The sequence below is a fragment of the Mytilus edulis genome, chromosome 6, assembly GCF_963676685.1.
Source record: "Mytilus edulis chromosome 6, xbMytEdul2.2, whole genome shotgun sequence".
Lineage (NCBI taxonomy): Eukaryota > Metazoa > Mollusca > Bivalvia > Mytilida > Mytilidae > Mytilus > Mytilus edulis.
In genome coordinates, this window is record NC_092349.1 from 50,434,881 (window position 1) to 50,485,640 (window position 50,760).

Consider the following 50,760-nt stretch of genomic DNA (forward strand, 5'->3'; position numbering starts at 1 on the left):
AGAACTTTTGCGATAGCTCTTTGAGGGGTCCGTTGGTAGCATGTTGCAAGGCAGTATTTATGTACCTATCCAATGTATCCCAATTCTACAGTGTCGGTCGAAATTTCTTCGACCTTCATTCTAGACGGCCTCCATAACAGGACCTTCCTATTGTATTTGTTCTAAAATTGTTCTAGTTCTGAATATGCTTATGGTATTTGCCACTGGACGTTAAGCAGCCAACATTCAATCATCTAAAATTGTCCGTTTGCAAATATTTTTTTTTAAAGAATTTAAGATTTCAACTCCTTCAGCCAAAGCTGTTCTGAGATGGATTTAAGTCCCTTTTGCTCTTTTACTGTTCCAAATCTTATATTTATTATCATTGGCTTTTAAATATACATCTCAGAGCGTTTCGAATGTCGGTAAATCCAGAAAAGTGCACGGAATTTATGAAGTGCTATTTTTCATTTTCTTCTGGATATTCCTTCAATTCAAACGTTATTGTCAATGGGAAATAGTACCAGTCCGATATGCTGTTTAAATAGAACAAAAGAATTCGACCTCTTGTGTTTAGAAGGTAGAAAAGTAAAATAAACTTTGTATACGGTTGTCAATATGTCACAAAAGTTACTTTCCGTAAAGTCATTATAAATATTTGCATCCACGTTGTTTAATTTTCATGTTGTACTATTGTTAACAATGCAACTTGCAAACAATCGTTTTTAAAACGACCACAAGTCAAGCTGTTACATCATTTGCGGGGTCTCCTTATAAACTGCTACTTCTTTTTGCCCGACATAGAAAAAATCTGGGGGAAATTACAAAAATTGAGAATTGAATTGTGAATCGTTTAAGACCATTCCCAAAGTGGCACACCTAAAATTGACATTTAGAAGCAATTTCAAAGTTGGATGTTATATGACTGGGTTTTGTTAATTAATTTACGCATCAAACACACCCGTCCTATATATGTAACATCACATGACTTTTAAGGGATTAAAACTAATTTTTTTTAAATAATATTTGCATGTTTGACATGTTTTTTTCTTAAACAATTACTTTTACGCCAAATTAAAGTATTGACCCCAATTTCACGGTTCACTGAACATGTAAAATGATAGTGCGAGTGGGGCATCCGTGTACTATGGACACATTCTTGTTAGTCTATCTTATAGCATCTTACAATTGGCTCACTCTATTTTTCTCATACATGCTCACTATTACAAGTCAAGTACTATAGTAGTACACCGGTGTCTTCATATTTCATGTTCTACACATGCGTATATATATTACTCGAATGTGAAACATGCAACAATACTCTACCAAAGCAAGACAGGAAACAATCCATCAACAAGGAAGTAAGTTAATCATTTAACTTTAAAGGGGATATGGTTTTCTTGTCTGAGCGCGACCATTTATTGTCCGCCTCCACCAATCAAATATTTTTTTCTTTCAAAACTTAACACTATAAAGTTTTAGAAGATCAGAATTCATAATAATTTTTCTGGTTTTAAATTTTGCCTGACAACAATATTTTTTCGAACGAATTTTGGATCAGACGATATTTTTTTTTAATGAATCTTACCCCTCACTCTTTTTTACAATTTGATGTTAAATTTTCGTTCCCGTATGTAAATAACCAGCACAAAGACTTTCATTTTTTTTTATACATTTGAATACTTCCATCGCACTGTTCAAACCAATATTCAGGGCGGATCCAGAATTTTACATTAGGGGGTGGGGGGGGTGGGGGGGGGGGGGGTGACTGAGCTTAGGGGAGCTCGCTCCAGTCATGCTTCAGTGTTTCCCTATGTTTATGCAGGAACTTCTTAGGAAGAAAGATAAGAAGTTAGCACTATCCTTTAACTCTACTTTTCGCTATATAGATGATGTTCTTTCACTAAATAATTCAAAATTTGGTGACTATGTGGAACGCATCTATCCAATCGAGCTAGAGATAAAGGATACTACAGATACAGTTAAGTCGGCCTCATATCTTGACTTACATCTAAAAATTGACAATGAGGGTCGGTTGAAAACAAAACTTTACGACAAAAGAGATGATTTCAGCTTTCCAATTGTGAACTTTCCATTTCTAAGTAGCAACATTCCAGCAGCACCTGCATACGGGGTATATATCTCCCAATTGATACGATATTCCCGTGCTTGCATTTCCTATCATGATTTTCTTGATAGAGGGTTGCTGCTCACAAGGAAGCTATTAAAAAACCAAGAGTTCCAAATGGTGAAGTTAAAATCATCCCTTCGTAAATTTTACGGACGCCATCACGAGTTGGTTGACCGTTATGGAATAACCGTATCACAAATGATATCGGATATGTTCCTTACGTCGTAACTACAATCCACTTCCCTTTCCTGAATGTGACCTACCGAATTAGACTATTTACCGGATTTGTTATACATAAGCAACACGACGGGTGCCGCATGTGGAGCAGGATCTGCTTACCCTTCCGCAATCTAATTAAAATATTGATCTCTGATTACGTTATACTACTCATATGTAGTATAACGTAATCAGAGATCAATATTTTAATTAGATTGTAGTATAACGTAATCAGAGATCAATATTTTAATTAGATTGACCCTTCCGGAGCACCTGAGATCACCCCTAGTTTTTGGTGGGGTTCGTGTTGTTTATTCTTTAGTTTTCTATGTTGTGTCATGTGTACTACTGTTTTTCTGTTTGTCTTTTTCATTTTTAGCCATGGCGTTGTCAGTTTGTTTTAGATTTATGAGTTTGACTGTTCCTTTGGTATCTTTCGTCCCTCTTTTAAGCAAACATATTTTTCCGACGAAAGACAACCCCCCCCCCCTCCCCCAAAAATCCGCCTATATTCTTGAAACGTTGTTCTTATATATACTTACCTCCATGTTATTGTCTCAAGTCTTCAGTCTTTGCACCAAACACTTACAATCAACCAAGCCGTTGCTGAGACAGTTTTTGATAATCTGTTACAGTTTTGTACAAGAGTTAGACTTTTGTTATTTTAATAATAAAAACGGAACTATTATGATGTTATGGGAAATATCGAGTTTGCTTGATATTGACAAATCAAAAATTCAAGTCCCATGGTAATGTTTGGGATGCTTAAACCTTTGACATATTTTGTAAGTTGAAAAATGAATATACTAATTTAAAGACCTTTTTTGGGTGTTTCAAAACATTTACGGTTGACTAGCATATTTTATGTAGAATGTACAACCTGTTTTATTTTTAAAAAAAAATGATGATTCTAAAAGATAATTAAGCATATGCCCTTTTAACTGTTCTTGAACAGGGCTCCAATTTATAAAAAAAAAGAAGGGTTCAGATGATCAAGTTCTTTGAAGAAGGAGAAAGGGGAAACCAATGGCACTGCTATATCATCTCAGAAATTATATAAATTATTACCATCAGTATTACAAGGCTATGAAGGTTGCATTCACATCTCTTCTGTTATGGATACGTTTGACAAATTCTGTATATAAAAAAAAAACAAGTTCCTTTTGTGGCATAACTTTATTCATATAGATTATTTCTCCTACATATCTTAATATATTGCTTTCTTTAGTTCAAATTGGAATCTCAGATAAGCATCTGGTACTTTAAAACCTCTCCTCTCTGGTCTATGCCTCTGGTCGACATGTGTACTTCAGAGTAATTCCTGACTGTCAGATGTATAGCAGACTTTTCACATAACTTCTTGATAAAACTGCTGTCTATCTCCCTTTTCGACACTGCAAATATAAAAATCGAACAGGCAATTAAAGAGGGGGTTGCAACCACATGTTCCCCGTACAAACGGATCGGAACTAAGAGCTCTTTCCCGGATCTGCTACTGGATTTATACACCAGATGCATCACAAAATATAAACATGTTATTATATATACTAGATTACATCTTCTGACATCAGACTCGGACTTCTCTTGAACTGAATTTTAATGTGCGTATTGTTATGCGTTTACTTTTCTACATTGGCTAGAGGTATAGGGGAGGGCTGAGATCTCACAAACATGTTTAACCCCGCCGCATTTTTGCGCCTGTCGCAAGTCAGGAGCCTCTGGCCTTTGTTAGTCTTGTATTATTTTAATTTTAGTTTCTTGTGTACAATTTGGAAATTAGTATGGCGTTCATTATCACTGGACTAGTATATATGTGTTAAGGGGCCAGCTGAAGGACGCCTCCGGGTGCGGGAATTTCTCGCTACATTTAAGACCTGTTGGTGACCCTCTGCTGTTGTTTTTTTTTTTGGTCGGGTTGTTGTCTCTTTGACACATTCCCCATTTCCATTCTCAATTTTACAATATGAAATAAAGAAAAATATAAATCGAAAATGTTGAATTATAATTTATGTCTACGAAACCGAAAGTTCCTACTTAATTGGCCATGTTTTCAAATCATATCAAATGTTTTCATTGGTCTTCACATGTTAGAAAAATGTAGGTTATTGTATATTCGTCAGAGCTGTATCTTGAACTAATGAATTGAAAAAGAGGGGATGGATATACGTACATGTACTAAACATTTGTCTGTATTTTCAACATATCTAACAAACATGTGAGAAAAATTCGTTTTAGAATACGAAATATCTCTCTCATTCTGTAAACAGATATTGTAGGATTGTTAAGGTATTTTGGTGTTTTTAACGCGGGCATTCAGAGCGTAGTTTATAGTATGTAAAGTGTTGTTGGAAGAATTATGTAAAATATTGAATGACTGGAGAATTTCAGCAAAAGTATCATAAGTCAAAGGTTATTGGGGACAGGAAAATGTGTTTTTTTTTCTTATCCCTCCTCCTTTATTTCCAAAATTCCCAATTTTGGTTTTCTATCAATTTCAATATGAACATAATACATTAAGTGGGGAATTTCAGCAAAAGTATCATAAGTCATAGGTTATTGGGGACAGGAAAATGTTTTTTTGTATCCCTCCTCCTTTATTTCCAAAATTCCCAATTTTTGGTTTTCTATCAATTTCAATATGAACATAATACATTGAGTATGTTATGAACATTTAAGTAAGGAGCCTGTAATTCAGTGGTTGTCGTTTGTTTATGTGTTACATATTAGTATTTCGTTCATTTTTTGTACATCAATAAGGCCGCTAGTTTTCTGGTTTGGATTGTGTTACCTTGTCAGTTCAGGGCCTTTTAAAGCTGATTATGCGGTATGGGCTTTGCTCATTGTTGAAGGTCGTACGGTGAACTATAGTTGTTAATTTCTGTATCATTTTGGTCTCTTGTGGAGAGTTGTCTCAACATGGCTATCATACCACATTTTCTTTTTTTGTAATCAATGAATTTTGTAAAAGATTTAATAACTGGAGAATTTCAGAAAAGGTATCAAAAGTTCACATGAATAATTTTAGCGCTTATATAAATCTGTATATTATGAACATTCATTACTATATAAATATAGTGTATTTACTTACAATTTTAAGTTTACTAATCGATCCATGGTGGTCATTGATATAGTATACAGACCCTCTCTATTTAATAAACTATGTGACCGCCGTGGATAGTAAACTTGAAAATGATAGCTGATAGAATTCTTAAAATACAGTATACAGAAAAACGCAAACCGGAAGTCTAATCAGACTTAAAATTTCGTCCAATGACGGGACAATATCCGGATGCCTTTTTTCTCATTTTTCTCCCAAAATAACTCAATCTGAATAATCATATGAATGGATGACAAATGCGACTATGCACTGTACCTATAGGACACAGAGGCGTGTTAATTAATTTATTGTGGAAAGAAGAGAAGCGACACCAAAAATGAGGTCTTCGCGTTTAATAGTATAGATGCATGAAATAATGCAACCATTATACTTTTGCTTTAGTTTCAGAGATATAAGCCAAAATCTGCAACTTATGATGATATATTTTCAGCCATTTCGGCCATGTTGGTTGACAGGCGGGGTCATGGGACACGATTGTTTAACTTGATACCCGAATGATGATTAGGGCCTTCATCTCAGTAGTTTCAGCGGAGAAGATTTTTGTAAAAGATTAAAAAATCTTCTGGAAAACTGTTAGAAATTGACTTTAAAGGACCATAACTCCTTAAGGGGTAATTTGACCATTTTGATCATGTTGATTTATTTGTAGATCTTACTTGGCTGAACATTATTGCTGTTTGCAATTTATCTCTATCTATAATAACATTCAAGATAATAGCCAAAAACTGCAAAACATTTTTAGAATAACCAATTTACGGTCTGCAACGTGTGTTCTGATTCGTCTGAAAATATTAGGTCAGAAAGATCTTAAACTGCTCAATCATTTGATCCATTTACAGATTTGCTCTAAATTCAACAGTTTCAGAGATAGAAGCCAATAACTGCATTTTATCCAGATGTTCTATTTTAAGCCACGGAGGCCATGTTGAATGGCAGGACACATCGGACACATTTTGTAAAATAATACCCGAATGCTGATTGTGGACAAGTTTGGTTGAATTTGTCTAAGATGTTTCAGAGGAGAAGATTTTGTAAAAGTTAATAACGTTTGACGACGACAAATGACGACGACGACGGGCGACAAGAGATGAGAAAAGCTCACTTGGCTCTCTGAGCCAGTTCAGCTAAAAAGGAAAGTCCGTGATCAAATGGTAAAATCAAAACCTCAAACACATCAAACGAATGGATAACAACTGTCATATTTCTGACTTTGTACAGGTATACTCTTCTGTATTAAATGGTTTATTTAACCTGGTTTTAAAGCTAGATAAACTTGTCACTTGTATCAAATTTCATTATATTGGCAACGACGTGTGAACAAAACGAACGGACATAATAGGTAAAAGTATCCAAAAAGGGGGTACAGCAGATTGTGTTATCATCTTAATCACTATAGGAACAAACAAATATGTAACAAATAAACACAATACAGCAGAAAAAAACAAATGACCAAAATTAAAGACAAGAATAACCAAATTTACCATAGCACAATAACATAATGACGGGACGTACAAGTATTGAGTCACGTCATGTATGTATCAAAGAAACATAAAAAGGCATAAAGACAAAGCATATTCGCAACAAGATGAATGAAAAGAATACAAAACTGATTTATTATAGCATAAAAATGGGATGTGTAAGTACAGAGCCACGTCATATGTACCAAAGAAACACAAAAAAGACATATAGACAAAGCCCATTAGCAAAATTGAAAGACAAGAATACGAGAATTATCATATAACAATAACACAATGACGGGATGTTCAAGTGCCGAGCCACGTCAAATGGATTCTGTTTCTGTTGTTTATCTAATTTCAATTTATCGGGGACATATCAATTGAATCCAATCATATAAGTTTGGATTGTTGATAGAAAGAACGTCATCAATTTATTTGAATGTGAAATTAAATAACCTGGCTTCTTTGATCTTCTTGTTTCGACAAAAAAAAGGCTACATCCAAATTCAACAAAAATGTTGTCAATAAGAAACTCCAGCATACTGATCACTTGTTCCTCTAGATATGTGTAGCATGTTTTACATTTGTGTTCACTATTAACAAAATTCAGTCACCTTTAAGGTCAATTTTATCATGATAGTAGTGATGTACCCACATTGAAATTTCACTATGGCGGTTTTTTTCCAAGATGGTCGCCACGAAATATTAAAATCAACATGTATCCCTTATGTTAGTTCAAATATGTCATGTTAATAGTGCTAGGTGCTTCGAGCAATATTAGCTAGGAACCCAAATTAAGATTTATAAAATAGAAAATGTGGTATGATTGACAATGAGACAACCCTCTCCAAGATACTAAATGACACAGAGATATAGCAACTTTTTCCAAGATGATCGCCAAATGTTATCAAACTCAACAAATAATCTTCATAAGAGATAATAAAGTGTTGTATTTTGACTTACCTTCGGTGTTAAGAAGTCCCCTATGGTACCAAATGTGTGCTACATTTATCATAATGCCAAACATCAAAAGATGTTTAGGGAGAGTAAAGAAAATTGTAACTACGGTACCATTCTTGCAGAAAGATACCAACCACGAGGATTTACATATAGAAACAAGCGTTATTCCAATATTTGAGCTAGACTTATTTGAAGTTTATACTTCTAGACTCAAACAGTTTCTTTATGATCAACTGAAAGAGGATAAAGTAATGATCTAGAAAATTGTAGTAATCTCTAGCTTGTTATGCCATCAACAAGACAGGTGCTTAGATATAGGAAGATGTGGTGTGAGTGCCAATGAGACAACTCTCCATCCAAATAACAATTTATAAAAGTAAACCATTATAGGTCAATGTACAGCCTTCAACACGGTGCCTTGGCTCACACCGAACAACAAGCTATAAAGGTCCCAAAAATTACTAGTGTAAAACCATTCAAACGGGAAAACCAACGGTCTAATCTATATAAAACACGTATAAATTACATAAACAAACGACAACTACTGTACATCAGATTCCTGACTTAGGACAGGTGCAAACATTTGCATTGGGATTAAACGTTTTACTGGTACCAAACCTTCTCCTTTTTTCTGTACAATAGCATAACATCACAACATAGAAAAACACACGATAAAATATCAAATTGCAAGCTTAACTAAAAATAAACGTAAACTAACACAATGATTAATTTGGCGTTGTAATCAATCGAGCAACCGCATCAACCTGTTTGAATGACAAAGATATTTGAAATATCTGCACATGCAGATATTCCAAAAATGTATGATTCTTCTGGGTGCTTTGACCAGAGAAGGAGGTACTAAATGACCAGTTCACGTTTGTAGTTTATGAATGATCCAATCATTCAACATTGAAAGTCATTGCATTTGTTGTTCCTCCCTCAAACCCTGATGGTATTAAAACAGCAGCCGTGCTCAATACTAACATCTCTGGATGTGCTAAGAGTTCAACTAGGGATAAAGAATCGTAACTTTACGATTGACAAATTTGTTCTGGAATATGACAGTTGTTGTCCATTCTTTTGATGTGTTTGAGCTTTTGATTTTGTCATTTGATTAGGGATTTTTCGTTTTGAATTTTCCTCTTAGTTCAGTTTTTTTGTGATTTTACTTTTTGTCTCAACCTTGTGTTTGAAATACAAAAGTATATGCTTTTCTCTTATAATTTCGTGTACTTTAACCAATATATTATTTACCAACACACCTGTACATACTCTCTCTATATTACTATAGAATAAGATATACCGTTACTACTTACCAAATATAACCATGCTTTTCATACTTACATCAAGTACTTACCGTTCTATGAATAAGCACTCAATTGTCTTACCGGAAATAAATGTATGGTACAATTATTCTTCTTTGCTTATTTTGACCCAAAAAAAATGATAATGGCTGTAAAAGCAAATTATAAGTTCACTATTTCACTTTCATTAAAGAATAATTTAATTTTGGATGTAATGCTTCTTCTGATTGGCTGACATTATTTTGTTATCAGCCCATAGACATAATTTAGTCATGTGACCGTGACGTCATCAACGTTTTTTCATTGTTTTCTACGGTTTAAAATTGAATTTAGAATTAAATTATAAAAGAATGGCTGTAATACTTGTTCTGTCTATTAGAAATAACTTTAAAAATGTGGTGCACACTGTTAAATAACCCGCTTCTCGCGTTATTCCGTGTGCACCAAATATTTTAAGTTATGTCTTCATAGACAGAAAAAATATTACAGTCATTCCTTAATTGAAAAAAAAAAAATCATATTTGAAATTGATCATATTTTTCGTAGCTAAAGAAGTGTCGAAAGTAGAGAAATATCTTATTGCAAGAGATTCGATGGTGGAATCGGTTTCTCAAATGATTTGTAAACTATATGTAGACAAACTCTTCACTTATCTACAAAAAGGTGTGCTTTTTTTAACAGAAGGACGAAAGATACCAGGGGGACAGTCAAACTCATAGATCGAAAATAAACTGACAACGCCATCGCTAAAAAATAAAAAGATAAATTGACAAATAATAGTACACAAGAGACAACATAGACGTTGACGTCATCAGTCTTCAAGTATATTCCCCTTTTTCGTGACTTTACAATAGACCTTTCAAGGGACATCAAGAACATTTGATGTATTGAATCTTGACTAATGAAAAACTGAGATAAAAGGAAACCCACGCGTACGTTGATTTTATAAAAAAAAAAGAGCCGTTCTGGAGAAGTAGGACTAGAATCAAAATCAAATAAAATACTATACATTTGATTAACTGTATATACATAAATATGAAAATTGAGAATTTATGAGTATAAAGAATCCATTAACTTAAATTAAACTTCAATATTAAAATATTATATACGCAAAAACACTTCAAAATAAAGCATAATCCGAAAAATTATTGAACTTGATTTTTACATGAAATTACTTACGATTGCATTTTTAAACACATGAATAATACACAAATGAATGATACATACAGATTTATCATAATTCATTAGAGTTCTTTAAATATTTTAAGAAATAAATTATTTAATAACCAACCTCATTTATAGTTAATTGATTCTTTTTCCTTTTATTTTGTTAAACCTACTTTCCCCATTTCCAGATATTTTGCCAATTATTTAAAAAGTTCTTCATAATGTTTTTGTTGTAAAAAGGTATTTTCCTTCTTTAGTTACAAACGGAGTTATATATCCTTTTTACAACAGTTCAATAAATGTTGAGATCAATTTTACTAACGGTATTACCCATTCCAATAATAGACTTAAAATAATCAATTCAACTATATAGCTATTGAAATTGAAAATTTCCATGTTCTTATTGTATATCCCGTGAGGAATTCCACCACAGTTTGTTTACTGCATACACACTGATAAATACAAGTGGTTATTTAAACAGGTATGTTTTAAATTGATTTTTACTCATATCTCTTTTTTTAACTTTGTTTTTTTACAATATTGCTATGATTATGTCAGTTTAAACATTTAAATATATTTGTTGTATTTTTTTAATGTATTTATATATATTTTTTTTTAAATTGAAAAGGGGAGAGACATTATTATTTATTTTTTTAAATAATGTATAATAATTTCCATTCAGATGAAATTTTCCTTAATATAGTTCAATACTTTATACCACGGTCTACAAGTCTGATCAAATAATGTATAAATGACTTGCAAAATTTTTCGTGGCTCTTTTAAAATTGCGTTTTATGTCAATAAAATACAATTGTTCTAGGAAGGTTGTAACTTATAGTTGTCCGTCATGCATTGTAACTCATTCGCTTGATTGCTTATTGACCAAGGTAAAAAAAATATGACCTATAAGAATGCAAACAAACAATTATAATGGTGGGAACATTTGAAAAGTAAGATAAATAATGTGTTCTGGTATAAGATAGTTAAAACTCATGATGTTAAATGAAGAAGTGAAGGATGACGATAAAGTGCATAAGTAAACAGACGCTTTAAAAACATCAATGAATTTAAATTGCATTTTAATTTCAGACACCTATATAATGAGGTATATTTAATAAAATGAAGAATATTTAATGGTTTTACGTGTAAACACACAATATTTCAGACAGTATATATGAATGCATTATACATTATATAAAATATTAGATGTTTTATTGAAATGAAAAAACTATTTTTGTAATTACATATTGAAATAGTAGTGATTTACTAATTGAATAAATAAGTATGTAATATTTTTGCATACTTGGTAATGAAAAACGAAAGAAATAAGCATGGCGATTTTTAACATCGTCAAACCCGAAATGATACTTAATTGATACTTAACAGCAATTACGTAGTTATGTTAAAAAAAAACATCAAAAGGAACATGTGGTCGACCTAGTCATATATTGTATTATTTCTAAGGATACTTACGAGATTTTGATATGCATTGATATCCCAATAAAGCCAGTATATTTTAAATAAAATGTTTCAGATATATGCTTATAGTAATTTAATTAAAATAGAGCAGCTTGTAAGATATTGAAGCAAATTAATACACAAAATGAGGAAAATAGAAATATGTTTCCTCTTCTCTCGATAATAGAAAAAAGAAATATCAAAATTTATAACTGATATGTTACAAACCAGTCTGTTGCCGGCACAACCATATATTAACTATGTGTCCTTACATCACATGCGCAATGTAAAGAAGCTTTTCCTAATTAGTTAAACACAAAAATTGTATTATCATGACGACAACCATTTAATAGAAGTTATTCAAAATATATACTTCTCGGTCTTTATTTCAAATGCAATTCACTTTTATTATGATCAATAGATCAATTATTAATATCTAAAACATTTAAATATTACATTGCAGCTAAAAATAATACGATTGGAAAATTTCACTTTATTTTGGAAATCTCCCAAAACGTTATTTTTTATCATACAGTCGCTAGGAAGTAAAGACATTTGGTAAAACTTATGGAACGAGTATAAAGTGTTTTAACAGGTACGTTTCAATAGCGGTTTTTATAAATTTACAATTTGATTTTTTTTTTATATTTAGTAACAGCTACTTCTATAAATTGTTAGAAGAAAAAAACCAAAGACATTGTTATATTTTCTTCTTTAAAAATGTAAGTAAAAGGCAATCGAAATTAAAGTCACTCCCTTATAGAAATAGACAAAACATGAACGAAATGTACATTTTACCTTCCTGTTATCGTTCATTGATGATATATTTTGTTCATGTTTTGTCTATTTCTAAAAGGGAGTGACTTTAATTTCGATTGCCTTTTACTTACATTTTTAAAAATTAACGAAAGCAGGAAGGTTAAATGTTTGCAATTATGACGTCTGCTTTCTTTGAGTGTCAATCTTGATTATTCGTGATCACTACCCTTATAAAGCACATATCAACAATTTCCAAATAACATTTTTTTTACCTATAAATAATCTAAAAATAGGAACAATCTGCATTCAATCTTGACATGGTTCAGTGTGGAAATAAACTGCTTTATAACGGTATAGATTATAAATAATCAAGATTACAAAACAGAGAAAGTAATATATACATAGTATAGGTCTTATTATATAAACTTAATTTACCTTTCCTAATTTTTGCTAATTCACCATGATACCGTTCTTTTTAAATTTCAGATGAATGAAGGATAGATGAAGATAAGAATATCGCTCCTTACCATTGTGTTAATTTTTATAACTACTTACGATGTGACAGGTAAATACAGTTTGTGTAAATAAAAGCAGTATTTATCGATCATAAAAAGACAAAGACTGACACATAAAATAATATAATTAACGGTACCAATTTTCTTGCACCAGATGCGCATTTCGACAATACATGTCTCTTCAGTGATGCTCGTGACCAAAATATTTAAAATCCAAAGCATTTCTAAAACATGGCTTCAAACAACATTAAAATAACAGCAGAAATAAATAAAAGCAAAGAAGATAAATGTAAGATTTTGAAATAATTTTGGTATTACAAAGACCCCGAGACAATATTTAAGTTGTAATATATATTAAACGGTTCAGACGTATCAGGTATTGAATAATAGTTTTATATTAAATTTATTAGACATAGCTCTTACATTAAGACTGGTATATTTGTGTAAAACATTTAATGAATAAATCATAAACTACAAAGACAGACAAATCGTAATAACTCGGTTACTCACCAATAGTTTAATTAGTGTTGAATATATACATTACCATTAATGATTTGCAATTTATCTACATCGGGGATTAGTCCTTTCAGATATTTTTTTCACATTTGATGCCCCTAAAATCCCTTACTTCTATATCATATATGAATGTGACTTATCTCCAGGGATTCCTATCTCTTAAACAATTGCTCCGCATAATTTTATTAATATTTAACCATATCGTTGTCAGAATGAATTCTATTTATCAAGTCAAATATCCCTTTGGTTTCTTTCGAATTTGCATGACTCATTATTTAATTCTACTGAAACTATGAACTTCAAGTACAGTGAAACCTGACTAAACCGAACCCTTTCGGGACTTGAGATTTTGTTCGGTTTTGGCAGGTATTCGGTTTCATCAGGTTCACAATGCATAAAATGTGATATGATTGGTCTTCAGAACAAGTTTGGATTAGACAGGTTTCCGGTTTATTCAGGGTTCGGTTTAATCAGGTTTCACTGTACTACCTTTTTCTTGATACAAATGTATTGCATTACTATTTACGTTTTAATCCGTCATTATCAAGTGCAATTATTAAGTACGATTACTTGAACCTCTCACTGGTATTTCTATTAACAGAGGCGACATGTGCTGCAAATGAGTTTGAGTGCACTGAAGGAACTTGTATTCAATCTGTATATCAATGTGATGATAGCTTTGAATGTTCCGATCGTTCTGACGAAGAAAACTGTAAGTATTTTTATATAACAATTTACTAACTTTTAATGATTGATATACCTGAACACTTAAAACACTTTTGAAATCACATGGTTTGATTTATTCGCAATCTCAATCGAAGAAATTTGATTGTTTTGGTATAGCGTCGTTCAACTAATCTTTAATGAGATTGGTAAATTTTATCTACCGGACTAAGTATCTTTCTTAAATTTTTTAAAGGCAATATTTTGCTACCATCAAATCAAAAAAGTGCTTAGTTTGTTTCATTGAATTCTGAAGTACTTTCTACGATAAAACCCCACGCTCACTTGTCAAAGTTTGGAAATCCGCAAACCATTTACTTGAATATATATCTATATCTATGTATGTGCATACATGTTTATTAAAAATTTTTTACTTGTTCTTAACTATGGGAAATGTCAATTGATATATAAATACTTTTAAATAATGACTTCACGATTGCAAAAAGCTAATATTTGCTACTTTTTTTTCACTTGAAATGTGTAGCTTTTTGGTGTGGTATTTTTGTACTTAATTCAATTGTTGTGATTAGGACACGAATGATCGATCTCCTATTTATTTTTTAGGCACAGCTGTACAACCTTGTGTCGAAGGACTGCAACAATGTAGTTCAGGAGAATGTGTAGCTAACATTAATGATTGCCCATTAACATCAGAGATACAGACAACCATAGCATCATCGCAGAGACAACCATCAGGTTACGTATTGTCTATTGAGGCACTATCATTTTGTAGTATTTATTTATTTTTATCTTTGGTCCGTTTTGGTTATTGGGCTCTTCAACTGTTTTAGTTTATATAAATCTTTAGCTTTCCTATATTGTTATGAGAAATTGTAAAGATAAACCCCACGTAGATACACTAATACTTTTCACATGTATCTAAATGAATTAGATGCACGACCATGTTTGATCCACAATTTTCTACATAAAGAAATGTTTGAACCAAATCATGACATTAACAGTTGCTATCTATTGGATTGATGTGTTGAGCTTTTACTTTTGCAATTTGACAACAACGTTCCGTTTCGAATTTTATCTTTTTTTAATAAATGAAAACAATTAGTATATAAAAGAAGATGTGGTATGATTGCCAATGAGACAACTATCCACAAAAAACCAACATGACACAAACATTAACAACTATAGGTCACCGTACGGCCTTCAACAATATGCAAAGCCCATACCGCATAGTCAGCTATAAAAGGCCCCAATAAGACAATGTAAAACAATTCAAACGAGAAAACTAACGGCCTTATTTATGTAAAGAAATGAATGAAAAACAAATATGTAACACATAAACAAACGACAACCACCGAATTACAGGCACCTGACTTGGGACAGGCACATACATAAATAATGTGGCGGGGTTAAACATGTTAGCGGGATGCCAACCCTCCCCTTACCTGGTTACCTGGGACAGTGGTATAACAGTTCAACATAAGAACGAACTATACAAATCAGTTGAAAAGGCTTAACTCATCAGATAGACAAAAAATACAAGTGGACGTGGCCGGGTACTTATACATCCCGACACAAAAAGACACAATGAACAGATCTGAGAGTACTCGCAGTTATCTGACAGCTAGTTCAAAGCCACTAACAACTATTAAAAAAATCATGCCTCTAAGACTAAACACTCAATCCGTACACATCCAAAATACAATGAATTTAGCCACGGATCGTCTGATGAGGTGGTAAATGCGTCAAAGTAAATCCAATTAATATACTAATGATACATAGTCTTTAAATACTCTTAGTGAAACAATTACAAAATAGAATCATCCCATGAAATGTAATGAGACTGAAAACAAAGGTAAAATTTCCTTTTATTTCAGTAGGTATCCGTGTTGTATGTGTATCTTGTTTTGCTTAAGGTGTGTCGTAATTTTCCCTTTTCTTTAAATTTCTAATTAAACCTGTATATTTTATCATCTTATGTGCTTACTGATATGCAGTAATGTGTCGGAATATTGGATAGCATGCTGTCTTAAATATTTAGTCATACCTTCACTGTCAGGAATCGAGTGCCTAAAATAACATGTATTGCATAGTTGTAATGTGAAAAGACTATAATAAATTTCTAAAAAAATGTTCGATATCATTCTTGATATAATCCGCTCGGTAGCCTATAGAAGACCCGCATTGTCAATTTGTAGATGTAATTCATAGATGTATAGTTGCTGAAGTTATGTCATTTGTCTTTGGTGAATTGTTGTCTCATTGATAATCATATCATATATTGTTTTGCCGGCAAAATATGTTTGCTACCGCACAATGATACAGTTAAAGGTGTTTCTATCATATATGTCTCTTTTTTTGTTCATTTATTGGTATAACACTCGTGAATGTTAATATATTTAATTATTTATCTCGTTTTAGATAACTCCTTCTCGGGTTTGAAAGTTGGCATAATAATCGGTTGTGTTTTGATTGTGGTCTTATTAATATCCATAGTAGTATTGATATACGTGTATAAAAGATATTGCAACAGGTATGATTATGGTCAAGTACCTTATCATATATATTTTGGGAAATGCTTTTCATTTTGATTAATTTAAGTTAACATATATTGCAGTCAAATCCATATTTTAGGATTTGCTTTTAAAAAACCGATCGAAGTAATTTAATATGTATATTCCCCTTTTTTACATGTTTGGTACAGAAAAAAAACCACACTATTGTATTCAGAATCAGCGGTCAACATTTGTATTTGGTTAACACTCTCGCGTAAAATGTACTATTATCTAGAAAATCCTGTACATCAAATTGAGCCAAGTACTTAAACGTATATCAGATACAGATATATCACATAAGTCCAATATCAACCAATATATTATTAGCTTTTTAAAACTGGACACAGATTTATTAACCATCGTTATTTTTAGTTAGAGATAACTGATAAACACGATAAAATCATTTATAAACAGCTTCAAGATAATAAAATGTTATCGATGTTTTAATTTTGAATACTTTTCCTTTGACTTTCATTTATATTAAGTTATCTTTTTTATTTTAGAACTCGAACAGCGCAAGTGGCACCTATCAATCATGCGTTAAAAACAAATCATCCTGTTTGATGATAAGATATTTATGAAATGAAACTTTTAAAACTTAATATGCTGTGTTTGCTAGTCAAAGATTTGCTCCGTAAATATGAAATGTGACTGTCTCTGTTTTATAATTGTTCGTCTTCAATGACCGTCCGTTGTATCCCCGCTTTGAAAAAAGTGGGGTCTAATATTTTCTCTGTATTTCCGTCCGTCAGTCCGTCAGTTAGTCCTATGAATATTCTTGTCGATCTTTCTCAGGAACAACATTACATGAATTTCTGAAATTTGGGTTCAGGGTTTATATGAGCCACCTATACTGTACGTGGTGTGTTTTCAGATTCACCATTCAACAACTTCCTGTTAACCATATACTTGAAGCGGGCGGGGGTATTATATTATTAGTGAGCAGTATCTCTGATTTTCACCTATTCTTTTTGTCTTGATTTTTTTTTTGCATATATGTTGTTGCTCTTATCTATCGCATGTACGTTCAAATGGAATTAAAGTCCAATGTTATCGATGCATATAAATTCGGCGATAGTATCTCACAGGACATATAATCGTTGAAGACTTCCAAAATAAACATGATGAAATAATTATGACAAAAAATAATTTAATAAAGCACTTGTCCTATAAAATGTTGATAATTTTCTGGTATTCATAAGAAGTTTGTCGACTATACACCAGTCTCCTATAAGCTCATAATTATGAATTAACTTTTCATAAAAAATAGAATTTCCATCTCATGGAAATACATGTATTACTTCTATGTATTTGTTAGAACCTTTCGGATATCGGATCGTCAATGTTTTTATATTTTGTCTTTCATTTTACCGTTTAAACAAATTTTGAATTGAGTGTCACTGGTGAGTCTTTTGTAGACTATGCATGTGTCTGGCGCACTCAATTTTAAAGCCTGGTGTCTATGCTGAGTTAACATAATGCTGTCGTTTCCATTTTTTTCTGACTGAAAGGTCAAAACTTATTTTCACGGTGCTACTATAAAAGATTGCCTGTATATAGCAAAAAAAAGATAAAAACTAAGAATGTTACAATCATGTATAAATTGACACTTTTTATAAAAAAAATTATAAAATGTTTTTATAATGTTGTTTCTTGTCTATATTCATGTAATTTGTGAATATACAAAAATGTCTTCTATATATTTGAGAGAGTGAATGATATTTTATGTGGAATGATGTACAATTATTCATGCACTGTTATTTATGGCATTATTATTAAACGAGTGTTATTCTTATCGTTGTTATCATTATGTTCATTGATATAAGAAGATGTGGTATGAGTACAAAGGAAACTATTCTCTATCCAAGCCACAACTTGTCTAAAAGTAAACCATAATAGGTCAAAATACACATATCACGGATCATTGGCTAACATTGAACAACTAAAAATGGCTACACAAATGACTAGTGTAAAACGATTCAAATAGTATATTAAAACGGTCTAAACTTTATAAAAACGAGAATCGAGACATACTCATGAACAACATCAACACGCGAAAACCAATTACTTATTTACTTATATTAAAACAGCTTATTGTATAAATTGAAAGAAGGAAAAACAAAGATAGATTATAAAATATATTGTTACATTTTCCCCTTTAAAAATGTAAGTAAAGGCATTCAAATTACAGTCACTCCCTTGCAGAAATAGATAAAAACATAAATGAAATATATATTTTTAATGAACGAAAACAGGAAGTTTATATGTTATCGATTATGGCGTTTGCTTTCTTTGTGTGCCAATCTTGATTATTCGTGATCACTACCGTTATACAGCTCATGTTAACAATTGTCAAGTAATACCTATATATGATCTAAAAATAGCAACAATTTATATTCAATCTATCTTCACATGGTTCAGTGTGAAAATAATTTCCTTTATGATGGAATTGATTACAAAGATAACAGAACAGAGAAAGAAATATATAAATATATAGTATAGATTTTATTATATAAACTTAATGAACCTTCATGCAGGAACTTCTTAGGAAGAAAGATAAGAAGTTAGCAATATCCTTTAACTCTACTTTCCGCTATATAGATGACGTTCTTTCAGTAATCAATTCAAAATTTGGTGACTATGTGGAACGCATCTATCCCATCGAATTGGAGATAAAGGATACTACAGATACAGTTAAGTCGGCTTCATATCTTGACTTACATCTAGAAATTGACAACGAGGGTCGGTTGAAGACAAAACTTTACGACAAAAGAGATGATTTCAGCTTTCCAATTGTGAATGTTCCATTTCTAAGTAGCAACATTTCAGCAGCACCTGCATACGGGGTATATATCTCCCAATTGATATGATATTCCCGTGCTTGCATTTCCTATCATGATTTTCTTGATAGAGGGTTACTGCTCACAAGGAAGCTATTAAACTAAGAGTTCCAAACGGTGAAGTTGAAATGATCCCTTCGTAAATTTTACGGACGCCATCACGAGTTGGTTGACCGTTATGGAATAACCGTTTCACAAATGATATCGGATATGTTCCTTACGTCGTAACTACAATCCCCTTCCCTTTCATTAATTTGACCTTCCGAATTAGACTATTTACCGGATTTGTAATCACATAAGCAACACGACGGGTGCCGCATGTGGAGCAGGATCTGCTTACCCTTCCGGAGCACATGAGATCACCCCTAGTTTTTGGTGGGGTTCTTGTTGTTTATTCTTTAGTTTTCTATGTTGTGTCATGTGTACTATTGTTTCTCTGTTTGTCTTTTTCATTTTTAGTCATGGCGCTGTCAGTTTGTTTTAGATTTATGAGTTTGACTGTCCCTTTGGTATCTTTCGTCCCTCTTTTCCAACATATTTGCAAATTGACTATGATGTTCTTTTTTTAGTCCGTCCTGCATTGCAACTCATCGCTGGATTGGTCATTGACAAAGGTAAAACGATAACATATAAGTATGGTAACAAACAATTATACTGGCGGGAAAATTAGTGTGATACATTATGTGTACCGGTATAAGGTAGTTTAAACTCATGATGCTAAATAAATAACGAAGTGAAGAATGACTATAAAGTGCATAAGTAAACAGACGCTTTAAAATACAAATGAATTTAAATTGCAGTTTAATTTCAGACGCTTATATAAAGAGGTATATTTAATAAAATGAAGAATATTTAATGGTTTTACATGTTAATCACACAACATTTAAGACTGCGCATATATGAGTGCAATATACATTATATAAAATGTAAAATAGAAAAGGGGCGAAATATACTAGAGAAACAGTCAAGCTCATTATTCCAAAATAAACTGACAACACCACGGCTTAAATTTAAAAAAAAAGACAAACACATAGCTTTTATTAGAAAAAATATAAAAATTAGTCAAACCACTTATTGAAATAGAAGTGATGTAATAATTTAATCAATAAGTTTGCTATATAATGTTTTCGTGGAATCTTTTGTGTAAATACATTATATTGAAAATTCAAAACGAAAAAAATATGCATCGACAAACCCAAAATGATACTAAATTAAAAATCAGAACAATCAGTTACGTAGTGATGCTAAATAAATTATCAAAAGGAACATACATGTATGTCTCCCTAGACAAATATGATGTTATTTCTAAGGATATACGAGATTTTGATATGCATTTTATATCCAAATAAATTCAGTTCTTAATATCATCTCCGTACGAAGGTTTGTATTTTTAAAAACAAATGTTTCAGATATGTGCTTATAGCAACTTATAAATGACGGAGTAGCTGGTAAAATATTAAAGTAAATTTTTTGAAAAAAACAAGAATCCAGTAGGGGGAAAATAGAAACATGTTTCCTTTTCTCTCGATAAAAAAAAAATATCAACACGATAATCTGATATTCTTGAAACCATCTATTACCGGCACAACCATTTATAAACATTTTTTACAAATATGCCATAGTTACGCAATAGGAAGAAGCTTTTCGCAATATTATTCATAAAAAATACTATCAAGGCAACGAATCTTGTTTAGAAAGTATTGAACATATATTATTCTAGGTCCTCATTTCAAATTCGATTAACTTTTACGTCATAAATAGATCAAGTGTTAATGTTTAAATATATTTAAATATTACGTTGCAGCTAAAGTTATTTCATTTGGAAAACTCCAAATACATTTTATTCTTACCATATAGTCACTAGGAAGTAAAGACATTTGGTACAAATTATGGAACGGGTATAAAGTGTTTTAACAGGTACGTTTCAATACCTATTTTAGTTTGATATTGTATTTTTTTCATAAATTGAATTATTAACAACTGCTTGTATAAATTGATAGAAGATAAACAAAGAAAAATTATAAGAGATATTGCTACATTTTCCGCCTTATATATGTAAAGGCTATCTTAATTTAATTCACTCTCTAACAGAAATAGATCAAACATGAACGAAATATATTATCAATAAACGAAAAGAGGAAGTGATATTGTAATCGATTATGACGTTTAATTTCTTTGTGTGTCAATCTTGATTATTTGTGATCACTACCGTTATAAAGCACATGTTAACAATTGTAAAACATACCTATAAATGGTCCAAAAATAGGAACAATCTACATTCAATCTATCATGACATGGTTCAGTGTCAGAAAATAAACCGCTTTATAACGGTATTGATTACAAAGATTAAAAAACAGAGAAAACAATATAAAAATATATAGCACAGGATTTATGATAGACATTTAAAGGGAAATCACACTATTGTTTATACGCATCGCTATCGGCGCCGCTATAGTGTCGTAACTGTATTATGACGTCGCCGTTTTCGTGTCCGTCGTAAATGTTGCTAATTTTAAAAAATAGCGAGCCGCTCGAATGGACGTTCCACTAAAGCAGGAGAAATGATAATGAGTATATCATATTGTTTACAACTGTTATAATTAAATTAAAAATACGTGTCCATAAAATAGGGTCTGATTGTATTAGGGTAAATTTACGGAATACAAAATAATGGGCAAATACTGCAGAATAAAAGGCAAAAAAACGGAAGATTAGAGAATGAAGCTTAAATATGAAGAATAAAACATATTGGTAACACAAAATAAATATTAATAAATGAATGAACCTCTATCCAGACCCTTATGATAAAAAGAACATATCTATACAAAACACCTAATCATCATGCATGCATAATCAACACTAAGAACAAAGGAAACTCATAGCATATTCAATATGATTTAGTACCTTCTCGGACCAATTTCTCATTTTCTTGAAAACGAAGTCGGTGAAAAATATTTTTCTTTGGCAGCGATCGTCGCGATGCGGTATGTAGAGTTCATGGTATATTTTCGCAGTGGAGAGGAGGTACAAATAGACTAAGAGTAGCAGCATGTAAGCGTACAACTTTCGGAATTTGTAGTTTTCAGTCCAACAGAGGGTTGTAAATAGGAACAATGAGTTTCGACAGTTTTCATATCACATGCATGAAACGTCATAACTATAGTTTTCTATACTACATGTATAAATAATTCATCAAAAATCTCATTTCACATTTATATTTATCCGGCGCAGCCTGTCGGGTTAATACAAAGCAGGGTCAAAATTAATATGTTCTAGTTCTGAATACTTGTATGCATTAAACTTGCCACTGGACGTAAATTATGTGTGAAGTACTATTTGAAATCGTTATTTATTTCACATGTGACGACAGAAATTATTCAAGTGTCGCCCATCTTTCCCGAATGTTTCTTTGACATCTAATGTCTCTCACTTTTTTTTTTTGAGAGGGGAAGGGTGGTCAATGAAAACAAGTGATTTGTAGAGTCATCATATTTATTGAAATATTCAATTCAAAACGTTAATAGAATAACGAAAATCATCCATATTTTACATCGGTTGCTGGCTGTCTAAATCAAAGAAAATTAAGCACCGTATAGTATTGTACATGATACTTAATCTCTCTTTAAAGGGATGATTCGCGAATTTTTACTTATCAGCTAATAATGTTCATAATACCATAAAAAACATATTCACCAAGTTTTATCTGGATATGAACAGCAATAAAGGAGAACATTAAGAATTATTAATTTTATTTCTTCAAACTTCCTGACTTATGTGACGTAGTTTAAGTCTTTAAGCATGCCGGGAGTGAAAATAATCTCATTTTAAATCTTAATCGTTAATCATCTTATAACGCTGTTTAAAGCGCATCGACGACGTTTAGTGTAGCTATTAACCAACTAATAATAAAGATGGAACAGCGCTCATCTTAAAATAAGAATGTACGATTTATATTTTAATATTTTCTTAAATGATTATAGTGATACAAGTAAATCATATAAAATATTTTTTTATGATTTTTTTTTCCGACGAATATTTTGTACAAACATATATAATAATAGTGTTTTAAAAATGCATGTTTGTACTTTTTACCTTTTACGTCAGTCTAGTAAATATGTGCTGCTAGTACATTTGTAGTTTGCAAATACGGCCCCGCAAATACAATGTGTATTGTACTTTACCACATACATATAGTTACTACCTGTTGAATGCGTGGTTAAATTCAAGTTAATTAAAAGATTAACATTTTGTATCTTTTGATCTTTACTCGGTGAATTTAAGCCGTCACAGTTCACTGTTCTAGGTGTGAACAACATTTCGTATGAATGATAAACGGGGGAATCTTAATATTTTCCATGTGCTCAGTTTAATTAAATATATTATTAAGGCTGAATATTTCTGGTTAAAAAGATTAAGAAACACTGAATTAATATAATTGAATAAATTTATGAATAACGATGTCCTAATAAACACGAGTAAATAAATCTAAAAATTTAAATAAGAATCGGTGACCTTGAATTTTTGAAATAGATAGTAATTACCAATTGCAGTTATATAATTGGGTTGTTCAAAGCGATCTTCTTTTTTTTTAAATATTCAGGAAGAAACATCCTTATCAAAATAATTTAATTCTCACCGCGTACTAATTCTTCAGCTATTTGAACGAAAATATCAAAAATGTTGACAGAAAATTTAAAGGTCAACTTTGTCTTACTGGAATGGAATTGAATAAGAACGATTTTTTTTTAATTCTTTGCAACGTGCTATCTATTTTATTTCAATCCGTGTATGGTTTCAACCCCGAGGTCTTCAAAATCTAACATGAATACCCAGAGATTTGTTTCGATAACCAGGGATTTAAATAATGGAATCACCATTGTTATAAATACACAAGCTAATCTAACTTTTAACTTCTACCTTATATTTTGACGAGATCAAAAGACGTCGAATAAACTTGATCAATTAAATATTTTCTCAATTCCTTGTTTTCTAATGATTGGAGCGTGGTTGTTTTTGTAAAAATAAAAAAAGCTTGATGTAATAAAGGCCTTTTAAAATGAATAAATCTATACTAAAATGTCTCGTTCAGAGAGTGAAAGTTTTGATAGTGTATCCAGCTCCCACAGTGGGACAAATGTTGATGAATGTGGTCAATTTGGGTACATATTAGAACTGGAGTACACTTAAGAAGAACTCTAACAAATTTAAGCTAAAGAAACTTCTAGACAACAGGATATTATAAATAATCCTCGCAAGTTTGACACCAATTGGTGTTCATGTACAAACTGTATAGTCATGCCATTTCCGGCGGAATGTTTCTGCTGCCACGAATTTACGCTATTTGATGAAAAATGAATTTGGGTGAATGTGTCACTGAAAATACAGATTTAAGAATAGTTTGTCTAAAACCCGTTGTTCTTGAAACAAGCTACATAAGTTTCCTGAGATACAAGCGCCATATAGGGAGAGCTCCAGACGTACTTACTAACAGACAAAGCAGGCTTATGGCTCATCGTCAGTTTGTGTGTTGGGTCAGGAAAGGTCAACCACTTATCAAGAAACACAGAATAATCCTACCGGTTTGTGTAGTTAACATAATTAGAAAAGAGTTTCCATCGTTGGATGGGGTAAACAAAGGATTCAAAGAATGTGAAAGTGACACTTCAGACTCTGAACAGTTCTAAAATCATTTTAACGATTAACCAATTCAATTTTTCACGAAAAGTTTCAGATTCATTTCATTATTTGTGTATCAATAAACCTATTTATGAACTATTTAACTTTGAGGTCTATTTTTATAGATTGCTTGTTGTATATATTAACATGAAGGTTTTGGTATACCACAGTACCACAGAGCGTTGATATGATTTTACCCGAGATCATATCATTGTCATATAATAGGGCTCTCAAAAGAAAAAGCACTGATGGATTGTCCTAGAACCATATTTTATGAGAATAATAATGGTCTATAAGCAGTTACATTTATTTCATACTTGAAGCGGTGCAATTTTTTTTATTTTAATTTGAATTTTACCAAGAAATGCATTGTAGCAAAGGGGAAGAGTAAGTCTAATGTCAGAAACTCGAAAATAATGTAATTTAACAGAAAGGGAAACAAATAACGGACTTTGGCAAAAAGGAAGAAAGATTTTGATATATCCTTTTCTCCAGACATATATCTTTTTTCAATAAATCATCCTACAACAGCTTTAAGCCTTAAAAGCTGGCAATGCCACCGTTTTCGCGGGTGTGTTTTAGTGTTGTAAAAATCTTATATTGAAAAAATGCATGACAACTCCTTTGGATAATTGAATGAACAGAAAGACAAACGAATACCCTATCTAGAGACAACCACAAACTAAGTATCATCTTCGTGTAATAATTGCGCATGCTTGTCTCTTCACATACAAGTAAACGTAAATTTCCTAATGCCAAAATATTTCGAAAATGCGCCCGCTCATATCGGAAATAGGACAAGAAAGTATGAGATAGTCATCCATAATTGTCGGTTAAATTCTCTAGGATTTACTCCAAACAATGTAATAAAATGATGCAGTTTTCTTTTTTCTTAAATTATTCATCACAACTCAAGACCATAACTTCAATTAAACATTTGATAAGCAAATAAAACAATCTGACAAGCTGAAAGTTATTATGTACAAAAGCATTGGCAGATCCAGGGGAAGTGTTTTCGGGGGTTGGAACCCCCCTTTTTTTTATCGATCAATGCATTTGAAGTGAGACATATAGTTCAAACCCCCCATTTTAATGTGACTGGATCCATCCCGAAAAGTAAATCCCTTGTACAATTGAAATTTCAAAAAGAAATCATTTTACATGGTACGTGTACAGTCACAATTAATAATTTACGGTGTTATTATTTCTGTCTTTGCACATGTCAGAATTAATCAGCCTGTGGATATAAATTTTAAACTCTTAATTTCATATTTGGACGGATTTGTGTATTTCAATCAGATTAGGGACATACATTGTTAACAGGATGTATAATACAACTGACTGCATTTTTGATGGTACTTTGACCTGTGCACACCTGGGTCATACAGCTGGGTCCAGAATTGCGTAATGTCACCAGTTTATTAGCCCGCAGGAAGTCACTAGAATACCTGAATGTGACACTATTACACGACCTCTGGCAATAATTAAAAGATCGTCGGTTTTCAAATTAGAGTAAAGTATCCGAAATGAATAAAATCTATTACAGATAAAAGACTTTTTTTTGGCATAGAATTTCGAAAAAGTTGAAAGCCGCTACAGATATCTTTTAATCTCATTAGAATAGTGTTATGCTTTAACAACCTCCAAATTATTGTCCACCCCACTAGATGTATTCCTATCATAAATTGAGGAAGAAAAATTACTCCTACGATTGACCATAAATCTTTACAAATTTCGTTAGCCTAGCTGTCGACATTATATATCTTGAAACTGCTTAGCCTTAACTTGTAGGACCACACGTCAACTGGGTTGACCTAGTAGACAGATAAACAGCATAACAAGGGGGCGATAAGATCTATTAAGTTCCGTTTCCACACGAATCGGGGAAGACATACGCTCCCATCTACCCATCACCTTTTCAACATTTTCTATGGGGCAATATGGAAAAGGCGGGAGGGGGGGGGGGGGTAAACAGCATCTGTTATTATACTACATGTAAATAAAATCCTATTTTTAAACCATGTTTTGCACCTAAAAAAAATATACTTCATTGAACTTGTGAATTTACGACAGATGTCACAAAACAAAACGTCATAATTCAGTTTCTAGTTTATTTTTCTTTAAACGAGAAAACGTATAAATTAATTAATTCTTCTTTTGGTTTGTTCTAGAAATATCATTTTTAAACCCAGTATTAAACAGAATTTATTAAATTAATATAAATGACTTCACATAACTGTCAAAATGCCAAAGTCGCTAGGTACCTTTTATGGCTTCATTGTGCCAAGAAATATATACCCCCTTGCATGATTGAAATCAAACATCTTTTTTTAAGGCTTATAAACAAGTTCATAAACTTAAATTGAATAAATATAATAAATAATATAATATTTGAAGATTTTTTTCTTGTATATATTCAAAAATTATCAACAAATTTGTTGTGACTTTTTATCCGTTTACTAAACTTCTACTTGTAAACATAAAATCTGTTACTAATGCGTGAATGCCGAAATACTGAACTACATTTATCTGACAATATCTTTCAACCAGGCTTGGAACGAAATAGCAATATTGTAAAAACATTCATGAGAAAAAAAATCCATAATTACGATCAAATTTCCATCGAAACAAGATGCTTCGAAATGGTCTGCACACATTTTCTTGAACTTGTTGTGAGTGAAGGTGGTTGGTGTTAGATTAAGGTTAAATATCCACGTCTGGTACAACTCTTTCTTTTTTGCAGGATCTGGGAAAGTGTGTAAGCTTATGTCATGGGAACTCCGAGTTGAACACCTGTACGCTTGACAAGTCATTTTGATACTGAATATACGATATGCCATGCTTGTTTTTTCGCTTTGTGGTATTCAGATATTTTATTCAAATATACTCACCACGTGACAATTTGTATCGGAGATGCCGTCAAAATGGCGATAAGTCGAGAAGTGATAGTGGGATTTTGACTTTGATTTTAATCACTTATCTAGAAGAATTGAACAATAATTTTAACAAATCTATGATTATTAATATCAAATAAACATAATATAAAATTTTCATTTTTTTGCGAAGTTTCCCTTTAATGCTTTGTTCAGGCTAACATAATTTGGACACAAAAAACATCATTTTTTGTAGTATTTCTTCAAACTTTCATTAGCGAACTGTAGGACCAACAAGTTAAAAATAAGGCCGCTAGACGTCAAATAATCTGGGAACATCAAACACTATGCATAGTTATATATTTTGGTTCTATTGATCACCTACACCAAAAACAATAAAATGCTATGTTGAGCGCCGCCTGATACGCCCGCAGAGGTTGAACAGTTTTGGCACGTTTGGACACAATATCCAAGCTTGCTATATATACTGAATTTGGACTGTGATCAAATTTTTGACATAATATAGGTTTCTGACACAAAATAAATATGGTCGAAGGTCTTAAAAAACTATTTTACAATTGGAGATTAATTCTTCTTGATATATTTAAAAAAAAAAATGAAATTTCAAAAATGGGCAGTAAAAAATATTGACCCCCCCCCCAAATTCCTCTTGTAGTAATTACCCTCAAACGCAATCCAAGCCTTCCCTTTGTGGTGTGGAACCTTGTAGTACAATTTTAGATAGATCATTACACTTAAACACAAGTTAGTGTAAAATAGTGAAACTGGTAAAATGCTTGTTTTTGAACCCTAATTCCTGAACGTTTGGAGCTATTACATGTACCCCCAACCTCAATTTGTGATATGAAACCTTGTGGTACAATTTCAGAGAAATTCATTACTTCTCAATGTCATATAAGAAATTAATGAAAATCAAAACGGAATTTACATCAATAGATATAAACAAGTTATCAAGTTGTATGAACAATGATAAAAGCATCTAAAAGTTAGCGTACGAAAACTGGAAAATCCCCCCCTTTTTAATGAATAAACCCCCATATCTTCGAATCGTAAAATCGAAAATCTATAAAATTATAAAGGGAGATTACATCAATCGATATAAACAATGCACTAAAGTTTCATGAAAACTGCTGAAAGCACTTATTGAGTTATTGTCCTAAAACTGAAAAAAACACCTTTTTAATTGTAAAACCCTATAACTCGGAAACATAAAATCTAAAATTCATTAGAAACGAAAGGAAGCTCGCGCCAATAGATACAAAAAAATCACCAAAGTTTTATGTCAATTGGTTAAAGCGTACGACATGTTGACGACGGACGGACGGACAACGGTATACCATAATACATGTACGTCCTGTACACGGGCGTATACAAATTTAACACGTACTATACATTTGGCTTTAAAAGTCACACACACACACACACACACACACACACACACATGAATTTGTTTAGAGTTACATGTCTCACAGAGTACTGCTTAACTGTAACCAACACACTAATGGTCCGTCTGGAGAAGGAATATTCCACTCATATTGGCCATATTTTGTGCTGATGATCATGTAATGTTCGCCACTGAAAATTTTGCAAAATTCGTGAAAACAATGAAAAAAAAACTAGTAATGCTAGTTCAGATCCAAATGTGATCACTTGCCTGTCGATAGTGATACAGTCAGATTGTCGGATTCCGACCATGACTGAAAATGACAACTAGTTTTTTAATACAAAGGTAGCTGATTAACCCCTCAATTTTTGGTTCTTTAAAAAAAGACAATATGATATAGCAGAGAGTGCTTAAATTGACACACCGATTCAATCAGTTATTTTCAAATACTATCATTAATCAGTATTGGCAAGAAAAAAGTACATATACCATAATGAAAGATAAATGTGATAAAAGAATATACATTCAAAGAAAGAGAGTTGCACCAACAGAAAATAGAAACTGCAATATTTCTTACTCTTTATTTAAGCGGATCTCAAAATGTGTATGTACTCTGTCCAGAAGTTTTACTCTATTTAACAGTATAACTCGGAAGTTTCTAAGAGTAACTCTAGCTTTAACTAGAAATCAAACTGGAATAAATGCGGAATCAAAATAAAACTCGAACTAAAAATTTACCTGTAAGTCGAACTTAATTTGGTTTGATTATATATATTTATATACATTTTTAGCGTTGGTGTAATTACGGAAATGTTAAACAATTTCAAATTTCTTCCGAAAATGGTGTCATTAAGGGCTATTCTTTAAAGTGTCGAGTCTGTGGATTTTTAAACACGGCATATCAGGTTTTATCTTCCCGGTGCGAATATACAATTTAGTGAATTTATTCTGTTTGTAGTCTAAATGGAATGTGTTACTTTCAGTCCGTTCTTCAGTCTTCCGAAGTAAAAGATTCTTTTTCTACAAGCCGTAAATTATTTCTTTAATACGGCATGAGGCAGACAATCGGTTTCCCTATACAACAAATGCAATAAAAAATGTAGATGACTTCAACTTTGACAATTACTTTATAATAAAATGTTACTGTATCTAATGTTAAACGTTTCGATAGATTGATAAGAAATGCTCCTGTGCTAGCAACGTCGTTCAATAACGTCAGTTATAGTTCCCGCCAAAAATCGATAATAGATTGTTTCCGTTTTAGCGTATTAAAAACATCGGTGACCCCCCTTTTTTATTTATGGTTTTAAAATCTCCCCTGAACCTGCAACTTATGCAGAAGTTTGAAGGAAAAAACTTTAGTAGATTTTTTTTTTTTTCAGAGAAAAATCTTCAATAAATCGAAATTAAAAACGGCGGGAAACGTTCAAAGGCCTTGAAAAATAAGGAAAATGAGAAAAGTAAATGTTTATAAGGTAAAAGTTACAATTGACTGTTTTAGTTTTACCAGTAAAACATAGTTTTTCAATAATCTTGCCTTCAATTAGCAATTTAGAGCGCTATATCTATATTTCGGTATAACGCGATTCTTTACTTTTTGATGACGTCATATCTCGAAAATAACATCGGTGACCCCAATTTTTTTTTCGCCTAAAATATTGTAATAAGTATGATCTTTCTACATGGTAAATTTCAATGATTTATTATTAGTAGTACAAATAGTGTGATTTCCCTTTAATGAACCTTTCCACATATTTGTAACTACCCCATACTGTTCTCTTTCAATTTCAGATGAATGAAGGATAGATGAAGATAAGAATATCGCTCCTTGCCATTTTATTTATATCCTTAACCTCTTATAATGTGACAGGTAAATATAGTCTGTGGAAATAAAAGCGTTAATAATAACTTATCGATCATAAAAAGACTAAAACATAAAAACATGGCTTTGAACAACATTAAAATAACAGCACATGTACAAATAAATAATAACAAAGTAGATGAATGTTTTTGAAATAGTTTTGATATTACAAAGATCACAAGAAAACATTTCAGTTGTTATTATAATTATCGGTTCAGACGTATCAGATATCAAATAATAGTTTCATATTCAGTTTATGGGACATTATCCTTACATTAAAAGACTTGCATATTTGTGTAAAACATCTTAATATATGTATCATAGTCTACAAAGATAGTCAACTAGTTTTAACTCGGTTACTCATTAATAGTTAAATTATTGTTAACTATATACATTATCTATAATATTTTTAAATTTATGTACATCGGATATAAGTCTTTGTCAGATATTGTACACATTGTTCCGAATTTAAAATCCCTTTCTTTCATATCATATATGAATGTGACTTATCTCCGGGAAGTCCTATCTCATTAACATTTACTCCGCATTTTATTTTATTCATAATTTAACCATTTCGTTGTCAGAATGACTTCTACCTTTGGTTTCTTTCGAATTTGCATGACTCTTTATTGACTACTACTCAAACCATAGCTTTAAATTTCAAATGCTACCTTTTTTAAATACATATACATTGTACGTCTTTCAGTCGTCAATGCGTCATGATCAAGTGCAATTATTAAGTTGAACATTGAACATTGAAGTATCTCTTGTTATTTAAGAAATTTTTCTCTGATAATGGAAAGATGAAGTAGGCGATGAAACATGGCATAGGATGTTGTTGTCCAAACTTCGGTTGTTTCCGTGGTACTATAAAATTTAAATAAACTACATAGGTTACTAAAATATCTAAATTCTTGTTTTTTTTGTAAATTTAGCAATATAAATTGTATATATATCTATAACTACTTATGATATAAACGCCTTTCGGCGTTAATGCCTCATGATCAAGTGAAATTATTGAGTTACATTATATGAACCTCGAACTTGTATTTCCATTAACAGAGGCAACATGTGCTGCAAATGAGTTTACGTGCGACGACGGATCTTGTATTCAATCTGTATATAGATGTGATGATAGCTTCGAGTGTCCTGACCGCTCGGACGAGTTGAACTGTACGTATTATTATAATAGTATAAAACCATTGTGTGATTGTTAAATCTAGTTATTTAAGAATATTTTAGAGTCCATAATTAGATTTATCCATCTCTATCACAGACACATATAATTGCTTTGGTACGGCTTTATTCAACTACACTTAAGCAATTAAAAATTCTGAAAATTACAAATTTGTGCTACCATAAATTAAAACAAATTTGATATGGATATCTTTCTTCTAATACATTTTATGATGTTAATTAATATATCATTGGCATTTTGATATGTAGTTTCCTCTATTACCTACTCTGACCATGGACTCGTTGTTATTTTGAAATGAATTTTACTTTGCGTATTGATATTTGTTTGTTTATTCTACATTGGCTAGAGGTATACGTTGAAGGATGACATCTCAAAAAGCATTTTAACACGTTTGAGCCAGATCCTAGTTAAGAGTCTGTGTATTAGGTTTGTTGGTCTTGTTCTGTTTTGTTTTGTTTTTAATTTTAATTCATTCATATTATTCAGAGTTTTGTGTGACAGAAATTTTACTGGACTGGTACATATTTTTTATTGATGAAAATTTATTGGTGGCCTTGGACTGTTTTCTGCTCTTTAGTCGAGTTGTTGTCTTTTTGACCTATTCCCCATTTCCATTCTCAATATTATTTATAACTGCCTTATTTCTATCAAAGTTCTTTTCTCGATAAAACCCCTTTACCATGTGCAAAATTATATATATTTTCATATAGACACTTTATATATAGGTTATTTGAATACATACATTTTCTTTAGTTTTCTATGTTGTGTCATGAGTACTATTGTTTTTCTGTTTGTCTTTTTCATTTTTAGCCATGGCGTTGTCAGTTTGTTTTAAATTTACGAGTTTGACTGTCCCTTTGGTATCTTTGGTCCCTCTTTAATCATTTTAACTTATTCCATCGTATGGGATATTTTAATTTTATATCAATGAAACATTAAATGATTACACTTTTTCAAAAAGCTAATTTTTTATACTTCGTCAAACTTTGTTGCATAGATTGTTGCTGTGACCCCTTCAGATCAAACTTAAAAACAATAGTGTGGTTTGCCAAAACCCTACACAAATGTAGAGACAGTGAATAGATTGGTAGGCATTCTCTTTTTTTTTTGTCAATTAGATATTGAGGTGTCGAATGTTTTTTAAGGCTTCATGCCTATCTGAAAAATAAAAAAAATCAGATCAGGTCAGTCAAAGATTTTGAGGAGACAAATATTTTCTGGTGTTATGATATTGTAATTATTATGTTTATTTATGTTGGCCTAATTTGTGTTGTATGGCCTGATAGTTGTTTACCAAATAATCTTATAACTGTGCAGTTTAGGAATCACTGGAACAATCACAGAATGATTGGAACTTTCTAGAATGATCCTTATAAAAGATGCGTAATTTAAACTTCTACTTATTCCAGAAACTTCCGTTGTAACTTTCCAGGATTTTCCACAATGTTCCATTATAGAGTGTTCTAGAATTTTCCATGACAACACTATATATACAGACACTAAAGTTAAACTCTCATAATTAAACTTGGACATAGACATTGATAGACATTAATATTCACAGCATTTGGATTGACACTTTTATTCTACAAACAACATCATACTGGATTGTGACATTAGTAGTGAACATAATATTCAAATTGGATTCCGAAAGATTAAGATTTCCGGATACAGATAAAGATAACAGATTGGACTCATATTTTGACAGTTAAGTTAACAGTAATATTTGTGTAATACCTTTTGTAAACTTTTGTATATCAAATATTGTTAAATTTTACTATTGATTTGTGTCTTTTGTTGGCTACAATTTAAAGGCGATTTCTGGCCGTAACAGAAATTGGGGGCTCGTCCTGGGATCTTAAAAATATTTTATTCAAAATTTGTTTAGTATTTGTATTATAACTAGCCAACAAAATTCTACAAAATGGCATTTGATGCTGGTAAATTTTTGAAAACGCCAGACCTGGAGAGTTTTGATAATTTAAAGAAAGAGGAATTAGTGTTGCTTGCTAAACAACTGAAATTAGTTTTTAAAGTATCTATGAGAAAACAAGTTATAAAAAATTTGGTAATAGACAAATTAGTTGAATCAGAAATTTTAGGTGAAGAGGCTCTTGATCTTAAGGTCGAAAACGTTGACGCCTTTAAATTAAAACAGCTTGAATTAGAACATAAACTTAAATTAAAAGAACTGGAAATGAAGGAGACAGAGAAAATAAAAGAACTTGAAATGAAGGAAAGGTTGGAAATGGATAAAAAAGAAAAAGAAGATGAATTTAAATTAAAAGAACTTGAATTAAAATTAAAAGAACTTGAAATGAGGGAAAGGCTAGAGATGGAAAAAATGAAAATTGAAATTGGCAAAGAGGAAAATAACACTAACGTCCAGTCGAAATCAGATTATTTTGATGCAGCAAAAAATATACGTTTGGTTCCGAAATTTTGTGAAAAAACAGTTGATAAATATTTTCCACAGTTTGAGAAAATTGCAAATAATTTGAAATGGCCGAAACCATATTGGACTACGATGCTGCAAAGTGTTTTTGAGGGTAAGGCCGCTGAAATTTATTCCGCACTTCCATCAGAAAAAAGTTCTGATTATGATATGGTAAAGCAGGAAGTTTTGAAAGCTTATGAACTAGTACCAGAAGCATATAGACAGAAATTTAGATCTTATAAAAAGTTTGATTCACAAACATATGTGGAATTTGCTCGGGAAAAAGAAGATCTATTTGATAAATGGCTTACGTCAAAGAAAACAGATAACAATTTTGATAACCTAAGACAATTGATGTTATTAGAAGAGTTCAAACAATGTGTTCATTTAGACTTAAAAACACATTTAGACGACAAAACTGTTGAGTCAATACATGATGCAGCTGTTATTTCAGATAATTATACTCTTTCACATAAAAGAAGTTTCAAGGGTCAAAATGTTAATACTTCCAGTGGAAATTACAAAAATCAAAGCACTGAGCATACTGATAGTAAGCCTGTTTCACAGAATAAGAGTCAGTCCAGTTATAATATGTCTAGTCCAAAATTTGATACTTTTGAGAAGAAGTCACTGACTTGTGCTTATTGTAAGAAGATTGGTCACCTGATGGCTGATTGTTTTAGACTCCAGAAGAAGAATGAACGAGATAATAAGCCGAAGACCAGTGCTTGTACGACACCTTATATTACCAGTACGTTGGAATGTCCTACGAGTCAGGCTTTTAAGTCCAGTTTTTGTGATTACATGGAGGAATATAAACCCTTTATGTCTGATGGGTTTATTTCTATTGTTGATGATACCACTCTTCAGCCTATTAAGATTTTACGGGACACGGGAGCTTCTCAGTCTTTATTGTTAGAAGGTGTGTTGCCTTTGTCCGAGAAGACTTCTGTTGGTGCCTCCGTTTTGTTACAAGGTGTAGAGTTAGGTTGTATAGATGTTCCTCTCCATCGTATTTATCTGAAGTCAGATTTGATAACTGGACCAGTTATTGTAGGTGTTCGTCCTAATCTCCCTGTAGAGGGTGTTACATTATTGCTAGGAAATGATCTAGCTAGGAACAAAGTGGTTGCTGAACCAATTGTTACCAGTGAACCAGTGGTGGATGTTAAATCACCTGAAGATGATGCTGAATTGTATCCAGCTTGTGTTGTTACTAGGGCGATGGCTAGAAAACAACAAGATGAGAATTTGCAAGAAGACCAGTTTGATTACATGGACCTTTCTGACACTTTTATAGCTGATATTGAAGATCCTGGTAACTCAGAAAAGGCTATTATAAAACCACCTAGTGTTCACAAAAATGTTATTATGCCATGGCCAGATGTGAACAGCCATTCATAAGACCGAAATAATTTACTCGAAGAACAACATAAAGACCCTGAGGTTCTTCAGCTCAGCCAGAGGGCTCAACCACAGGAGGAAGCAGACAAAGTGGCCGAATGCTATTACCATCAGGACAGTATTTTAATGAGGAAGTGGAGGCCTCCTGATGCTACCCCAGAGGAGGAATGGAGAGTGCTATACCAAGTGGTGGTGCCTAAAGTTTATAGACAAGAAATTATTGGTCTTGCCCATGACACCCCCTTGGCTGGACACTTAGGTATAAGGAAGACTTGCCTTAAGATCTTGCAGCATTTTTACTGGCCTAAACTTAGAAATGATGTTGCAGAATACTGCAAATCATGTCATATATGCCAGGTTGTTGGTAAACCTAACCAGAAAATACCACCAGCACCACTTCTGCCTATTCCAGCCTTTGACGAACCTTTCAGCAGAGTTCTAATTGACTGTGTTGGACCTTTACCAAAGACCAAGACTGGAAATGCATATTTATTGACAATCATGTGTACATCTACCCGCTTTCCTGAAGCTATTCCGCTCAGAAATATCAAGACACATACTATCGTCAAAGCTTTGATCAAATTTTTCACATTAGTAGGACTTCCTAAGTCTATACAGTCCGACCAGGGATCAAATTTCATGTCAGGTTTATTTCAGCAAGTCGTATACCAGTTAGGGATTGCTCAGTACAGATCAAGTGCTTATCATCCAGAATCTCAAGGTGCCTTAGAACGTTTTCATCAAACATTGAAGAACATGATTAGAACTTTTTGTCTTCAATTTGACAGAGACTGGGATGATGGAGTTCACTTTCTACTTTTCGCGGTTCGAGAGGCTGTTCAAGAATCCCTTGGATTTAGTCCCTTTGAGTTGGTATTTGGTCATACTGTAAGGGGACCGTTAAAATTGATTAAGGAAAAGTGGCTTACTGAACATACTGACTTGAATCTTTTAGACTATGTATCTAGATTTAAAGAAAAATTGTATACTGCTTGTCAAATTGCTCAGAAAAACTTAAAAAATGTACAGAACAAGATGAAAATATGGTATGATAAAGATGCCAGGGACAGAGTTTTTGAGCCTGGTGATAGCGTACTTGTATTTCTGCCTGTCCCTGGACATCCTTTACAGGCTAAATATTGTGGTCCTTATACGATAGAGAGTAAAATTAATGATTTGAATTATATTGTAAAAACTCCAGGTCGGCGCAAACAAAATAGAGTGTGTCATATTAATATGTTAAAACCATATTTTGAGCGTACTAATGTTCTATGTGATAGTAAACCAGTTGCCACTTTAGGCATGGTTAAATTTGAGAACAATCATGACAAACCAGATGTAATTGAACCACCTTTTAGTTCTAAAACTTTGGAAGAGACAGTTAGATTGAAAAATTCAGAAATTTTGTCAAATTTAGACTCAAAACTTGCACATCTGTCTTTTGATCGTAGAGAAGAAATAAAAACTTTGGTATTTTCTTTTAAAAATCTTTTTCCAGATGTGCCAAACAAAACCACTGCTGTTTGTCATGATGTTGATGTAGGAGATGCTTCTCCAATTAAGCAACACCCTTACCGGCTCAATCCACTCAAACTTGAAGCTATGAGAAAAGAAATTAAATATATGCTTGACAATGATATTATTGAGCCGAGTAACAGTGAATGGAGCTCTCCTTGTCTCCTTGTGCCAAAACCAGATAAAACCTTTCGTTTCGTGACTGATTTCAGAAAAGTAAATTCAGTCTCAAAATCTGATTCCTATCCGATTCCAAGGATAGACGATTGTATTGACAACATTGGTCAAGCAAAATTTGTGAGCAAATTTGATTTGTTGAAAGGTTATTGGCAAGTTCCATTGACACAGAGAGCTCGTGAAATATCAGCTTTTGTTACACCAGATGGTTTATTTCAATATACTGTAATGCCGTTTGGCATGAAAAGTGCACCAGCTACATTTCAAAGAATGATCAATAATGTTATAAAAGATTTAAACTGTTGTTATGCTTATATTGATGATCTAATTGTATGTAGTGATAGCTGGGAACAGCATTTAACACATTTATATGATACTTTTGATAGATTGTCATATTCAAATTTGACTGTTAATCTTGGTAAAAGTGAATTTTGTCAGGCCACTGTTAATTATTTAGGGCATACAGTTGGCCAAGGTCAAGTAAAACCTATTATGGCTAAAGTGGAAGCTATTTCCAAATTTCCACCTCCTACAAATAGAAAACAACTTATGAGATATTTAGGCATGATAGGATTTTACAGGAAATTCTGTTCAAATTTTGCTACTGTTGTTCAACCATTGACTCATCTTTTACGAAAAGATTCTAAATTTATCTGGAGTGAAAATTGTCAAAAAGCTTTTGAAAATAGCAAATCACTTTTAATTAATAGTCCAGTTCTGATTACTCCAGACTTTGAAAAACAATTTAAACTTGCCGTTGATGCAAGCGATGTAGGAATAGGAGCTGTTTTATATCAAGAGACAGATGATAATGTTGAAAAACCTATATCATATTTTTCTAAGAAATTAGATAAACATCAGAAAAATTATTCAACTATTGAAAAAGAGTGTTTTGCAATGTTGTCAGCACTTCAACATTTTGATGTATATTTGAATCCCACTGTATATCCTATTCTTGTTTATACTGATCATAATCCTCTCACCTTCATGCATAAAATGAGAAACAAGAATCAGAGGTTGACTAGGTGGAGTTTATTGTTACAGGAATATGATGTAATTGTAAAACATATTAAGGGTAAAGATAATGTAATAGCTGATGCTTTATCTAGAGCTTATTAAATCACTTTGTATATATTATGTATTTTTGTTCATAGTATTCATGATAAGTTTTTGTTACACTAAAACTTCTTTTAAGGGGGGAGGTGTTATGATATTGTAATTATTATGTTTATTTATGTTGGCCTAATTTGTGTTGTATGGCCTGATAGTTGTTTACCAAATAATCTTATAACTGTGCAGTTTAGGAATCACTGGAACAATCACAGAATGATTGGAACTTTCTAGAATGATCCTTATAAAAGATGCGTAATTTAAACTTCTACGTTATTCCAGAAACTTCCGTTGTAACTTTCCAGGATTTTCCACAATGTTCCATTATAGAGTGTTCTAGAATTTTCCATGACAACACTATATATACAGACACTAAAGTTAAACTCTCATAATTAAACTTGGACATAGACATTGATAGACATTAATATTCACAGCATTTGGATTGACACTTTTATTCTACAAACAACATCATACTGGATTGTGACATTAGTAGTGAACATAATATTCAAATTGGATTCCGAAAGATTAAGATTTCCGGATACAGATAAAGATAACAGATTGGACTCATATTTTGACAGTTAAGTTAACAGTAATATTTGTGTAATACCTTTTGTAAACTTTTGTATATCAAATATTGTTAAATTTTACTATTGATTTGTGTCTTTTGTTGGCTACAATTTAAAGGCGATTTCTGGCCGTAACAGAAAGTAGGTAAAGTTAGGGCAAACAAACATATTCTGTTTGATCATCTTTTTGTACTTAATATATTTAAGAAGATGTGGTAAAGTTTAATCATTGTTGTTATCAGGTAACGAATAGTTGACACCTTATTTATTTCTTAGGTGATGTAACACCACCATGTGTGGAGGGATTACAAAGATGCAGTTCAGGGGAATGTGTTGCTGATCTAAACGACTGCCCTTCGGAAACATCAGCAATACAGACATCCACGGCAGCATCACCAGAACAACCAACAGGTAACGTTTTGTCAATTTTTGGCACATCTGCTTTATATGACACTTATTATAAGCCTTCAGGCAAATGTTGACCTTAGATGAATAAGTCAATTATTTTATTTTTTTTGGGGGGTCTTTTTTTGGCGTGAGGAGGTTCTTTCGATGACATGGGCGTTCAACTGTTCTGATAAATTCTTGGCATTCCAGTATTTGACATTGAGCGTTTCTGATCAAAGTGAATCAAGAAAAACGCTTCAAATAATTACAACTTTGTATATATTGATTTCATTAATAATTTTATATAAAGTATATTAAAGGGGCACTAGCTACAAGATGTATAAAAAATATAAAATATGATTTCCATTGTTCATCATTAATGAAAGTGAAATACTGAAATACTAATTCGTTATAAGCAGCTAGTACGGTTCAATGTTGCCAAATTGGCTAAGAAACATTGATAATGAATTAATCACTTGCAAGAGAATAATTCTACCTAATTAAATATTTATGAATGTGAACTTAAATTCAATCATGAATTGTGCGTGCCAAGTTACTTAAAGGAATAGAATGTCAACATTGAAAGTGAAACAAAGGTAATTGACTGATTCTATCCATACATATCATTCTTATACAGGTAAAAATGATGATAAACATATAATTTCAATCGATAATATGAAATTCCAATATGACGTGCTTCTTTCGCTCTGTGAACAAACGCATACTCCAAATCCAATAAAATTTGTTTGCACATGCGTATATTGACTTCTCCACAATAATGAATTCAAGTTATCAATAAAATTAACTGTACCAATTTTCTTGCACCAGATGCGCATTTCGACAATACATGTCTCTTCAGGGATGCTCGTGGCCAAAATATTTGAAATCCAAAGCTTATATAAAAGATGAAGAGCTATAATCCAAAAGGTCCAAAAAGTATACCCAAATCCGTGAAAGGAATCAGAGCTCTGCATGAGGGAGATACATTCTTTAATTTATTATAATTTCTAATATTATCAAATTATCATGCACTTAATATATTTCCTTAACTTCGAAATACTTTGAAACTCTTAAATTGTGTACATGATGTTACTAATTCATTTACTATGACTATAATTCGTTGCATTCCGAAATTGACATATTTGACCTAGATACGACAACCGTTCATGCTGGCTGTTTAAACTCCTCCCCGTCTGAAAAATCCCAGTGCCAGCCGTTTGCTTCTTTACAAATAAAAAAGGGGTTCATTGAAGAGGCTACACAAACGCTTTTACACTTATACTTATCGGACATAGAAAATAGCTTAATTGTCCTATTTAGAATCGAAATAAGTGATGCAAGCTATACTTTATTGTAGTTTTAACATGGGTTTGCATTATATTCGTGTTATTTGAGTCTTCACTATCGCTCGGACAAAAATGATAACGAATATATAATGCCTACCCATGTTAAAATTACAATAAAAATATAGCTTGCATCAATTATTTTTTAATTATTCATACCTTGAAAAATCCAGTTGCACGCGTTCTCAAATCTATTTATATTCATATTTATGTTTATATCGCTTATCATATGAACATCGGAGGTCAACTCGATAGGTAATTAGATGATGTCTTGACTAAAATACACACGAAACGAACCTACATATGATCATGACAATGCCGTGTAAATTGATTATTTTAGACTTTTTTTCTATAAATGTTTTACATTATTATAAATCAAATATGAGAATTTGAGTCAAATTGGTGAACATGAATTTGACAGCTAGTGTCCTTTTAAAGCAAACTTTCAATTGGAAATTACCCACATTCAATTTACATCTAAAGTTTATAAATAGGTACAGTTTACTGCTGGTGGAGATTTATTTCCCCGAGGGTATTACCAGCCCAGTAGTCAGCACTTCTGTAGTTATCATTGATATTGTCAGAATTATAAATTGACTGTTAACAAAACTTAGAGTTTCTAAAAAAACTAAGGCTTTTCTACCCCAGGAAGAGATTACCTAAGCTGTATTTGGAAAAACTTTTAGGAATTTTTTGTCTTCAATCTTCTTCAACTTCATACATTATTTGGCCTTTTAAACATTCCAGCGTCACTGATGAATCTTTTTGTAGACGAAACGCGCGTGAGGCGTAAATATAAAATTTAAATCCTGGTATCTATGATGAGTTTATCTAAGAAATTGTAGATATAAACCTCATATAGATGAATTTTTACCTTTAACATCAATTTAAATGATTTAAATTCACAGCATTATAGCTCAGAATTGGCATTAAGGATCTGACAATAGTATGATTTATTTAAAACAGAGAAACAAATTACAAATGTTTAATGATTGTCTGATAAAGCTGTTTTCAAATGTTTAGAACTTGTCTAAAACGTCTTTTAATAGAAAATAAAAAACCAAACATTTCACGAGTGTTGACAATAAAAGTATCATTTTGTTTTTGGTTTTATAAAAAACGTAAATTATATTCTTCACTAGGTCGAGTGGGTGTGGAGAAGTAAGTTCTCCTGCAATGCTGCTGGAGCCTGTAGTTTATTATATCACGATTGTTAAAAACTTTGGATCTTACAATAATACATCAACCTTATACACGGTGTGGCCCGGGGGACGTCAAACCATAATTTAAGAAGGTGGTAAGCAAATCCTGATCCACATGTGTCACCCGTCGTGTTGCTTATAAGATAAATTATCCGGTAAATAGTCTATTTTGGTAGGTCACATTTATGAAAGGGAGGGGGATTGTATTTACGACGTAAGGAAAATATCGATATCATTTATGAAACGGGTATTCCATAACGGTCCACCAACTCGTGATGGCGTCCTTAAAATTTAAGAAGAGATGATTTCAACTTCACTGTTTGATAATCTATTTGACAAACCGACATACTTGTAACTAGTTTAAACAAAAAATAACCATGATTGCGCTATTTATGACACACACTAATCATACGACAACTACTGTACATCAGATTCCTGATACACATTTTGTGTTTACTTGAATAACAAGTTTCACTGATCTTGTTCTGGGGTTTGCACTTATTAATGTTCATGTATTAAATCTTTTTCAATTATTTTTTTCAGATGACTCTTTTCCGCCTTGGATAATAGGCGTAATTGGTGTTTGTATACTGTTGGTTATTGTAGTGGTCATAGTAATACTATATATAAGGTATGAGTACCCACGAAATATATTTTGGAAAAGCTTATTTGAAAAGTACTATTCCATTTATGTTTATGAGCTTCTAGATATTATTTTACATGTTCCCATTAAAACAAAAGTTGTAATTTAAATATTGCCAACTCTCTATTGTATACCAGTAATGAGGAGAAAAGGTAAACTTTCACATATGATAAGGGATTCAAACTTTTGTTTAACATACGTTTCTTATGAATACATTATATTGCTTGATGTCAAAATCTAATGCCACTCAAAAATAATTGTATGACTTATTTGTAATAAGAATAAAAATCAGAAAGTGTCAGTTGAATAAAACAGGCAAATACAAAGTATAATGAAGCAGGGAATAGCTATTCGTTAGTAACCTACATAAGGACACTTTAGGAATGTACTCCGTTCGTCCGACAAGTCTGTTTTCCACAATTTTCCTCCAAGATATTGACTTATCATGACAAGTTACAGGTCAAGTCCGAAATTGGTTCCAGTCTGACGATTTGTTGCAGTGTTATGGTCCTTTAACTTAGAGAATTCACTCAAATTATCCGTTTTACGCACGTTTTGTCATCCTTGATACATAGAGATTAATACATGGCCTTTTCCATATCGGACCGGGTATCATCCCGAGACACCGATATCAATCCGAGACGTAGTCGAGTCGCTGATATCGGTCGAAATACTGGATGTAACTTGCACGAGAGGCACTATTATTGGTTTTGAGTACGAGATGCACCTAATATGGGTCATCAGCCCGGGTGGGAAATTATGGCTTGTGTACTTCCGCTCATTACACAAATGCAAAAGCTATCATATCAATGCTAAGTATATGATAAATAGTTTTAATGTTACTAGTTAGAGATCAAGTTCGAATGTTGTTCCGGTCTAATGATTTTGTGTAGACAATAATCAACTTTCCATATTTTTTTCGTCATGTTTGAAGATAATTGGTATATTGCTAACATCATTACCTTTATCATGTTCATCAAATGGTACCTTTGATAACTATTTGTAATGCCAGGATGGTATCCAAGTTGAACCCACCTCTCACAATGATGCTCTGGTGAATGTGATATTTGAATTTGGAGTCTCGACTGTCATAATGCTATACTTAGTATTTATTTGATTATTTGTTCAGCATCTTTGAAATAGTATTCGAGTGAAGATTTAAATATGGGTACTTCATGGATTCGCATAGCATCTTTAAGAATTATTGCTGATTTGTGAATTGTTTTGTCAGCGGTATTGACTTTAAAATAATATTTTGAAATAAAACAAATATTGCCATAACACAATTTAGAATATAACTGCATAGTACATAAACAAATTTTAAACACTCAGTGTGCACATCGATATTTTATTACTTTGCGATAACAACGTAGGAACTTCTGTTTGAATTACAAGTTATTCGGGCTGCCTGTTTACAGATAATACTAGGAACAAGATTAATGTGCTGTCCAGATTTTGATATGCTAACATATATGCACTGTGCGCATCTAGTGCAGTAAAGTCGGTACCTTTAGTATTGTTTATAGCATTAGAAAACGTTCAAATATCTTGCTCTTAATTGGCAACTGAAACTTGATTTAGTATTACGATCAAAATTTTCGGGTGATGTTTTGTGAAATGCTCTTTTCCTGTTCGTCTTTTTTTCTGTTTTGTGTACGGGGATGCCTTTGTATACTCAATGAAGCTTTTTAATCATGACATTTTTCAAATATCTACCAGACATCAAAATAGAATTTAAACGCACTGCATGTACTTACAAAAGAAAAACTCGATTTCGTCTCAATAACTTAAGCACCGAAAAACTATATAATATTTACAGACACAATTGAACAAATGCGGATTAAATTATTGAGTAAGAATAGTAATATAAAAATATCTGACGTTATTTTATGTAAGTGTCCTGTATACTTTTTCAATAGACAAAATTTAAGCATGTATTTTCATGTCATTGCAGATTGAATTTGTTATTACTTAGGTTATTTAACTTCTTTTCATAACATTCCAACTTAATTTTATTACCGTTTAATAAGGTTATTTTACCTTTAGACTTCACTGTTACATCTTATTTATTTGTTTATTTATTTCAGGAGGCCGAGACAAGTTGCTCCTTCGACTGCCAGCACTACTTGAAAAGACTAAAACATTATTATTTCTGATATGTGATATTTTTATAGCCGTCTTGACTTAGTTTTTAAAGATTTTATGTTTTATACTGCAGTTATTTATTTATTTTTATTACAAAATGTGATTGACCCTTTTTTTGTCTTTGTTTATGTTAATCTGACTGTCTGTGTCAAGCAGCTAAGTCCAATATATTTGCACAATTTATCTTTTTATGGTAAATGCATAAAAATTTGCACAGCGTGAGTTATGATGCTTATGATTATTGACATATCTTAAATGTATTTCCTGAAATTTGTGATATTTGCTGAATTAGTCGTCGTCATGTCATCAAAAGTTTGATGTTGTACTCCAAGTACCTTGTGTTGGTCATCTATAATTTGGTGGTCATATTGGAAATTTTGTTGTGGATCCATATCGGTATTTTGTTTCTACCCGTTCAATCTTGCATCACTCTGCCGAGTTTCATGATTTTACCATATAGTGTTCGACTCGTCCTGTATCCGCTGAACCGTCCGATTTCACGTGTTTTTTGCTTGTGTCCTTTTGTTTTCGCCTGCTTAATGTTAAAGACTAACCTATCAGTGAATATACATTAGTTGTTGTTAAGAGTTAGACCTGATCCTTTTATAAATGATAGTGTCAAAGAATTTTCAGCACTGATAAGAAAATAAACTCATCATAGATACCAGGATCGAAAATCACATGAAGACAATCGCGTTCTTTGTAACATTTCGCTAATTTTGTGGCATGTTAGAAGGTTCAGTCTAATAAACTTTACATCCATATGTTAGATATATGGTTTGGTTTCTAAATACATACGTTAAGTTCCTGATGTCAACAACATTTAGCGCAGATCTCATTTGTTTGGAAGTATAATTGTTTAATAATGTTCCTAGCAGAAATCTCATTTATGTTCAAATGTTCTGAAGTGTCGGTATGGAATTATCCAAAGTCGTAGTCATATTCACGTTATATTTAGACAATATACGTATAGTGTCTTGAAATATGAAACTTATTTGTATGAGGCTTAGAAACGTGCCGAATACAAATAAATTTCATATTTCAAAACACTATACGTATATTGTCTTTATACCGAAATCGATAAAAAATTATGATTTTTTTTTTTTTTTTAAATGTTTGGAATTTCCCTCTTTGGGTACCATTTTGGGGTATTTCTCTATGAGCGTAGTCCAGGCAGTAAGACATTGACATTCTAAGGAATTAGAAAGGGAAAATGAACTTGATTAATAACATTTAATAAACATAGTATATAAATTACCAATTTGAAGAAATAAGAAGTTTAGATCATAAAACTTGACCATTGTTACTACACGTTGTCATGATTGTGACGTGACGTTGTTGATGAAATGCAGTCGTTACGTTAAGTAGGCGGGGCTAATAGGTTATTTGAGATTTGAGGCTAACCTTTATACGTATAGCTTTATCTGTCTAGTAAAATACTGATTGCAGTATAATACATTTTATTTGTATGCCGTATGTAAATAGCTTGAAAACACAGCTGTAAGATGTATATAACGGACTAACATAAACAGGATTCCGTGAAATATAAACGTCAGCAATTATAACCTATTGATTTAATCTGTGGATAGATGTACTTTTTTCAGTGGCACCTTTAATAACTGTAGTGAGACAATGAAAGAGATGAATTATATTTTATCCCGCTTCGATTTTTATTTCAGTCTGTAGAAATAATTATGAAAATAGTACCTAACCCAAAATGAGAAGATGTGGTATAATCGTCAATGAGACAACGCTACACCATAGAGTAAATGACGTTTTACGTTAGAAACTGTGTGTCATCATACGGCCTTTTACAATAACCTAACCCTAACCTCATAACAAGTATGAACAGGCACCGAAATGATAAATATATAACATTTTAAAGGCGCATAATGACATTGTAAAACATGTCTAACTAAAGAAAAGAGATCGATTTTTGCATAAAAAATAAACGAAACACATATGATACACAACAATAAACATGATAAACGATTACAACGTTCGTGTTGCTTATTCTTTAGTTTTTTATGTTGAGTCATGTGTACTATTGGTTGTCGTTTTCATTTTTAGCCATGGCGTTGTCAGTTTTTTTCGATTTATGAGTTTGACTGTCTGCAATGTTTAGTAACGTACAATACAGTGATAAAACATATATATTATATACACAAAAATGTATTCCATTGTAGGAAAATAGGGTTACGATACTCATTGATGGAAATAATAATTATTCATGTTATTGAAACCTTAAGACAAATATAGACTCATGCAATTACGTTCAAACTTGTCGTATTGTTGTGTGTAAAATTTGCCATAACTATTCATTATTAGAAAAAGTTTACAATTACTCAAATATTTGAAATTTTAATATCTTTCGATTTGAATATTATTTCACCGTTATTGTTAACAAATATATAGTGGGTGAAAAGCATATAATTAATGACGCGCACATCAGTCTTATAAGTGTTAAAAGGGGGATATTCTCCGTGTAATAGTTGTTTGCAATGACATTCTGAAATCTGAAACAGACAACTTGTATGACTCTTGCATTTTTTACCGACTTTGCTTAGAATTTCACTGTATATGGTAAATTCGACTATAATTGGTATATTTCCAGCTCTATGGATTGTAATTATAAATGATAGTCTTCATCCGTTTTGTGGTAAGCCCTTTGCTTTTCACATTTATTTTTATTGTAAAACACTTGACTGCTCTCACTTCATTCTTTCCTACTTTTTCAATTTTAATATCACAATTTAACTAATACGTCTTTGGTTGCGGGAAATATAATTCTACGAATTTAAACAGTCCCCATAATTCAAAGTTTAAACGATTTGTTTAATCAATTGCCTGTCATGCGAAAGAAGAAAGAATTTTAAAATTGACTAATAATGTCACCGTAAATTCAACATCCATTCAACCACGAACCAAGGAGGCTTTCTTTTCAATTATTATTGATATTATTTGGAGAAAGGTAAATAAGATGAGTTTATTGTTTTTTTATTCTTAGTGTTCATATGTAGACATGTTTAAAACATATATATTCAAAACCGATAAGCAAACATTGATTAAATATTAAATTGAAAAAAATAATTAAGTCTGCACAGTTTAATGTTAGTACGATCTGTGAGGTTTATATAATAGTGTCATAGCTTGTTTCACTAATTTATAAATATTTCAATATGTCTATGAAACTTTGGAATAATATCGAATATACTGACAATATAATAAAAATGTCAATATACAGAGACAATTATTTGATATTATTCAATTGGAATCGCAAATATTATGCATTTGCTTCTCAACTTTAATTATGAGATTACGTCAATTAATATTCTTAGATGTTTCAGTATTTAAGGGAAAATTTAAAACACCTTACATACTGGATTATAAATTATATCTTAAAATGACTAATAACTTTCAAAACTTAGAGGGATCGTCAGTTTATCCAATTTTGGTACTAGTACCCAAGGGTTCATTACTGAGAAAGTAACACGAACTATTAGGACAACAACAATCAATAGTTATACCAGGATTATGATTTATTACGCCAGATGCGCGTCTAATCTACAGAGGATTTTGATAACCTACAAACGTACAATAAGTTTTCAAAATGAAAACTATGAAAAATGCCGGAAAGATTTTAACTGAAGTTTGACTATAAAATAAGTGTGCGTAAGCTTTCTTGCAAAAGAAAATCCTGTTTATCATCAAAATCTTAGTGCTTTTTAATAATGGTCATTCCATACACTAATTAATTTGCCAACATTTTTCTGTATGCAGTGACCTTAACTTCGAGACCTCTCTTTAGAATTTCGGCCACATCCCAATGTTAGTAAAATCAAGAAATCTTCGGCAACCAACTCTATAGAAAATTAGCTTGCGGTCAACAATCTCTGATTTATATATCATTTGCAGATAGTACGTAATAGGTTCGTTATAAAAAAATTAAAAACCTGCATACATGACTTACTTTATTATATACATGCATACATTGGTTTTATAAATATGATAACATTAAAATTACTAGAAATTCGTTTCATATGTGTTTAAATGTCCAGTCATGAAAACTCAACTTACGCTTTTTGGTCTTTTTGATATTATATGTTGTGAGTGCATCATAATTTATTTAAGATTAAAATTTGGTCAGGTTAAAACATTCAGTTTATCTTATACCTTACAAAATAAATACTTAATCAACAGAAGTTATCTAGTAGGTAAAACAGTAAAGGGAATTTTTATTTCTCATATCTTTTTATAACAAGCCATTTTATTTTATCAGCTTAGTAACTTGACTACAAGCAAAACAAATAATTATGTAAACTACAAGAGATCGCTGCAGGTAAATGCATGAACCTTTTTTATATAAGTTACTCTTATAATCGTCTAAAACTGAACATTTGTTTAATCTCTCTCTCTCTCTCTCTCTCTCTCTCTCTCTCTCTCTCTCTCTCTCTCTCTCTCTCTCTCTCTCTCTCTCTCTCTCAACAATTGATACTTATAAAAATAAATAATTTAATATTTAATTTACATTACTTTACAGAATGAACAAAACACATATTAATACACGCATACCAAAACAAATATAAAAGAACTTGCAGTATTTCATTTTAATGAATGAACTTTTCGTTGCAGTACTACTAAACTATTCCATACTATTATACCTTTGTAGATACCCGGAGTGATATGAAGATGAGAATTAAGATTCTTTTTTTAATTTTTGTGTTAATCACTTTTGATAAAAGTTCCGGTAAATATTTTTATATTCATTACACATTTTCAAGCTAAACAACACTTAGGAAATGTTTATCCTGTCAGCGAATTTTAGAATATTGAGGCATGAAATGAAACAGGTTTAAACCGACATTTTATTAATGTCCACTCTTATTTAGTGATAGACATGTATATAGAATTTTCAACATATGCTTATGAATAACAAAAACACAATATACGTACTTTTGTAACATATTTTCTCCGTTGAACCATACATCGATTCAATTAATTGTTAAGGTACTGAATTACCCTAAATAAGATATTAAAATTTAAGTTTATATCTAAATATAAAAAGATGTGGTATGAGTGCCAATTAGACAACACTCATTCCAAGAAATACTTTGTAAAAGTAAACCATAATAGTTTAAAGTCCAATGCATATACAACTAATTTAG

The 50,760-nt window shown here is 31.8% G+C and overlaps 1 protein-coding gene and 1 long non-coding RNA gene across 2 annotated transcripts; both read left to right on the plus strand.

Annotated features, from left to right (window-relative positions):
* The first annotated feature begins 10,691 nt into the window (after positions 1 to 10,691).
* LOC139529131 (atrial natriuretic peptide-converting enzyme-like) lies at positions 10,692 to 18,599 on the plus strand. Its single transcript, XM_071325455.1, has 7 exons — positions 10,692 to 10,813; positions 12,254 to 12,385; positions 13,036 to 13,114; positions 14,182 to 14,292; positions 14,868 to 14,999; positions 16,683 to 16,794; positions 17,320 to 18,599. The coding sequence occupies exons 3-7, from the start codon at positions 13,051 to 13,053 to the stop codon at positions 17,378 to 17,380; spliced, it is 480 nt and encodes a 159-aa protein (XP_071181556.1). The 5' UTR covers positions 10,692 to 10,813; positions 12,254 to 12,385; positions 13,036 to 13,050; the 3' UTR covers positions 17,381 to 18,599.
* Positions 18,600 to 32,535: 13,936 nt separating this feature from the next.
* Positions 32,536 to 45,707, plus strand: LOC139529137 (uncharacterized). Its single transcript, XR_011665764.1, has 4 exons — positions 32,536 to 32,644; positions 40,152 to 40,286; positions 43,351 to 43,438; positions 45,538 to 45,707. It is a non-coding gene; the product is annotated as an uncharacterized lncRNA (long non-coding RNA).
* Positions 45,708 to 50,760: the final 5,053 nt, after the last annotated feature.

Excerpts from the sequence above, each read along its gene's own strand:
- LOC139529131 (XM_071325455.1), top strand. The coding sequence starts at position 13,051 with ATGAAGATAAGAATATCGCTCCTTACCATTGTGTTAATTTTTATAACT. Across the intron at positions 13,115-14,181 it reads AACTACTTACGATGTGACAG|AGGCGACATGTGCTGCAAAT; the intron begins GTAAATACAGTT and ends TTCTATTAACAG. Across the intron at positions 16,795-17,319 it reads TATAAAAGATATTGCAACAG|AACTCGAACAGCGCAAGTGG; the intron begins GTATGATTATGG and ends TTTTTATTTTAG.